Source organism: Vespula pensylvanica, chromosome 19, assembly GCF_014466175.1.
Source record: "Vespula pensylvanica isolate Volc-1 chromosome 19, ASM1446617v1, whole genome shotgun sequence".
Lineage (NCBI taxonomy): Eukaryota > Metazoa > Arthropoda > Insecta > Hymenoptera > Vespidae > Vespula > Vespula pensylvanica.
Genome location: NC_057703.1, coordinates 636,284 through 708,372, shown reverse-complemented (window position 1 = coordinate 708,372; position 72,089 = coordinate 636,284). Strand labels below are relative to the sequence as shown.

Genomic DNA, 72,089 nt, shown 5'->3' with positions numbered 1-72,089 from the left:
AAGGAGAGAGAATAGGAAAGAAGAACCTACGCGACGTTCTAAAATTCAAAATTCGGAGATAGGAGAACTCTCGATAGTCTGCACGCGGCAGGCACGTAGAAGCTAAACGTAAAATATTGCCAGAGGTTCACGCCCATGCGTCGAGAAGAAAGGTGGAATGGTGAAAGGCGGTCGGAGGGTGGCCGAAAGGGTGGCCGAAAGGGTGGCCGCAGTTAAATACCTAAATACCATCGAACCTCGACAGGCCGATACGCGTTCGCGCACGGCTTGTTAAACGATTAATCGCGCTGATTGGATTCCAATTAGTCTGCTAACGACATCCCAGCGAAAGCTGATATTCGCGTGATACTTTTTGACATTTTCGTTGTCTTCTTTTTTAAATCTTATTTTTATTTAATTTTTATGTATAAATATATTAGCTTCGTTATTATCATGCTACAATAACTGTAATTAATTACGGTTATATATATATATATAGCGAGTAAATTTTGAAAAGTTGATTTATTCTAGTGTGATCTGTAGGATTCATTTTGATGAGATGCGTTTGACGTTAACACGTAATTTCTGGTTAATGCTTGGCCCATTATCAATGTCATTTTTCTTTTCGAAAAGCTTCTGTCGTTGGCAGACATTAGGGCGTGATACGATCGAGCGAGAAGATTTTCAATCGCAGGAAATCAGGACGAGAAAGTTCGAAGGTTCGAAGGGCAAGTTCTCTTTTATTTCTCTTTATTCTGACCCTCGGTTGCTTCAAGTTTCGATACCAATACGTACACATGTGCCAAAAAAGAAATGTATGTTTTAAATCGAACTTCTCAACATTTTTCTTTTTATTAATTTGTTATCTAAAATTGAACTTTTGTTCCATTGACTTTTAATGTTTCAAAGTTTAAGTAATTTTCATGTTTAAATCATAATAAGCTCGCCGATTTATTAAACAAGAATAGTTTATCACTTGATTAATTTCATATCTTCGTAAGTCCGATTGCTTTCGTTTTTCCCGACAAATAGTACGTAGAAGCAACGAGAAACACAAAGAAAAAGAAATCGCCACGTATTAATTAATTCCGCTAGGTGGGCAAATGAATTTGTCGCGTTCTATATACGATTGTTCGGTAGGCAACGATCATAATGAAAGTCGCTTAAAACAGCCGACGACAAAATGGAAGATCATAAATCTTCCAATGTCCGGCAAAATTAACGTTTTAACGTCAACATCTTCGACGTTGTAATTTATATCGTTGTGAATTGTGCCTCCCGATAACTTTATAAAATTCTACAAAATTGAACGACGAATATAGCTTACTTATTTAAATTTTTCCCAAATACATGCACATCCAAATAACACTTGATCTCGAATTGGAACGAATTTTTTTCGTAATTAATATTCAAACTTTACGTTTTTATTCGCTTTGATATATGTTTGTTTTACAAAAAAAAAGGTACAAAAAAGACGTAGAAAAAAAAAGATAAAAAAGGATGAAAAAAAAGGAAAAATAATCTTTTTTTTTTTTTTAATGTTCGTAGAAACGTGCTACAACGCTCGTTCTTTTTTTGTTTCTGTTTCTAAAAGAAAAAAAAATATAGAAAAAAAACAGCGGTTGTTTCTCCCTGTCATCCGAGCGTTTAACCGATGCGACTCGTCGTTGGCATCGAGAATCGATCGAGCGTTGTAAGTGACACGGCACGGCGTTCGCGCGAAAAAACGTGGCATAGTTTTTGACGGGGAATGAACGGCAAAGATTATGCGCTGGCATTCGTACGAACTATACGTATACCTAGACGATATCTCTCGATCGGAGAGGGATGTTCGTCCCTGGAATAAAAAATGGTGCGACGATTTTCGGTGAGATTCGACTGTTCAACTTAAAAAATAGCACGCTAGGTTGGACCGATAAAGCACGGGACATTCATCTCGAAACACAGGTACGCTCAGAGTATGTACTTTTATATATCGAATTGAGATATGTACAACGTTATCTCTTTTGAAATTCGCCGATTTTTTCTTTTATCTATTTTTTTTTTTTTCTATGAATGAATTGAGCGATCGATTTTTATTACTTTTGGTATTATCTCCTTCGATCTATAAACGAGACTCTTCCGTTTAATGATTTAGTCTTCGAGATTAATGACAAAAACAGATAAAAAAAGAAAAGAGACCAAGAGGAAAAGGAAACAAAAAGGGAAAAAAAATATAGCATTGGCAAAATACGCATGAAAAATCGATCGAGAGATTTTCTTTTATTGTTTATTTCCTCCGAACGTTCAATGTAAATACAAAATACCTATATGAAAGAGTTTTGTAATCTCTAGAGCCAGTCTTTATCATATACCATCGATCGAGCTTTATATCGTTTAAGCTCGATACGAAGAGACGATTTTTTTTTTAACTGACCCCGTGACACGTAGAGCTTCGCAGTTATTTTAGTTTATTTCATTTTTAATTTATATCGTTTAATGCATCTTTTTTCTCTCTTTTCCTTTTTCCTTGTTTCTTTTATTCAATCTTCGACATGAAAAAAAAAAAGGTAGCAATGGAGTAGATATAACTCTGAATATACTATAATATTCTAAGATATAGATAGTTCAAATTTGTGAACGTCACGTGACGACTCTATTCATTCTAAGCTAGAGCGAAAGCGGTGAGGAGAGAGAACGAGAGAGTGAGGTTGAATTCGAAATTTCGCGGAAGCCTTTCAGCAGTAGCACAGATTCAGCAGCCACCTGCTAAGCCGGACTAAGCTTCTGCAAAGTGTCGTCGACTTAGGGTTGCGATCGGGCAGCTGGTTGGTATGTTGCTCTCTCGTACACACGGCAAGTAATTCTGGTTAGTCTGACGGTGAATTAATAAAGAGTCCAGATTCCCATGGGACCTTTGGGAATCGTTGCTACTCCACACAGTTTTCATTCTCCCCCTTTCTTCTCTCTCTCTCCCACTCTCTCTCTCTCTCTTCTTCTCTTTCTATTTTCAGTGAGTCTTCTTTCATAGCCTATCCAAAGCAATCCCCTCTTTCTCCAGATCTGCTAACGTGTTCACGGTAGCGAGAGAACGCTAGACTACTGCCCACCAAACATATACGCTACACACATATACTGAAATAGAGAGAGAGAGAAAAAGAGAGAGAGAGAAAGGGAGAGAAAGAGAAAATGGGGACAACGAGGGTGGAATTCTAGCAGGGCCAGCGCATTGCCGACGTATTTGCATTCAATTTCTTTCGAAGGGTCCTCCAGCCAGCACCCCTTGTCGATCGTGAAATAGGGTCTAGAGGATAAAACGAACGTACTTGGGCAAACATTAACGGGGGACAAGGTCGAAGAGTTTTCGCAATAGCTTCCTTTCTCTCTCTCTCTCTCTCTCTCTCTCTCTCTCTCTCTCTCTCTCTCTCTCTCTCTCTCTCTTTCTCTATCTCTATCTCTATCTTTATCTACTCATCGATACCTTCAGGAAGACGTTCGAGAGGCAGCAAGAAAAGCAGCCGAGTATACTGCACGTGGACGTCTGTACACATCCAAGTTTTCCTTCAATGCGCGAGTATTTCAGATGCTCCTTTTTGAGATAAGTATCCTCTTTCTGTTCCGTTCTGAATGATTACGTCCGAATTTATAGAAGGTCTTTCTAAAACATCCAATAATTTGTGTATATATATATATATATATATATATATATATATATATATTAGTAATAGATATTAAATCGAAGATTAATTCAACGAAATTATTCGTTCATTATTTATCTTAATTACATGAAGATTTAAAAGGCAGGTTTTAAATCTGTTCAGACAAAAAGAGATGAAAATCCAAGAAGAACGTACCAAACTTTTATATTTCATTGATTCGGTATATACCAAAGATCTATCTATCATCTTTCGTTTTAGATCGCACGAGCTAAAGCCAGGCTCGGAATGATGACGTCCATCTGTAAGACAATTCGTCCGTGTGGAAAGACAGGAAATGAAAGGTGCTTCGTGTTGGCTCCCTGTTATAAAGTCGATTTTCTCTTTTGCCATCGCATTTTCTAGGTGTATTTTAGAAAGAAATTCGTGAGAAATTCAGTTTAACGATAAGAAGGGGAAAAAGATAGAGAAGAGGAAATATAGTAAGATAGTGAGGGTATCTATAGACGTTCATGTATATATATATCCTCTCTTTCTCTCTGTATGTGTGTGTGTGTATATATATATATATATATATATATATATATATATATATACATGTCGTATAATACTTACGAAGAATATTTTGTGGAGAAAAGCAGAAGTGGAGGAAACAGAGTCGAAAGTTTCGCGAGAAATTCCTGGTTGGCAGGGCAAATTATGTGGTTTCGAGGACGCGCTCCTTCCTCCTCCTTCTCCTCCTCCTCTTCTTTCTTTCCTCCTTTCTCCTTCCTCCTTTCTCCTGTCTCCTTTCTTCCTTCCTTCCTTCCTTCCTTCCTTCCTTCCTTCCTTCCTTCCTTCCTTCCTTCCTTCCTTCTTTCTTTTCTTCCTTCCGTGTCTTTTTTCTTTTTTTTTACCTTTATATTTTTTTCTTTCCATTTTTTTGTTTTACTTTTTTCTTCTTTGTATCCACACTCTTTTCGCAGCATCGTCCGCTTTCGTGTTACGGTACGATGGCTTTCTAGGTAAGGAAAGGATAACGAAGTCCTCCGAACGCATCCACTGGGACAGGAAAGCCACTGTAACGTCCGGTTTGAAAGTGTCCTTCGAAGACAAACGTCCTAGACGTCTACGGGGATATCAACTTTTAACTAGAGACATCACTAATGCCATAATACCAAGAAAAAATAATATTCCTTTTTCTTTTATATTCCTTTCAAAGTTTAACTATTCATTAATCTTTTTTCTTTTTTCTTTCCTGAACATTTTTACAAACAAAAATCGTGGAACTGGAAAGAGTTTTTTCTGTCATTTTTTTTTCTTTTTTTTTTTTTTTTTTTAAAGAATCGTAGTCGTATTTTCTGTAGAGGCTTTCATACCAAACATGATCTCTTTGCCAGCACACGACGAGTTTCGAAATAAATCGACGCTTTAAGATGTTATTTCCTTATCAGAGATATTCCAACATAAGCTACAAAATACGAACTTTGATCTTCGTAGTTCTCTGTCTCTTCCTCTCTTTCTTTTTATTTTCTCTTTGCCATCGAAAAGTCCTAGGTACATACCTACGTGCAGGAAGAACCGATACTCACGAGAGAAATTCTCCTCGGCACTTTTCAATTTCCGACGTTATTTCGTTAAGAACTCGTCTCGAGCTTCCATCTTCCACATTGTTCTCACGATGGTCTCTCTTTCTCTCTCTCTCTCTCTTTCTCTCTCTCTCTCTTTCTTTCTCTCTCTATATATATATATATATATCTATCTCCATCTCTCTCTCTCCTGCTCTTGGAAAGAAGTAAATGCACGTACATGTCTGCTGAATTTTCCTTCCTCTTCCCTTTTTCCCTTTCTTTTCACTTTTTTTTGCTTTCCCTTTTCTTTTTCTATTTCTTTTTTCTTTCTCCTTTTTTTCTATGTTCATCTTTCTCATCTTCTCAAAGACGTACGATGCAATTTTAATATTTAACGTCCACTCAGCCTGCTTCTTTCCTTCGCGACGTAGTAAAGAATAATCGCCATCAAAGTTGGCATTTCGTCTTTCGAATAACGATTTTTTTCTGGACTTCTTTCGAGTAGTAAAGTAATCAAAGCTTCGACCACCTCTCCCTCTACCTTCCTCTCTCTCTCTCTCACGCACGCACAATCTCTCTTTTTCACGCTCTCACTCTATCTATCTCCATATTCTGTTCACAGAGACTTTACTTACTACAAGCTAGGAAGTAGGAGTGACTCTTTGGAAGGTTCAAAAGGGCTACATGCTCTGAGACGAAATTATTAAGGGGATTTTGGCTAGCTCGAAGGCACATACTCTTTCTCTTCTCTTTCTCTCTCTCTCTCTCTCTCTCTCTCTCTCTCTTTCTCTCTAACACTGATAATCTTCAAAGACGATCCTTCAAAGAGGAAAGAATTGAAGATCGAGTTCCACGAATGAAATAAAACACCAAAGAGACGAATTATAAATTGCCTTGTCGCAAGGACAAGGGACAAGAATAAGGTTGGTAGGACTGCTTTTGAAGAGGGTGGCTTCCCATCGTCACCAACGTCTCTTGACAAATGACTTTCGGCGCCAAGAGCGACGGTCCACGGAGAGAATCCACTGGAATCCGAGACTCTTCTCTAGGGGGAAGAGGGAGAGAGATGGAGGTGAGGGTGTCTCTTAATAATCTCAGACCCTTCGACTTCGTTGATAGCACTAAACTTCCAGCCGATGAGTCAGACGTTTCAATTCCATCGCACCAAGTTTTTCCTCCTGGCACATTATTCTAATTCGATTTTTTCATACGGAGGGTGGGAGGGTTAAATCCTATGTGGGATTGAACGATACCGACTTGTTTAAAAAAAAATTCTCTAGAAATATGCCGTTTAGAAAATTTATATGAAAAAAAAGACTATCCTATTGAAACTTTTAGGACGTAAAATCATCTAGGAATTTCAAGAATCCATTGTAAATTATTATCGTTATACGCGTCGATAAAGCATAAATGTTTTTAATCGTTAATAAGACGATTAATTAGTTTTCAACATTTTCGAACGAGTAACATTCGCGCTAGGAGCTTTTTATCGTAGAAAGCTCGTCGTACGCGTAATTTCGTAATGTCAGAAGCGCACGCGTTCGTTCCTGGGAACACGCTCACGTAACGTGGCTTTTCCGTTCGTCGATTCACCCCTCGGCACCCATGTAACGGCGACACGCAATAGGCGGAGAGACGTTTGCAAGGCAGTCACGCTTATGTTCCAGATTCTTATCCGATTTCCTCGAAGGAAGTACGCTCGAATTTGCCTCATCGAATTGCTCTCTTTTATTTTTTCTCTTTTTCCCTCCCTACCTCCTTGCCTCCTCTTCTCTCTTTCTTTTCATATTTTTGTTCTTTTTCTTTTACTTTCTACATTGAGTATTTTCACATGAAATCAACGTCACTCTATCATTTATGGCGACACAAATTCGAATCGAGTTTTGTCACTTAGACGAAATGGAATAGAAATAAAAGATTTAACCCTGTTATTTCAGTTTTAGAATTTTATGGAAAAGAGAGAAAAAATGAGAGAGAACGAGAAAGGAAGAGAAAGAGAGAGAAAGATAGTTTCAAATCAAAGAAATCATTTTCCCATCAGTTTTCCAGCTTCGTTCCAGTTTATTTAACAAACACGAGACCGATAGCTATACGTATGTATGTATGTATACATAAGCCACTCCTACTCGGTCCATACTTAATCGATAGCTTCTGTCTCCGAGCATTGTCCCACTTTCCACGGGGTCGTTCGGTCGAAAGTTAATTGAAATTCTATTTTCGAAATACATACATGCATATATCGCATTTTATTTGAAAGATCGTTAGTGTTATTTTCGTCTAACGACGCTAGATAGAAAATGTCCATTATATATTTACATATATATACATATACGTATATGTTAGAATCGATTTTATTTTATCGTTTGAGAAGTTTCAACCTGGAGAAATTCATTAATGGGAGATTCGCGAATGAGAAGAATGCAAGCTCCGGGGAAAGCACTGCGGTAACTAATTGCAAATTCCAGCTGTTCGTACGAGTGCGAATCGAAGTTGATTAATCGTTTGACCGATATCGCGTGGCAACGCACCTTCGATCGGAATAATCGATCATTCGTTTTAGAAAAGGATCACGCGATCATGTCCTTCCTGCTTTTCGGGATGAAAAGTCCTCTAGGTTCTCACTTTCTAGCTACTGCTCTGCTTGAGGGACCAAAACTTGGATAGTCCCTTTTCGTGACTCATACCGATTTATCTAAGCCAAGATGGAACGGCGTCCCGTCTCTACGATAATCTCGAACGATCGTTCATTCGACTGACGCCTTTGGATCGAACCGCTGGAGCATGGATTATCACGTCTTTTGCGAGAGAAAACCAACCGCTCGGCCGTGATTTACTATTTATTATAGTATTTTGCTTTGATGCCTCGTCATCTACTACTCTTGCCTTCCTTATATCGTATATCGAATTTTTCGACGTATATTTATCGGTCTATAAATTATATGAACATCCTGTCTTCGTTATATTTCTCAGTTCGTAGTTGTATGCTAAATATGTCTATAATTTTTCGATAGATTTATATCGAATAATCATAAAAAAAAAAAAAAACGTTTAACCAAACAGATTAATTCTATCAAGCCGTATGGGATTGAAATATAATTATGTTTTGATGAAGAAAAATTTGTCGTTGATTCTTTTTTCTTCTTTTTTTCTTTTTTTTTTCTCTCTATCTTCCGTATTCGCGCGAAGATGAGTTGGACATAGGGAATATGGTTTGACGTTGGTGAACGAAAGGACCGAAGGGACTGGTGCTAGAAAATGTCTCACGAGAATTCGGGAACGTCTCGTTGATCTTGACGAGGGTTTTCCACGGAGTGCCGGAGTGCGAAAGATAACTCCGATTTCGACGTTATCGCCTGTCGCGGCCCCAATCGTCGATGACGTTAACGACGGTGTGTCGCAAAGACAAGTCGGCTGAACGAACAGAAGGAGAAGGAGAGATGGAGAGAGAGAGAATGAGAGAATGAGAGAGAAAGATCAGAGCTATCGAAGATATCCAGGCACGCGAGAAAGCCAATCGAGCGAGGTGATGCGTCTTTTCCTAAAATGGATTCGACTTGCTATTGTTCGATAAAAACACAAAAACGTTTTATAACGTCGAAGAAATTCTTGTCATCGATTCTGTAGAACTGTATAACGGTAGAAAAAAAAGAACACGTTGATAAACAACTTGTAGATATTTCAGACGATTCATGATATTAATCGAACTATAAAAAATATGCTGATAATAATTTCATTGATACAATTTCTAAACATACTATCTATTTTTAAAGCTATTACAACTTTAAAGTCATTGATAAAATGAATTTCATTGATTATTGCAATTGGAAATTGTTTCGTTACAAATACGATTGTAATTCCGAAATTGAATATTTTTTTAATACTTTCGGCACAGTCCGCCTCTCGAATTTTCCTGGTTCTCACGCAAGGACAGTTAATTCTAGGCTGAAAAGGAGCAGCAATCGCGTGAAACGGGCGAGCGAGAAATGGTAAGGGCGTTAATCTAAGCCACGTTACACCTTCCTTGAGCGATAGATTTCTCGAAAGTTTAACGCGAGTGGTGCTCGCTGAGACGGCATCTGTTACCATTCCACGACTCGAAGGGCGATAATTCTCATCGTTTGGCCGCCATTAAATCTTACTCGAAGTAAACTCTGTCTCTCTCTCTCTCTCTCTCTCTCTCTCTCTCTCTCTCTCTCTCTCTCTCTCTCTCTCTCTCTTTCTATTAAGCAAGATTCTCGTAATAATCAGCTGATCAAAGCTCTTGAGCTTTATCATGAAATCCATGGACAATATTGACCTTCAAAACGTATACATGTGTATCGTCTCATCTTTCGTAAACCAATTAATTAATACAATAGCTATGTATATATATATATATATATATATATATATATATATATATATTTTGAATTTGTCAGAAACATACATACGTGATCACGAAAGGGAAATCAAATCTTACTCTATTTAATTCTAATGATTATCATAAATGTTGAACGAGATAACTTTGTTCAGTTTAGGTCACGTTTGATCGTATCGAACGGGCGATTCCTTCCCGACGGTTGGTTATTAATTACCGATATTCAAATTTACAAATTTAATTAGCGATATTTAATTATCGGCTTTATATCGGTGTACGAACGACTAATACTCGAGTCGAGCGACGAACACGACGTTCTCCATCCGGGAAATCTCGTTTATTAGAGCGAGCCAGCCTCGTTATCGAGCTAAGGACGATGCTGCCCATGGGTCATTAATATTCATTCTCGTAATTTTCTCCGATAAAGGAATCTACCCAAAGAACGAGACGATGGGAATGAACGGAGACAGAAGATTTTTTTTTCTTTTTTTTTTCTCTTTTTTTTCTTCGTTTCTATCTCGACGTGATTATCTCGTTATCGTACCTAAAAGTACGACCAATCGATAGTGCTCGGTCAAAAGGGAACAAGTTATACAGAATGGACCAAAAGTTTCTAGATTTTTTTTTTTTTCTAATCAATTACTCTTTTTCGTGAACTTTTTAGACTAATTTTCTTTTATCCTCAGATTATAAAACTGCAAGCCAAAGAACTTTGGGTCCATCGTATAGTTTCAAATAGTGCATTTTCGACAATGATTTTTAATATCCTTTGTTTTGTCTCTTTTGATCGTTATTTTCTTCCAAGTTCAAATTTTGCTGATAGTAGTATCCCAGGAAAAAATTTTCAATTTTCTTCTTTTCCGTACATTTAATCTCATCGTTCCAATCTCTGGAATATGGAATAAGGATATATCTATCACTTTTTTTTTAATAGACTCAAATTGCTAATTTCTTTAAGGATAGATTATAAATTTATAATACGTGTACTAACATTCTATTTCCATAACTCATCACAAACTTTAGGGACTGATAGCTCCAAGTAAAGGATCTAAAATTAAAGCCGTATATTAGAATTTCAGCAGACCTCCTGTCGCGATCGTAGTATTATCCTACGTTATTGAAATCTTAATGGCAGTGAAAAGGAATTCTGAGATTATCTTTCTCTCTCTCTCTCTCTCTCTCTCTCTCTCTCTCTCTCTCTTTCTCTGATAATGATGATAATGATAACAATAAGAATTAGTTGTACGAAAAAAAAATGCATTATTTTTATTTGATCATTCATTACTTTACCGCATAACTATCGACTTTAATATTTTCTAAAATTATTTACAAACTGAAATATATATATCATTTTCGTTTATGTGTAAAGAAAATGATAGATAACTATACGAGTTGTATCCCGATCGGTATTATTTTTCTGAGAAGAAAAACGAATAACACGCAAGTAAGATGAACGGGAAAGGAAGAACGTGAGATTAATGATTCGACTCGTGCAACAAACGAAAAGAATCTTTTTTCTTTGCGAAATCGTTTCAAGAAATATTATTGGTAAATTTTGAAGAAAGACAAAAATCTAAAAAAGAAGAAAGAAACAAAAAAGAAAGGATAATTTCAAATAAACAAATTCAATGAACGAGCAGATTGCAGTGGCGATGCTGAGTGAGTAAGTTTGAATTCTCTGCGTTGCTACCGAAAATTTCCAGCTGCTTTTATTTAAGACTTAATGCCATCCTTCGGTAGCAGAATTTACCCTTTTGACGTTCGCCAATCTGCATAGATTAATTTGCATATGTACATCTGATTATACAGAGTATTCATCTAAATAGATAGAGGGGGACAGAGAGATAGAGAGAGAGAGAGGGGGGGGGAGAAGAAGAGAGCGTCATGAAACTTGACCTTTCACCACGATCTCGTAAAAATATGGCACAAGTTGAAAAGCATTTCGGATGGATGCATCAAACGGTGCCTGTATGCATCGCTAACGATCGCACTTTCCCACGTAACTGTCATATGCCTTCCAAAAGAGCGAACAAAAAAAAAGGAGAAAAAAAATGAAAAAAAGAAAAAGAAACAAAAGAAAATAACGAAAAATTTCATAAAAATCGCGAATAGTAAAGCACGTTTATCAAGGAACATTACCAGATTAATTTTTCTAAAACGTCGATTAATAGAATTCCCATTGAAAAATCTCTTTAATTCTTGGAACATTCGGAATGCACTCAATTATTTTCAATTGTTTCGATTGGTCCCTTTGATAATAGTTACTCGTAGTCACACGAGTGTCGTTTGTACGTCCGATCGAAAGGGATTGAGAGGGCTCGATATAGTGAAATAGATAGATAGAGGAAAAGTGGGTACGTATTCTAGGCCGGAGGATGGGTGACTATGCGTAGAGAACACCATTGATGCAGGGTAGAATCGTAACGAGGACGTTAAATACCACTGCCACGCAGGTTCAATCGACTGCGACAAAAATAGCCGAATCGAAAAGTTATGCATCAATGGATCGCAACTCGCGGCTTGAATGCCAATTAGTTCGGATTTATTAAAATGATCGGTTGTCATTTACCGCGAACGCGTCACATGCCATCTCTCTCTCTCTCTCTCTCTCTCTCTCTCTAGTTTTTATGTGCATATATATCTCCATTCTATCTATGTATTTCTCTCACTCTCTCTCTCTCTCTCTCTCTCTCTCTTTCTCTCGTAGTTGTTTCCTTGCCTCGCGTGCGAGCTAGATGTACGATTTTAATGAGTTTCCCATTCGGTTCCTCCTGCCACCCTGTTATTATTATAGATCCGTAGATTTATTGATCATACACCATTGCCATTGCTTTCTCTCTCTCTCTCTCTCTCTCTCTCTCTTTTCCTCCCCTCCCTCATTCCCTCCCTCTGTGTGGTGTGTTTTCAGAGGCTGGACAAACGTTGTTCATTAATTAGTGAGTACGATTTATTGTTAATTGCTAATCGACGGCATGCATAATTCAACGGGCATTCGATCGCGCGTGCCGTTTGGTCTTATCTCGTTAGTTTCACGGATCTATGTATATCGCTTTTTGAAAGGAATGAAAATTATTCAAAGTTACAAATTGTAGTTGCATTTTTTGTATTTCTCTCTCTCTCTCTCTTTCTCTTTCTTTCTCTCTCTTTTTCTTTATTCTATTTTTCTTTTTTTCCTTTTTTCCTTTTTTCTATTCTTTGTCATTTCACTTACAAGCGCAAGCAAACACGCGATAGCTATTTCTATGTTCCTTCCAAGTATCAGCGAGTTTACACACGAGAGAGAGAGAGAGAGAGAGAGTAAGAGAAAAAGAGAGAGAGAAAGGTAGCAATGTAGTACGACGAGCTCGTGACGCGGGACAATTCGATTGCCTTCGCTGACTCGCCTTACTTCTACTATATTTTTTCCAAAGCAAACAACGAAGCAGCAACGCGTTGTTGATATCTACTACTTTTACTACTACTACTGTTACCAGTACTAGTACGACTACTACTATTACTACTACCACTATTCTCTTTACGTGACCTCTTGAGAGCGAAGTTTTTCTTTTTTCTTTCTTTTTTTTTTTTTTTTTAAAGTACGCCTACCACAGTCGCTTATCTTTAGAAAGGGAAAAGAATATACAATGAAAAATGCTCAACGATCGCGTGAATCTTTTTTCACTCGAAAACACATACCTACATACGTAATTTTTATCGAACGTTTTCTTTTTCAAACAACCTCGTTTTCGATCCTTTTCTACGATACGAAAAAAAGCTTCTCATCGACGAAGTTTTTCCAACAACATCGGCGCACTTTAATTGAATGTGGTTCATGTTTGTTTAAAAAAAAGAAAAAAAAATCCCGAAGAAAATAAAAATTATCGTATCGTAAAAGTTGTCTCGGCAAAATGAAATTAGCAATAAATATGTTAATAAATAAATAATTTCAAGTTTGAAGTATGGGCACTACGTTAACGTTTCGATAACTCCGGACTTGGGAAAAAGTATAATGGTAAGAAACATAAGAGAAACGAAGCGAGAGTTGAAAGAAAAATAATAGTACACATCTTTTTCGTTATCAGTAAAAGGTGTCTATGTCCTCGGTATATATATATATATAAACTGGGCACGCTCTCGCGAGTCTTTCGTGCCTTGAGAGTCAAGTCGGCCCGTAACAGAGTTGGAAATTATAACGGACTTTCCATTTAAATCCTCTGGGAAAGCTCGGGAAACCTGAGTGGCTCTTTCTATGCAAACTCGACTGACTCTTACTTAACAAAGCGTAATTTATCGAGCTCCGAGAGGGTGAACAAGGAGAAGAAGAAAGAGAGAGATGAGATAAAAAGACAAGTGAAAGGGAGAGAGAAAGATGAAGTTGGAAGGAACGAAGAAAAGGGATGGAGACTTGTATCTATCTCGATATTACGCACTTTCCTTCAGTCTCTAGAGGGTAATTCGAGAACACTCCTCTCGTTGCTTATTTCTCGAAATCGAAAGGATAGATGAGAGAGAGAGAAAGAGAGAGAGAGAGAGAGAGATAGGGAGAGAAGAAACGTGAGCGATCCAGCGTTATTATTGACAGATTCCTTAACGGAAGATTTCTCTTGTGATTTTCCAAGGAAAATGTTAAAAAAAGTCATTGTCATGAAAATTCTGAACACTGATATAAGTTATGATCGTAGAAATACCTGCTTTTTCGTTCATAACAAATGAAATATTCTTAGATATGATATTTCAGACATTCAACGTGTTCTCTCTGTTGTAACTGGATACATCTTTCGTGTTTTATCCCGTTTGGTGAACCTGCTAGACTCACGGAACCTGCAGCAGCAATAAAACGACTACGTTTCGTATATATGTATGTGTATATATGTATATATGTATATATATATAAGGAGGGTTGAAACAGAGAAGGAATAAGAGAGACAGATAAACGAACGCAGACTCGCACCCTCCTTTAGTAGGAAAGGTATATCGAGGACAATGGGATCTCATCGAGAGCCTGTTCTCATCTTTCATTTCAATGTGGCACGCGCCAACTTCGCATCTGCCAAGTCCACCAGGGTGCAATTGAAACTGTGACGGTGGAAAAGTGCTCCCTCTTGTTTTTTAACTTCTACTTCTTCCTCGACTTGATTAATTTCAACTCGTAATATATATATATATATATATACATATGTACATATGTCACTGTAATATTCGAAGATAATAAAACGATGCTTAAGACTTATTTCTTATTGCGCTACGTGTTCAATTAATTTTTTTTTTTTCAAAAACGAATTAATTTATTATGCTTAGCAGGGATCATATTAAAATTTCATTTTACAAATTCCAATGTATAGGAGTAAATCGGGACCTATGTGGTAACAGAAATTGCTACGTCGTCGTCGTCGTCGTCGTCGTCGTCGTCGTTATGGCGAAGCTCGGATTAGCTCGTACGTGGGCGGAGAAAAAAAATCGCCGAGTAAGTCCGGCTCGAGTCATAGAAAAATTCCGTTTCGTCGGCACGGGCCATTACCATGAGCAAGAGAAGGAGGAAGAGGAAGAGGAAGAGGAAGAGGAAGATGAGAGAGGATGTAGCAATAGTCTCTTTTCGTGGAGTCGATCGATCTATCTATCTATCGATCGATCGTACGACAAAGAAAAAAGATTAAAAAAAAGAAAAGAAAAGAAAAGAAAAGAAAAAGAGAGGAAAAAAAGGGTGACTCATTTGAATCCGAGAGACGACAGTAATTGAACTCGTTCGATCGAGTAATAAAAAGGTAATCCGCGGATGGTTTTATTTCCTCCGAGGAACAGAGAGGACGACCCTTTTTATCCGTTCCCTCTCTGCAGGTACGCTTAACGTCACTAACACATCCAGCTACCGTTCACGTTCGTACCGATTCTCAGAGTCTCTTCCTACGTGACGCACGACTACTTCGACTATTTCTACCTTTTTCTCTCTGCAGGCATTTTTACTTCCTGCCACCCTAACCTTGTCCACCCTTTCTACTGTTCCTCGTTCTCCTCTCCTCTCTCTTTCCTTTTTTCTCTTTCTTTTTCCCTTTTTTTTTAACTGGCTCTCTATCCCTCTTTTCTTGTCGTTGCGACTCAACTCGAGACGTCTGGCACTGGCGGTCTCTGATTAACTCGAAAGATCGTCCCATCCAACCGACCGAGAAACTTCTTCTTCTTCGTCTACTTACTTCCTCTCTTTCTCTTTCTCTCTCTCTTTTCTACAATCTTCTAAGATCGAGGACGATAGAATGAAAAATAGAAAGAAAGGGGGAGATACGAATGAGGAGGTTAAAGGCAAATAATGGCCGAAAGGAAGATAGAAAGAGAAGATCAACCCCCGATAAGGGAAACCCAAAGTATATTTTATTTTTCTTCCTTCTATCCCGAGAGTCATGTCGAGTCAAGTCTAGTCAAGTCGATTCAAGTCAAGTCGTGTAGAGTTTCCCTTGCTCAAAGTAGACTTTCGTCGCGACTAAGGCCATCTCGTCCTGCGTGTCCTCGGAGGTACGAAGGTACTCTTATTATTATCCAGGGATAAAGAAAGTACGAGAAACCGAGCTCGTTTTTAGGTCGTTCGACCAGCCTCGAGCGAACGAACGTCTCCGGTGAGATAAAGGTAAAGAACAAGAAAGGGACCTCAAACTTAAGCAAGAGTCTTTTTCGTTTCCCCATTGGGAGTTTCCTGTTTCGAATAAGAATTTTCTGTTGAGTGAAACTTAGAAATTATATTATTATCGTTAATAATGTTTAATTCGTTAGATTTCATTTCGATGTTTATATTTGACTTTGTTAACTATTCAAATTTTGTTTACTCGAAGAAAAAAAAAGGAGCAGAGAAAACAAAACTACCTTATCCACTTCATGTTTCTTTCGAAGTAAGTCATATATATCTTGATCTTGCTAGGTAATTATAGAACAAACGTATCATTGCACACACATGAAACAATTTTTTTTCCATTTGATCCATTTACAATTAATCATAAGAAAAACTACTTGCCAAATAAAATCCTAAATTTTTCACGTATCGTTGAAATTTAGGTCTCTTGAAAAAGACCCTAATTCAAGCTGGGATTTCTAGGAAAGCTAGTTCACGTGTTCCTATCTTTGTCAAGTTCCCGATTACTCAACCTCGACCGAAATACGTAATCATGATCGTCGTAGTGACGGCAGGAAAACGTGCAAGCAAAAGCGGTCTGGAAGCTGAAGCACGGTTTACTTTAGCCAGGCCTCGCGATAGAAGACTAGAAGGGATTGAATAGCGAAGGGAATGGAGAAAGAGAGAAAGAGAGAAAGCGAGAGAGAGAGAGAGAGAGAGAGAGAGAAAGAGAGTAAGAGAGGGGGGGTTGGTTTAATTCATTTACCGCAAGGACGCACGTGGAATATAGGTCTCCCTTTCTCCTTCTCTTACTCCCTCATGATGCCACGAGCGCTGGAAAGCTTCTGGCAAACATCTGCGAACTCTTGCGGAGTCCCAAGGAGACTCCCTAGGGAAGGAAACCCGATAATATTCCCGCGGGCGGTCCGATCGAAAGAGTAGAAACGAAATCGTGAGAAAATTCGTGCAACCCTTAAAACGCAAGCCACCAGACTCAAACCTATGAACTTTTTATTATTTCACTTTCTATTTTTTCTTTTTCGTTCTTCTCTTTTTTTTTCTTTTCTTTCCGTCATATTTTTTATTTCATTCTTCCTGTCTCCTCTCTTTTTCTCTCCATCTCTCTTTTTCTATCTTTTCTATTTTTCATCTTCCATTCGTTCGTTTTTTGGGTGAGAAAAGAGTAGGAGGAGGAGGAGGAGGAGGAGAGACTGAGGGTGAAGGAGAACTCGGGCCGATGCAATCCGCGTTGATAATCGATATCCCGGAAATGCGGAACGTTCGCTTGAATACGGCCGATAAATCGAAGGTGCGCCTTTTATGAAACGCTCTCGTTAACGTGAATATAAATTTGTCGATCGCAATCTCGATAATCTTCAACGTTCTCCGCTTCCCTTTGTCTTCTTTTTTCTTTCTTTTTTCTTTCTCGTTCGATCGAGTGCATACAACGTTTGCACCTTTTAATTGTGTGTACTCGCGCACGCGTGTGTGTCTTTCGCGAGACTTAGCGAAGATCAAAAAATAAAAAGAGAAAAAAATTATCGTACGATTTTAAAACGACAGATTTGTCAGAGAGAGAGAGAGAGAGAGAGGGGGGGGAGGGAGAAAGAGAGAAAGTTTCTAACGATGAGCGAAAATTATTTTCGGTGTTTCGTTAATGAGATTTCACATTGGTATATGCAGCAGTAGTACTAACAGTTGTAGTAGTAGTGGTAGTAAGTACCGATCGATCGTATTAACATTTGGCTCGTGTTTCCATTGTTAAATAAAATCAATGTCGCCTTCGGTCGTACTCGCGAATATGATGTAATCAATTTAACGAAGTTTTCCAATTTTCACTGGTTTACGCTGACGATATTTTCGAGCACTCTCGTGTGCAAAGTCGATTGTGCATACTCACTTTTATTATATATTTTGTTGCTGTTGTTTTTTGTTGTTTTGTTTTTTATTGCATCGTTCTTTTCCTGTTAGCAAGTAAAAAGTGTCGTTTATGAAGGATCGCCATTTACTTTGTCTCTATGTGTTCGGTTTAAACGGATAATCTGGCAAATTCGGATTTCGATGGAAAACACGACTACGTCCTGAAACGACAAACGCGTTACATGCTTTTCCTACATCGATGTACGTACGCGTATGTATCTATGGATCCACGTAGATCTTTTTTTTCGTTCGATCTGTCACAGCACAAAATGTTACGATCATTTTAAACATGCATTCGGTCTGTCAATGTTAATACACGTATTACATGTCATTTCCATTACATTATGAATATAATTTGTAATATAAAATATTTTTTGTAATTTACATTTATAATATACAGACACATATACACGTACATATATATTTATATATTTTTTTCTTTATCTCATTCGTTTATTTCTAAACGTAAATTCCGTAGTTTATCTTCGTGTCGTGTTTAGAACCACTGAGAGGGCTCATGCACGAACGTTTAATGCTATTATACGCTCTTTCTTTTCTCCCTTTACTTCGAAGCCCGCTAAGAATCTCAACGTCTTTGCACTTTTTCCACGCGCCTTCTTTTCCACCAAGCATCGACGTAAATTACCTTACTCTTTCCCATACTTCGCACTAACTCTTCATCAAGCTACCTCACGTGTATGAAAAATTTTTCTTTCGTCCTGTGGTTCAAAAAAATAGAAAAAGAAACCAAGAAAAAAAAAGGATATTTGATAAGCAAGAAGAAGCTAAGAAAATTTACTTCCTTTCTCTCTGTCTGTCTCTCTCTCTCTCTCTCTCTCTCTCTCTCTCTCTCTCTCTCTCTCTCCTTCTTTCCTTTTCATGTCAATTAGTTAGCAAATTCATACATGTATAATATATAAAAATTATGAAAGCGAAAGATATTAAAAATTGTTGCTAATACGATCCTTCGTAGATCAACCACGACAACGCTAGAAATATATGTCTATAAAACAATAATTACGTGACAGGTTAAATATATTATATAAACAAAAAAAAGACATATATTAGAAAATCTGATCCTGTCTAAGATCGACATTAGCAAAGATTTCTAAACGCAAGAAGAAGATTAAGAATTAATATATATTTCGAGGTGTGGAAGAGATTCGGAAAGTGTACAAGGGTATGAGAAAAGAGGAAATAAGGGAGAATAACGTATTACACGGATCTGGGTAAAGTGTCATGTTGTAACGGTCTAGGGTGAGCTCGTGGGACAGGATTTACTTAACGGTCGAGCGTTAAGCTGTCGGAATAATCCACGCAAGGCAGGAGTAATAATGGACTCAAGTGCAAACTTGCCAGCAACGGCGGTGCTCGTCCCTGACGGTGTAAATAATGCACGCTTTACCCAACGCGAGATCCGCACGCGTCTCCTTTCCCTTTCTTCCTCTTCTTCTCTTCTCCGGAAGGACATTATCCTTAACGAACTGCGTACCAAGTATCTGCGTGAGAGAACAATGCTTGTTTACATCCAACGAGGCTCGACAACAATTCATTCATCTAAAATTTTCTTACGATATAAACACGTTATGTTGTATATACGTTTTAAATATAAACATTACAAATTCATTATAAATATTAATACGATAGATACGTCCTTGAGATTTTTATTTTAAAAAAACTTATTGAACGTAAAAAAAGCATTCGTTTCTTTTTTCTGCTTTCCCTAGAAAATTTTAGACTTGGAAATAGCCCATATGTTTGCTTATTTTATATTTCGTTTCGCAAAAACGTATATAGATGTACCATCTGTTTGACGGAAGTTTCATATTTTTAATTGTTCAGGTCCTCTGTGTATACTCCTCTTACCACGTTGAGTTGACTTGAAAAAATATTTTAAATTCCAACTATGAACTATTTGCATTGTGTCCGGTGTATGCATATAAGCGTTTGGACATCAGCGAGGACGTTTCTGAAAAAAAGGAAAAAAAAAATAATGAAAAAGAAGGAAAGAAAAAAGGCAGTCAAAAAAAAAAGAGAAATTAAAAAAGAAAGAAACTTTTGCTTTCTTTTACTGTTATTTTTCCGTGGTACCACGACGAAAGGAAAATCGTTGAAAGAATTACATGATTTTCCTTCCGTTTGCGTTGACGAAGCACGCTAAAATACGAATAATAAGCGATTAAATGGCACGACTCGAATTCGAAACGGAAAGCCACGAGGTTTACGAGCTCGAGCTTGGCTATTGGTTACGGCATCGTGCCCACTGGCAATTTATTCTCGAGTTATTGCGTTTCCGTCGATAATTATAAACGCCGTATAATTTCACCGGAGAAATCGTGATACAAATCAAAGTTACAAGTCAAATTTTACTCGGGAGATTGGAATGAAAGATGTAAAGTAATAAAGTAAAAAAAAAAAAATTAATAAAAAATAAAGAGAGAGAGAGAGAGAGAGACGTTTAATCCGCAATTAATAACGTTCAAAGATAAATGACGAATGTTTTTCCTATTTCATTTTCTCTTTTGAAACTTTGATCTTCATCACGAAAAGATCAAAAGACAGAGAGAGAGAGAGAGAGAGAGAGAGAGAGAGAGAGACAGAGAGAGAGAGAGAAACGGAAGAATTGCATAGAAACAACAACATTTACAAATAACAATGACAAAACGATGATCTCTTTGAACGTTTTTCCATCTGGCATGCTTCCCACGATCACAAAGTAATTTATAATATGTCCCAGATGGAAGAAGGAAAATATATTTTTAACATAATCGCTGAATAATACAGACATTATCCGATTATATATGAAGTCGAGTGAATATTCTTTTTTTTTTATTAACTAAAATCTATTAAATAAAATGTTGTTGTTTCGATGGTTTTTCAAGTCGAAGAAAAAAATTAGGGTGATAGTTGAGACGTTGTTGAAAAAAAAAAAAAAAAAAAAAAAAAAAAAGCAGAGAGAGAGGAGACTGATGTTGCAGTTAGAAAATCAGTCTAATTATTTAGTACGTGCGGCTTTCAGCAAAATGAGGTCGCGATTATTTTCGTGAATAGGATCCTCGTTTTGCTTGCATGCGAGTGAGATGAAGAGAGAAAAAAGAGAAGGAACTTCATTGTCGCGCCATATTCGTGGTAAAAGCAACGGCAACGGTTGCGGCCCGGTTGGTCTATCCGCATCGTCCTCGAGCGTTTCGTGACACCCACCACTTCCAGCAGCTGTACCACCTTCAGCTTCTTCATTTAACTCTCTGGACCACCGCAACCTCTAAAACGATCTCGAGTCGGTGAATCTCGGGTTAATTGCACGAAACCGTGACGAAAACGTGGAAGCGCGTTCTTGCGATTCGTTCCTTTACTCTCTTCGAATTAATTGTTATACTATTTTCCCTATTCTATAGTTTCTTACCATCTCCTTTTTCGATCCATTTCTTTCTTTTTTTTTTGCATGGAAAAATATTAAAGAAAAAACTTGTTTTAATAACTTTTTATAACATTATTTTTATAACAGAATTGATAATTTACGAAGTCAGATTGGAATGGTAGAAGCGATAACGTAATAAAATCATATAGACATTTCAATTGATTATAAAATCTTTTAAAAAGAGATTTTTTTTTTATTTGATTCTCTTAATTTGAGTATATTTGTTATCTCTCTGTGATCGTTTTAAATTAATAATGTTATTTTTACACCGATCGCTCCACACATCGTGAACCGCACCGTGGCTTTTTCGCATGATGTTTTTAATCGATTTACTCACTGGCATACATAAAATATGAATGCACTTTTTCTTCTTTTTTTTCGTCAGTGGACCACGATGATTTCCACCTGCCCAGCCCCATTCTCGAACCGCACCAGCATTTCGAGTTAATTGCACGAACCACGGCACGGAACGTTGAAACCTTCCTCCGATTACGTGTTCCACATCGAGGCGAAATTATTTGGCCACTATTTTCTCCATTGTTTCGCGCGCGATTCGTGACAATTCGAAATTTCTATAAAAGCCATCTGTGGCTGCCACGATAAAGGGCCATCTTCCTTCTTTCCAACAAATTAATTCCGAATTTACATCTTCTTTTAATAAAATTACACGCAAGATAGCGTTTATAAAACTGTTAATATTCAACAGGTACGTTGTAAATTGAAATTAATATTTGTTTATAAATAATAATTAATATCTATACATCATTTGTTATAAATTGCAGAAAAAAAAATTGTCGTCTGTTCATTAAAAATCTGTTATATTTCATACAGATTAATTAGTATCTATTTAATTATCATTATTTAATTTTTAATAACATGTGAATATAATTACGTTTAGATATTTTCTTAGAACAGAGTTGATTTAAGCGTAATTAAAAAGATTTCTTTAAGAGTTTTTATTCGATATGTATTTGTCTTCTGAATATTTGAGAACATCTGCTACTCCAAACCATTCCAAGATCTTTCTTCCTTTCGACGTCTCATAGATCTTCCTACAAGTTAGATCCGTGTTCTCCAATAAATGCTGCTATTCCTGAATTCAATCCGTACCGCTTTTCGCGAAAATTTACAACCATCTTGTTCCAACATGTATACATATATATATATATATATTTTTTACGAATATTTTTGATACAGTTTCAAAACAAGATTTCAATTTTGGTTTCAGAAATATTCCATGAAAAATTGTATTCTAATATCAAAAGCATATTCATTAGATTTGTTCTATTTAATGCGTGGACATCGAAAAAAACAAAAAATAGAAAGAACCTTTGGAAAATATTTATTAACGAACTCTTTAACTTTTACACATCCGTATAAAACGTTGTAATGAATTTTAGGGTACAAACGTACGTGCAATATGTATTTCACCATGCAAAATATTACTTTTATCATATATAATCTATACGTTACTAGTAGTACTGCATATTACTACTACATACTATCTCCGAACAAAAGCAGACGGTATTACTCTCAACTCCTCATTATGATAATGAATCACACGTGTGGTATGACAGAGCGTGCGAAAGATATACGTAGGTACATACATAGATCCCGATTTACCTAATTCGTGGTAACTCCGGCTCTGCATTTAAAGTAGCTCTAAGTACGTGCTTCTAGATTTACATGTGCTCTACGAAGTAGTCGAGCTACTATTTCTTCTTTCTCTTACAGAAAACGGCTATACACTATTTCTACGTTATTTTTCAACAAAACATTTTATAATATAAATTCCGATCGGCAAGGAAAAATACAGAAGCTTTCGAAATGTTCAAAAGAAAAACGAAAGAAAATCAAATCCCAAAGCTAATGAAAAAGGCGATCTAAAAGTGCTCATTAAAATCCTGTAAAATCGTTGAGAACTTTGATGCCAGTTACAAGGATCTTAATTAACTTTTAAAGAACGTATAAGTCAAGGTAAGCGTGGCTCTCCTTTAATGCTTTTCATCGTATCGTCGCATTAAGATCGAGTGTTTACACGTAGAGACGATTTAAATATAAAAAACAAAGAAAAAAGAAACGAAAACAAAATACTTAAGGATTTAAGGCTGTTAATCACTCCTAACTTTATAACGATTTACGGCAACGTAATTCTTGACCGATTTTGATAAACAAGCTCTCGTTTCAAAGATGAAAGTTTAAACGACGAGATAACTTTTTTCAAGTTTTCGAAAAGCTTGATTTTGTTTCAAAAAATGATGTTTCTTTTTTTCGAGAATAGTTTATGCATAAAAATAAAGCTTTTTCAAAAATTCGAGAAAGTCTTTTTTATATACCGTAAACCGACGCTGAAATGGATTTTCCGATTCATTCCAAACGCAAAAAATGCGTTTCGCATCACGGAGAAAAGCTACGGTAACTCACTCAGGAATCTTAATGAGCTTTAGGTAGATGATTCTATGATAAAAATAAAAAAATATATTCATGCTAATAAGTCTTAGTTTTCTTACCGTTAAATTTTTTAAAAATATCTAGTTCTCTTTAAATTTTACATATGTAACAGAGACGTAAAAATCTTAATAGCAATGTTTATCGTTTATCGGGAAACGTCTCAATTAGATGTAACTGGAAGATCTATAAACTATATTAAAATAAACGAAAAAAAGGAAACGATCAAAATCGCGTTGTACACCTATGTCTCATTGATTATTATTTTGTATAAAACACGACAAAATCTTGTTTTTTCGTTACAAATTTATGTATGTTTCCATGGTTATTATATGTATCAATTATATTTATTATTCTTCATGCATTTATATCGTAAAACAAATATGTATATATCGGAAATGCATGGTATCTAGCATGGATCATTACGAAACACACGGCATATACTACCGTCGACTAATACTACCTGTTCTAATTCACACTAAACCAATCGTTATATTACACGGGAGAGTAGGTTAAAATCTACACAAGCTTATACACCGATACGATAGGAACGCATGTTGGTGACAGTGTTCTCCGCTTACGCTAGTAATTCATATTTTGTCTATAAATGTCGCTAAAATCACACACGGTTTCAAGGTAAAGACGATGAACAGCCTTAAGTAGGTCGCCTTTGCCTCGAGTCTCGTCGTACAATTTATGTAATAACATTACGAGGTTACAAAATATTCAAAGGAATATAAATCAAAGTTAATAAAAAATTTTAACTTTTCTAGTTTCTACAAAAAAATATATATATATATAAAAGAAAGAAGAAGTTGCAATAAATTAGAAAATATGATCGATCAGAATGCTATGAAGACGTTGATAAAAAGTTGTCCCGGGGGTCATCTCAATTCGTATCTCTCGTAACGAGGAACCTCCCAACACTCTCCTCCGTCTCTGTTTGAATAATACAAGAATTTTCAGATCCACGAGTGTACGTGCTTGGAATTAAAAGGGGACTTACTGCGATTAAGGGCGCATAAAGTTTCGTCGATCCGAAGGTATACGTGAGACGTCGTCTCTCCTCGCTCGCTCTCTCTCTCTCTCTCTCTCTCTCTCTCTCTCTCTTTTACTCTCTCACTCTCTTTTCGAGAGTAAAGATACGACCTCTGGCACACGCAAACACATATATACATATACAGACACACATACTCTCTTTCTCTCTCTTTTTCGAATAAGTAGAGATAGGTGGACCGTAGATGTTGGGTCATGGGTAGAGAAGGTGATAGGAAATGGCTAAAGACGAGAATAGAAGAGAAAGAGAGAGAGAGAGAGAGAGAGAGAGAAAGAGAGAGAGATAGAAAGTATTCGCTATCGACAGTTCGCAGGATCAGAAGAAGCAAACGGCGATGCAGACGCCTTTTTGGATAGAATTGCGTTGAGGTGGGCGTGAGGATTCTAAATTCGTACATACCGCAGACATCCACATCCACACCCACACACACAAAGTATTGGAAAAAGATAGCCTTCTTTGGGTCGATACTTTCTATCTTCGTTTTTCGTTATACCCGTTTTTCGATCGAGACTCGAAGGAGTTGGAGGAGGACGACAAGAACGAGAGAAAGTGAGAGAGAGAAAGAGAGAGAGAGAGAAAGAGAGAGAAACGAGAAGAAGCAGAGACGGAAAGATCGCCGGAGGAACTTCAGTAAATTGTCCTGCATTTTACTTTACTTCTGTCTCTTTGTACGTGTTTGTGTGGGCGCGCACTCGCGTATATGTATGAGCTAGAGTCTAAGCGTGTATTGGTAACGTCCTAGAGAATGTACCTACGTACTTTGGATTACTCCTAGAATCTATGAACTTCCTTCGTATTTGTGGAAAGGTGGAAAAGGTGGATACGTGAACGTTCTATGGGATTATCTTGGTGTTAGCGTAGAATCCGGATCCATCTCGTAACCGAGAGAACCACTACTTTCTTCTATCTTTCTTTCTCTTTCTCTTCGCTATTTTTAACAAACTTTAACGTTAGGTGATCGTTACGATCTTTTACACTAAAACTCGTCGTATCTTTCATCGATCGAGAACGATCTCTATTCCTTTCCTCTTCCTCCTCCTCCTCCTCCTCCTCCTCCTCCTCCTCCTCCCTTCATCCCTTTCTCTTCTTTCTAGTTTTATCGGAGATTTTTATTACCAGTTATGACCGTCTTCTTAAAGTCGTATGAAACGAAAGAGAGAAGAAAGAGATGAGACATAGATATACGTATCTATCTGTTTCTAAGTTGGTACTTTGTATTTTTAATTAAAAGATTATGTTAGAATCATCGCCGAGAGACTTTCATGTTTAAGCTCTTTTAACTCCTTAGCCGTCGTTCTTTCTATTAAAAAAGTTTAGAAGGATGCATCTTCTTTGTTTTTTTCCTTCTTTCTTTTTTTCTTTCGATTAACTTGCCGCAGTACGTTATTTAAGCGTGTTAAAAGGAATAAAGTACGTATTTGAGTCGATAAATCTTCAAGTTATATTTTATCCCTTCGTATATATGTAGGTTGGTACATAGAATTAGGAAGTTTGAGTTTATCGAATTGGAGCGATTCCTTCCTTGTCGAAATGAATTCGCGCGTAAACGCAGATACGAAAATGTGCGAATACCAGTTGAATTCTATTAGCTCCGTTCTCGTTAGACCTCCACCGATACGAAGGAAAAAAAAAAGGAAAATAATAAAAAGGATTGCGAGCTTATGAGTACCACGGCTACGGGTGCCCTTAGCGTGGCCAAAGTTTGCTCTGACCTAACGAGTACGTTTTACGTACAGTCACTTGCAAAAGTTATTAAGCAATACCTTTTTGACATTTAATTAAATATTTTCTGGACTGGACTGAGTGTCCTTCATTTTCTCTTTTTTCGAGTAGACACGAAGAAATTAGTACTTAGAAATTTATAAAGTATATTATGATTTCTAAAATAAAAAATTTTTCATTATCCTTATTGCAAATTTTTTCGTCTTCTTTCATTATTATTTTTTTCTTTCTGTTTTTTCTATTCTTGTTTTTTGTTAATAACAACGTATTTTTTGGTAGATTTTTTTATTTCAAAGATCAAATCTATGGATAGAGGTATGTCTCATGTACGAGAGAACCTTCTATCTTCTACGAGGTATTCAAGGCAAAGGGAATCTCCGCTTTAAACATCAAGATTAGTTTACGACAAATATTTGCTGCCACGTAAAACATTCGACGAGGCAAAGTTAATTAACGAAGAGGAAAAAGACAAGTGCACTTAATGCGGATCCGAAAGTGAAGAGCATTAATCGAAGCTTACGAATTTTATAAAGCTAACATTTACAAAATTTACTTTTCTAAATAAATGATAAGCGAATCTTTCTCTCTATTTTTTTTCTATTCGGCTGTTTGTTAAAAAAAAAAAAGCGTAGAAAGTAAACGTTTCTCTTTCTGCAAAAGCTATCAACGAGATAGTTAAAGACGAAAATACTTCAACCTATGATGACAATAACCTCTCTCCCTTTCTCTTTTATATATTATATATACCTATATATAACGTAGTGCAAAATCTATCGATCGTTCGCACGACCTTCGATGTCCATCGACAACGATCGCAGTGCACTCCAGAAAATGGGATAAGAGGAATCCATTTGTAAGGGGCCGAGCTCGAACGCCAGCAGGTGGATAAGGGCAATTTCAGGCCATCTTCTATCGGTTCCTCTCTCTCTCTCCCTCTCTATCTCTTTGCAACGACAAAGGGCCAATAGAATGTGAGAAAAAGAGAGAGAGAGAGAGAGAACGTACGTTTCTTCTTATCAAGCTCGACTCATCGAACCGACCACGTACTGCCACTTACACGTGCAATTTTCTTTTCTACTACTTCCGTGTACCATCTCGCCAGAGAAAAATATTTTTTCTTTTTATTCTTTATCGAAAAAGGGCCGTTCGTTCGAAGGGACACCACTTGCTTGTAATAATCATTATTATCACGTCAAATTAAAAAATATTTATATACAAGTAAATATATATATTTCAGTTAATTTTATCATTAAATAAAATATTATAAATGACCGAATAAAACTCACATTCATTCATTCGAATATCATTTTGTTTAATCATTCTTTCGTCGGTCCACGAAAGAGAGTCAGAGACAGATATGTCACAGCATCCCTCTTTTCCTCTTCTTTACTCTCTCATTCTCCAACACTCCCCGCCCCAAACGTAAGTCCCGAGCTCGACGTTGAGTGGCTGCGCACTCGCTCGTGAGTTATTGCGAGTCACGTAGGCGGCAGTCGTGGGGGTATAGAGTGCCATTATTATGACGCACCGTGTGGTTCAGCCGAGCACCCAGAGTCGGAAGTACAGCAAACGTGCGATAGGATATATATATATATATATATATATATATATATATATATGTATGTGAAAGAAGAAATGATCGAGAGACCACAAAAAGTGACAGTGAAAAAAAAGAGAGATAGGAAAGTATTGGAATATTTGCTGTCAACGAAATAATGAAAATTATCCACGTGACCGACTAATTAAAACAGAGAAAGAAAAAGAGAAAGAAAGAGATAAAAAAAATGCAAACCTTGTCGGAGCCGCAGTGAAATTTTTTTTTGTTCATTTTAACAACAAAAATAAATAAATATCGAAGAAATAATTTACTAAAGTAGATGCTATAAACTCATACTATAACATTATAAATCATTCTTTAATACTAACACTAACATTTTAATTGTTTTATAAATGATACGTTTTGTTATTTATTTCTTTACGAAAATATAAAAATATCTAAACGTTATAAATTATGTTTAACTCTACGATATTAATTCCTAATTAATTTCTAATATATAATTTAACTTCGATGAAATTTCTTTTCGAGTCAAATTTGAATGTGAGACTATTTTATTTGAAATGAAAATAAGAAAGAACTAGAAAATCCTCTGTCGAGATCGAGGGATAATGAAATCCCTGGAAAAATATAAAAGTAGAGAAAGTTGAAAAATGGTGAAAAGAAACATGAAATCGAAAAAGGGACAGACACCGGAAGAAATCCTAGTCTGTCCCTTATTCGCAATTTCTCTGACTTCGATCGAGAAGGAAGATGCAGTTCGTCAGCATTTCGCGAGAAACCGAGCGCGAATTCACATGGGTACCTTCGCTTTGGTGAATCCCTTGATTCCCTTGGGATTGGAATTCCAAAGCTGCCTTGCATCTCTCTCTCTCTCTCTCTCTCTCTCTCTCTCCCCCTTCTCTTCCTCCCTCTCTATCGTAATCGCACAACACCAACAACACTGTATCTTGGGGTTTATGTGCCGTGCATAATAAGTAAAAAGACATTGGTCGACTTCAATTTTTTTCTTTTTTCTTTTCTTTTCTTTTATTTTTATTTCAACTTTAAGCTACCAGTCGTCTCACTTCTTATTTCCTTTCTCTTTTCCTCTCTCCCTCTTTCTCTTTTATAAATCGATACTTCTACTAATTTAATTTCAATTATCCATCTCGATACGATGGTTCGAGTTTGAAAGCGTTAAGATTTCCCATCGATTTTTCATCGAAGCACTTTTCGAGACACAGCAAAAGTCTAAAGTTTCTATAAAGCGCCGGGTATACCTAATTTATTTACCTAAGTCTTTGGAAAGGTTGCTCTGGCTCGTTTTAGCGATATTTTAGCGAGTACCGTTTATTAGCAAAGACGTGCAGTTCTTTTCCGTTCTAGTTACTTCACACGAGTAAGAAACAAAATTTTACAAGTCTGCTACTCTTGTATAAGTACATATTGCAATTGTTTTTATATTTCTTTTCTTTTTTTTTAAACGAAGTAAGTTACTTGACAAACTTGTTAATCAAAAATTTTCTCGTTTCTTTGAGTTTTACAAACTTTTTATATAAATAAAAAAAGAACGTAATTACGTAGCAAACTTTATTGTTACAAGCAGCAATATTGCAATTTGCGTATTATTCCCGATTGAAGGTACTTTCGGTTAAAATCGTTTACTTATCCTTTCGCGGTAAAACGTTTGTTATTAAGGAAGAAGGAGAGAGAAAGAGAAAGAGAGAGATAAAAGGCCGTTCTACGTTGCTTGTTAAAATTGCTGTTCGAGCAACTTCACGAAAACTTACAGCTTGCTCACGCGATAACAATGGCTAATTTTATGAGCTCATGAGTCTTAAATAAAGGTAAGAAAACAGTCTTCGTTTAAGCGCGTTAAACCTGTCCTGTTTTACTCTTACATTTGTCCACGTTGGTTTTCTATGATAATAGTAAAAACTATTTCCAGAGTAAATTATTATTCCAATTATATGTGCTATTCCAATTATATATGTACAGTAGAATTTCCATTAAAGAGAAAAACAGTATTTTAGAAATTTGGAAAAAAGCTATATGTACAAATAATTTAGTAAATGGGTATATAAATTTAAGTAGAAATTATGTTAAATAAATATATTAAATTCAATATAAATAATTCAATGCAAATAATTTGTTTTTTACTATTCATTTATTACTAATTACTTCTATTTATATATTTTAATTAATATATTTGGGAAATTATACTAAATTTTTGAAGTACATTGGAAGTTAGTTCGACTTCGAAGATTGGCGAAACCTTTGGGACCGGATTTTACAGGATTTCGTAGGCTAATTAACTTCGGAGTAGCCTTTCGAGCACCATTCGTGCCAACTGTCCAAAATTCAGCGAGTTTACGTGGAAAGTACCGTTTCTCTCGTGAATACCTGGGAATGTCATCGAGTGAACTTGGCCGACTTTAACGCGTTGATTTATAAACGGTCTAGTGAAGTTTTATCGTTGCTATTAAGCTACTTTTCAATGCTCTATTTCTCCAAAAGATAAATCCCTTGAATTTTTACAAATACTAATAATTCATTAAAACAATAACAAATGAAATATAACATACATGCAATCAAAAGAAGCAAATGTATTATATCTCACACACTTATCATACATTATCCGATTTGAACGACTTGGAAACACGTGTAACAAAATCAAAATAAACTTCGTATCGTTCTCACACTCACCAGAAATATTATCCTCTTTCTCAAGCTCGTCACGTGTGTCATGATAATCGAATTGCCTGGACTTTGGATCTCTGGAGAATCTCGAAAGAAAACAACAAAGATTTCACCCCCATTTTCTCTCTTTTCCTCTCTCTTTCTCTCTCTCTCTCTCTCTCTCTCACGCATCTATCGCAAAGAATAAGGAACGAGATTCGCGAGGATGAAACACGGTTTATAACACACAACGTAAAACTCCCCTATGCCGATTTTGGACTCGAGTGGTCCCACGAAGAACTGTAAGGGAGAGTTTGTACTTATGGAAAAGCTCTCGAAAGACAATGATAAAGGTTGGAAGGGATGAAGAAATAGGAATACGAAGGCGGGAGAACGATTTTGCCGTCCCTTCGCTACTCTAACGGCGCAAACATTTGCCGATTGTACGCAAAGCTGCTTCAAATAGGGTACGTCGAGTAAACTTCGTTCAGTATACATATATACATAGTATGTATAGGGTTCCATCGTAATCCAGCCTCGTTTCACAGAGATTCTAACGTAAGTGTATACTCATTAGTCCTTATTCTGAGCAAAGATTTGTACTAATTACGAAATTGAGATAAAATAGTGATAGTCAAACCTTTTTCTTTAATTAAGAATCAATAATCGATTAATTATATATCACGCATGTACTATTCTTTAATTTAATAAGAAGTAAGTAAATGATATTTCAAACTTAGAGAAACCAAATGTTTTTAATAATAAATTATTAATTTAAATTATAAATAAAAAATTATTATTAGTAATAATAAATTTATTAAGAATAAAAAAAGATATATATCATACGTGTCGAGCGGATTATTAGGAAATCAAGCAACATTTATACGAGTAATACAAACGTTGTGATTCGAACGTGCGCCAGCTATTGTCAAGTACCGCGAAGGCAAAGCACCCTTTCCCTTTACTTCTTTTGGAGGGTCGTCGAAAACGAAATATAAATCGAGCACAAAACAAAGCGACAGACCATTTACCAGACTACGACTACGATTACGACTACGACTACAACGACAACGACGACGACGACGACGACGACGACGACGACGACGACGACAACGACGACGATGACGACGACGACGAGGACACAGACGGAGTACGTCGATATTAATCTATATTCTATATCGGATAAAGAATTCGTAATAGAATACGTATGTAGTATGAGTGGCTTTGGACGACGATCGACTACGAGCTATTTCAATCGAAATACTAAATTTATTTGACGGTCTCGAAAAACTGACAATATTGTTTTAAATACGAGTAATCAATACCATACAGTATTAATATGTATTTGCGAATGATATTTTATAAAAATATTATCAAACCTATAATGTCATCCATTTCAATTAAATACGAAAGCAAAATAAATATTAAAATAACTGAAATCGTATTAAAAATAATTTCTTATTCTTATCGCTGATACGACCAATATATTTAAAGATTATTATTATCATTGATCCTCGGAAAATCCAGAAAAATTATTAAATGTTCGTAAGGTGATTTTGAAATCTTCGTTTGGTCCATCGTATTTAAAGGGATGATTACTAGAGAAAGTCTCTCTCTCTCTCTCTCTCTCTCTCTCTCTCTCTCTCTCTTCCTCTTTTTATCCCTTCTATACGATTATTCAAGAGCAATAACCGTATAGATTTCCGGTAGGCAGGGAGAATTTTGCTCTCCGAGCAACTTCCGACGAATTTCACATCCGTTTTGGCATGGCAAACCTTCTACCACTAAACTGGCCAAGGATCGATAATGTATTCGACCGGTGAACGCCCCTTCTTTCTCTCTCTCTCTCTCTCTCTCTCTCTCTCTCTCTCTCTCTCTCTTTCTCTTTCTCTCTCTCACTCTCACTCTCTCTTTCTTTTCTTCTTGGATGCATCAAAAAAGAAAAAAAATTTGAAGGATCCTTCGCATCGTCAATACCGAAAGGTAGGAAAAGCAGAAGAAGAAGATGGAGAGTGAAAGACAAGAGAGAAAGAGAAAGAGAAAAAATAAATCCAGCTAAATAAGCCGTGGAAAAGGGATTCCCATAGGGAGCCAGATAGAGAGTGGAAATGTTCGATAGTGACCGGCGTTAAGCCGATAAAAAAAATATCAAACAGTATTGCTTTGGAAAAATCGGAAAAAGCTCGAACTTCTCTACGCGAAGTTTGTATTTATGTATTTCTACGATACAAAAGAAATCGAGATAGTTGCCATTATCCTATTTGTTTTTTTCTAATTCTGTATTTCGCAATATTTATTGAATTGTTCAATGCATACGAAAAAAAATATTTATAAAAAGAGAAAATTATATTTAAAAAAAAAAAAAAAGAAAATAAAATGCATGAAAATTTATATATATATATATATATATACATATTTCTATCCTATAAAGTATCACTTTCTGACACCACTGTACTCTATTCAGATTCCATTAAAAAAAAAAAAAATTATGAAAATTTCTGAAAGTTCTTCTCATTTAAAATGTTCGCTTTTAAAACGTATTGCAACGAAATTATTAAAGATCCTAAACGATCATGCACGTGTCTGGAGAGTATGAGAATAAATATTTCAGATGGATGTCGTGGAAAAATAAAAGTGTTTTTCACGAATTCACTTTGTCGTCGCCTTTCACGGATGAAGTGAACATTCTTTTCTCCCCAATCGTATCCCCTAAAATCCGTCATACTTATGATATTTCGAAAAGGAAGAAGATCCTCGTTGATGTCTCCAACTCGAAGAAATATCGTTTGTTAGATCAACGAATAGAACGAATAAAGTGTCGATGATATATATTATCGATATTTTTTCGATTTACTCGAGTCAATTCATTCGAAAAATACAACATCTATATCTACGGATAAAGCGTCTGTATAAAATGATTTTAAAATAAATTAAAATGATATTTTTCAACGTAAGCGATTTTAATTTTGAATTTTAATGATAGAAGATTTTCGGTATTTTAACGAGTTATGTTAAACACACAATTATTTTCACAGCCAAGTATCCTACTATATTTATATGTATGTATTTCGTAGAATTTTTAAAAGGCATCAAGATTACAAAATTCTCTAAAGGGATATTTCAAACGTAATGAATTAATGGAGCACGTCGCAAGCCAAGGAAAATAAAAGGAGATGCTCTGTATGAAAATTTTTAAGTAAAGACGTCGGCGATCTCGAGAGCACGCGCTGGCGTTGATGAGTCAGGACGAACGTTTAGTAAAGCGATTTTATTTAGGAGACTCGAAGAGCTAGGAAAACGACGTCGATGGTCTAACTTTATTAGTGTAACGATCGATCGATGAACGGAGAGAGAGAGAGAGAGTCCTCTTCAAGGACGACGTAGCTTCTGTCGATTATTTCGCTTCGATTAATTCAACAAAATAATATAATTTGGAAATATAAGAAATTTTACTTTAAACTAAGTCTTTCGAACAAAAGATCATTTTTATCGATCTAGTGGAATTCAAATTTTTTAATAGATTCAAAAATGGTTTTATTTAAACGAATTAATTTTAAATATATTATTACGATATTTTATATAATAATTTTTCTATTTCTACTGTTTATTCACGCGAAAAGAATGTATGATGTATTTGTGAGCAGAAGTTGAATAGTCCATGGTCATTAATAATAGCTTCCTTCGTTGCATCCGAGTGTCACCATGCTAGTCCTTGGAAGCTCATAAAAGGAGAGAGAGAAAGAGATAGAGACGAGACACAGGTATGACTAATTAATATGCTTGATAATCCGGTAGGATCTCTTGCATCTCTAGCGACGAACACGTTGTTGCTTGAGACCGAAGGAAAACGCAAATGTGCCCGAACTGATGCGGTTCCGCAACGTGGACCATTTCATTAACCGTCCATTCGTGTTATCCTCTCTCTCTCTCTCTCTTTCTCTCTTTTGTTCTTCCGTTCTTGTCCAAACGTATTACGTCACGAAACGTCGGACATATGCAAAATAACGAAAATAGAATGTCGAGTAGACTCTAATATATTTCTTTTTTTTTGGTTTTATATTAATCAACTATATATATATATTTCTTTTTCGGAGAGAATTTTATAATAAATATTATTTTTCTTTCAAGTTTTTAAAGTTCTTTTCCTCGTAATACTTTTCGTTTTGTTTATGAAGACTGAGCTTTATACAATTCTGGATTAAAAGCCGTGCTTTCTGACCTTTCCACTTTTTAAAGCTAGTGAGATCTAACATATATATATATATATATATATATATATATATATATATATAAGCAGATTTATATTTAAAAGCCATATAAATTTGTTCTTTCAATATTAGTTATTTTTAGCTTTCTGATCGACTATTAATAAACTATCTTGGATAAATAAATAAATGTTCAGTGGAGCTACGCATACGTATGTCAGAATAAAACGATTATTCTAATGTCTAGAACGAGCTTGAAAAAGAAGAAGAAAAGAAAATGAAAAAAGAGAAAAAGAATACTATAAACGTTAGAAAGATCGTCGAATGAATAGCCTTGGGTGACGCCTACGGCGCCTCTCCTGCGATTCCCACAGGCCATGGGGAATCTATATGGAACGCTATTGTGTCTGGGGTCCCGTAGCGCCTCAGGGTGTTTTATCATCGACCATTATATCGGCATCAGGAAGCCCTCCTCCGTTTGCCCAGACCACAGTCGTTCTTACCCTTGATCCCAGTGAAACGTTGCGCCTTCCCGAAAGACAATGGCCGTACGTCTTCCTAAAGAGACAAAGCCTTCGAACGACGATCTTCTTTCAAGTGTTACGAGAGAGAAGAAAGAAAGAAAGAAAAAGAGAGTAGCTCGTTATATTTCTTTTTATATGTGTATATATATATTTAAATTTTTTACTTCTATTTATAGATATTATTATACAATTAGTATAAAGACTGCCTACATTTCCTCGCACCATTATTATCATTTTAATTAAAATGTAATTTGTTACCGATCCATCAATTAATAAAAAATAAAAATTAATTGAATGAAAATAAAAAGAAAAAAGAAAGAAGGAGTAAGTTTTTCAAATAATTTTTCTATCGAAGTTTAACAAGTTTCCGAGCTCATAGCATAGATGAAAAATATTGCTATAAAACGTAGTGTGGATTAGCACGAAGCAGAAAGTACAGCGGAGCTCATAATTTGCAACTAAAGTGGCCGAGCAGCACTCGGCGTTAACGGTAACGCATGAGCGTATCCAAGTCGTCGTGCCGCTAAGCGTAACGTAGAAATAACGCGCCGCGGAAAACAGGCCGAACCTTTTTTCCGTTCCGCCTAATAACGTTATCGTTTGCTATCGTAAAAATTCAACGAACGTTAACGCTCGATTCCTACTTGCGAAAGGCCTTTCTCGCATTTCGTTTCAAATCTCAGACTTAACGAAAAGGAAAAAAAAAAAACAGAAAGAAAGAAAGAAAAAATGAAAAAGGCACAACATAAACCTACCTTTTCTTAAAAGCACTTTTTGTATTATACATTATATAAAATCACAAGACGACATTATTTCATTATTTCATTATTTATATTCAGATCAAGAAGAATTGAAAGAAAAAAATTCTTCAAAAAATGACTCGACTTTTTTTAATAATAAAATTGAGATAAGATAATCATGAGATAAGACCTTTTCGATGATCTCTAAATTGAAAAGAGTCGAAGAGAAAACGTAACCGAAGTGACATAACGACAAGTCAGTTAATCAAGCGAACAGAGGAAAAAGTTGTTTCATCCTGAACGTTGGTCGCAAAAGTTTCATAAAACTTGGCAGACAGCTCGGTAAGCCAAGTGTACACGAACCGACTAGACCGATAGCCAAGCTAGAGAGTAGAGTAGAGTAGAGTAGAGTACAGATTTTTACTGGAGCCACCCTTTCCCCTTGTTTCTCTCTTTCTCTCCTTCTCTCTGTATTTCAAAGTACGTATCCCACTACAGTAGCTTGATAATGAACGTGGGGAACACGTGCCAATGGATCCAATGTTATCCCAGAGAACGTCGTTTTTACGAAACACCTATTGGATATCGGATTCTTACTCCTCTAAAGTCGTCATCGTCGTTATTGCATTCGTAGTTTAGCTAGTATCACGTCGATGGCTCGTTCAAGAGATATTCAAATTCGAAGCGTTCAGAGCCGAGTGTTTATAGGCGGATTTTCGCAAGGACCCTAATTTGAGTATAGTATAGCTACAGACACATATCTGTATTCGGGGAGAGAGATACACAATATACATACACATATATAATATATATATATACACATAAGTATATATATTATATTATATATATATATATGTGTGTGTGTACGTCCAAAGAGTCGGAAATCGTTTGCGTGAGTCCAGGAGCCAAGTTCTTCGCCCTCGTCGTTCGTTTCTCCCCTTTCTCCCTCGTCTCTCCACCCCTTGGCTTTCATCCACGTCGGTCTATATGGCTTTCGGATTAGTGGCACACGAGCTTATAGGGAACACCGAGAGAACTGGTGATCACCCTCCGCGAGCTCTCTCGATGATTGCCCTTATACGAGGGTCCAGCGATCGTCGAAATAAATGCGACCTGTATCGTCGCTCGGTGTTGGCTTTGCCGTCGTTATTAAATGCCGAAATTGGCCTTCTCTCGCTTTGCTCTCCGTTTTTGACCAACAAAGAAATTGACTGTCTTTTCCCTCGCACACAATCAATATTATTATCTTATTTAAATCAAAATACTTGTGCCTTCCTTACTTGATTGTCTATGTTTTTTTATTTTTTTTTAATTTGTTTTTTTTTTGTTTACTTCTTGTTCTTTAGTATACTTATTTCATATTACATATTTTATCCATTATTTTGTTATATTAATATGTCATCTAATATTTATTTTTATTATTTATTGCATCAGCGTAATATATTTTACCTTGTCCATTTTTATGATTCACGGAAAGCAAATCGTTCTTCCTTTTTTCTCTTCTTTTTTCTTTCACTCGACAAACTTGAGTCTCTGTCAACCGAAACCCTTCCCAGGTCTTTCACGAGCAGTGTAAATTTTTCTAACTCGCTAGGTTCGCCTAACTTTGGCCAAAAGCACGCTGGAAAACGATTAAAGTTACGCTCGAGCGTTTTATCATATTAAACGCCTTCATTTCCCTCGTCTCCCTCACACAGCGAACGTATCGAATAAATCATTTTAAAGCACTTCCAACGCTCGACTAGCTTCGTCCTGTGGTATCGGCTACGACCTCTTTCGACCCTCTCTCTCATCCCTAGCATCACCCCTATAGGGAGTGACTTACGATGAGAAGGGTGGGGGGCTATCTAAAGACCAACAATTACAACGTACAATTTATTTATGATATCGCGATTGCACACCAACGTTAACGTATAAACGTTAACGAGACTAGGATTAAGGATGAAATATTTTTAAGGGTACTTTTGAAGCTTTTAAAAGATCATTTCTTCTTTAAAAGGGATAACCAATGTTTCAAAAAATCGATATTATTATTATTATATCATTTCTTTGCTCATTTTTCGATTCACAAAAGTAATGCTTTATCGTGCTGCATTTTTTTCTTGTCTTCTTTCTTTTTTTTTCTTTTTTTTTTTTTTATTAGCTGTCACCATAAAGAAATATCCTCATTGGTCAATAAAAAAAAAGAAATGATGTAACAAGTAGAATTATCGAAGGCAGATGCGTGTTCTGCGAGTTTAATCGAGCTTTCTATCTCGATACGATCGATCATAAAAATTTCTACGGTCTTGCTATTACCATGATATCGTTCTAACGTTCGTGAGAAAGACTTTTACGACAAGTCAAAGTATCGAATCGATTCGAGCGAAAATCTGTAACGCGATAAGCTCCTCCCGTTGATATCGAATGGATATTTTATCGACGTTTCGAACTGCTTGGGATTTTCTCAGACAAAAGAAAGAGAGAAAGAGAAAGAGAAAGAGAAAAAGAAACGTCGATGAAAGAAGAGATGATGATTACCTATAGTCTGTCTCTGTAGAATCTCCTTAGGGTGTAGAGAATCTCGATCTGGAGCTCGAGCCGAATCGTAGGCCTAATCCTAAGCGTAATCCTTTCTAATCCCATGGGAGAGCCGTTGAGATCCCCACAAACCGGCCATCTATTTCTAATGCCTACTAATCGCTAGTCCCATGACCAATCGACCCTACCTTACTCGATTTGCTGATGCTCAGAAAACGTGTTTCTTTTTTTTTCTTTCTAAATATCCACGACTTTGATACAAGCATTGGGATGGACCTGTTAAGTATCCCTCTTAGAATTAAGCCGAAAATCTTTCATAGATCACAATGAAAGTATATATAAGAATATCAAACAGAAACAAGGATGATATTTGACGAATATTACTCGTTGTTAGAAAAAATCAAATGTCAAGGATCATTTCTTTAACGAAACGTTAAAAATAACAAGCGACTTTTTAATGAATAATATCTCGAATCATCTTAAAGATTATACGACGAATAGAAAGATTATGAAACACTGGACACGATTGGAATGCATTAATCGAGCCTGGGAAAAGAATCAGTATGACGAAATTGCAAAAGATGTTGACGTACCAACTGAATATAAACCTCCCTCATCCATTTCTACTCCTGCCTCGACAAAGCTCGTAAGCTGACGAGCAGCGAGTTCTCGTTATTCGGCCGTTCGAGCATCGGTGTCGCACCGAATCAGCACTTCGTGAGCACTAAGTGCTGCTAATGTCGTCCGTGTACCGTTTGCCTTGATGGATGAGGATCCATCTCCCTACTCTCTCGCTCTCACTCACCCTTCCAGCTTCTCACCAATGAGAATCGCGTTACACGAACAGACTGTATGTTCTCACCCAAAATACGTAGATTAGACCTCCCTCTCTTTCCCTCCCTCCTTCCCACCCCTCTCTCTCTCTCTCTCTCTCTCTCTCTCTCTCTCTCTCTCACTCTATCTCTCTCGTATACGTCTCATATGCAATTTCACATTAATTTTATTACAATCTTTTTGTATACATAATTATGTACTTCATTCAAAAAATCAGAATAATTTCTAATGAACCAAGAAAAAGTGAGACAAAAGATAAAAAAGCTCTTACTAATTATTAGAAAGAAAGATTCTAGATAAAAATCGCATCTGGTGTCGTAATTATCTCCAACTCTTTCTGATCTCCTCGTTAAGAAAAATATATATTATTATTAGAGGAAAGAAGCTTTTTCCGAGATTGCAGGATGAAGCGAAGGGGGAGGATAGGATGACTCTACGTGATAGAATTAACAAAGATATCTTTTTATCGCTTGTTCAAGGCGAAAAAAAAGAAGCGAAGAAAAGAAAAAAAAAATAGAAAAAGGAAAAGAAAGGAAAAGATGAGAAAAAGCTAAAATAATAAGTATCTACGTTTCTATTAGAAAATCACAAAGTGATTGTGTCTTTCCATTAGGATTCGCCATGGAAATGGACCATTGATAAGAACGTAGAAGCTCATCGATAACCAAAGTCGATCGTTACCGTAGAAATTCATCGGCTTCGGAGGCGTGGTTCTTCGACACGAACATAATTTTCCTTGACCGAAATAGAAGCTAAAGACAGACAGATAGACAGACAGACAGATAGACAGAGAGAGAGAGAGAAATAGCCAGAAGATTACCAAGCCATATCGGCTCAAGATTAAACCACGTCCTATCTCTAGGTGGGAAGTTCCTGTCTATGTTGCGAGAATATACGCGAGCTCTTAAACGTTCTACATAGAAGAGAGGATAGAGATAGATAGATAGATAGAGAGAGAGAGAGAGAGAGAGAGAGAGAGAGAGAGAGAGAGAGGCAAGGTACGAGGAGAAGGAAGGCGTCATAGCATCTCAGCACCTCGGCTTACAGCTTGCATCCATCGTTAGAACGTGGGTTCGTTCTAATTAACAGGCTAGATGGAGCTACTATTTCGGACAATTAATTGCAAACTACGTGACCACCCTTTGAATTTTCTGGCTTCTCATTCGTGTATAGTTATTTCTAATGAGAACAATTTATATTCAACAGGCGATATTCGATTCTGTCTGTGTTCCATTTTATTTACTCATTTCAACATCTATATATTATGTTTATGTTAATTATTTCGAAAATTGTAGGCATTAGCTATTTTGTCATTCATTTAATTAAATTCGCAATTTATAATGTATATTATTATTAGAGTTTTCAATATTCAATCAAATGATAATATATCATTGCTATTGATGAATAAGAAAGAGAGAGAAAGAGACATAGAGGGAGATCATAAAAATAACATTTGTCAGCTTCTTTCTTGAAGACATTTTAATCGATAAAAGCCACGGTTATCTCTCGTATAGAATATATACACATACGTATACGCGAAGGTACGTGAGTGCATATACACATATAATAATTATCCTTCAAAGCGTTGCAATTTACGTGCGACGATTCTACTTATCGCTCGCGCGTACGCTCGTAATTCAGCACTCGTGAATACATCATCATACACGTAACGCGCACGGCGCGAGGCAAGTAACACCGAGGCCGACGAGATTCGTGACCGCAACGATATTTCAAGCTTCATCCTATTATGATCGTGTTCTTAATACGAGGAAAAGTGATTTTAATGCGTTCGAGGAACGAACGTGCACCGATAATCAGACTTCCCTGCTATACCGAGCTACTCGTCATTTTTGTTACTCGTTAAAACGATACCGATCTGGATTCTTTCATAAACTAAAAATTATTGCTCGCTGTATAATTCAACGAAGCGAACAATTCTTCAGAGAAATCTCGCTAATCATTCTACTTTTTAAATTCAAATTGTTTTTTATACTTATCATCACTTAACGAAATGAGTTTTCGTTTGGGGAAAAAAGTGATTAATTAAAAGCAACGTTCTATTGCAAAAGGATCTAGACATCGGGCTTGTTCATCTCTTATCTAGAGATGGACACCGAGCAAGCGAGAACGTCAGACTCCATCTTTCTCTTTCATTCTTTCTTTCTTTTCTACGTATACACACGCGTGAGATAGAAAAGGATGAATAGAATACTCCTCGTCATAGTCGTCATCGGAGCCTCTCTCTTGCACCTTTTCCTCTTCCAGCCCTTTCTCCAGCCGACTCGACACTCTCCAAGTCCTCTTTTCGAGCCTCCACGATTCCTCCAGCTCGCAACGAGAGTTTTCAAGTCCCTCGCGGCTAGTGACTTCTTTGTACGTACGTCGGTTGCCTCGGCAACCCCAAAGAGTTTGCCCAGCTTTAAATATGTAGTTTCGAATTAGTCGGGTACAACGCCGCCGCTATAACCGCAAACAAGTCTCTAAGACGCGATCCAGAAGTCCGCCGACACCACCACCATTGCCACCATCACCCTTGGCAAAAGGGACAAAGGGCTCTTCACTCGTCGCTCTTTTTTCCTATCCTTCGGACCTTTCCAGCTAGACTCTATGATCAGACTGACTGAGTCTACCTTTTGATTAGCTTGATTACACTTTCCTTGACTATTTTCTTATATAGTTCATATATATATATACACATATATTTTTTTCTCTTCTTCTTTCTAATTCTATTTCTTATAATTATGGAACATCGAAGAAAAGTTTCAAGTTGAAATCAAGATCACCAAGAGAGAGAGAGAGAGAGAGAGAGAGAGAGAGAGAGAGACATTTTTCTCTTCTCTCAATTATAACTTTGTCGTTCGTTCAGGCAGAAGCTCGTTAATTAAAGTATCGACGACCTTACGAAGACGAGTAGCAGTGAACTTTGACTTTTCCAAGATGAGAAACAACTTCTCTATCTATTTGAGAAGAAAATAGGATTGTCATCATGGACAGATGGTTTTGCAGATGGCTTGTGTCAAAACGATTTTTCAAAAATGATTTTCAAAAATGATTTTCAAGAATATTTTGTTATTAACCTTTTGTCTTGATGCAATTTAACGCGTTAATGATCCCGCTGAATGATCGTGTGGAACTGTACGTAAATGAAAACTCGCTTTGTACGTCGGAAAATAAACGAGATCCACCGATTTATTTCTACTAATATTTAATTATCGGTGGCACATTGTTACTATTCCGAGAAACAAAAAAAATCATATTCAGAAATCCAAAAGAGATTAAATATTCAAGTGGACGTTACAATTGTTCGATATTTGCAAAAAGATGAATACTTCGAAATTGACAATCAGCTAATCTACGCATCTCATTTTTAATAAAAAACATTTTGAGATAGACAATCAGCTGCTTGTCAGAGACAAATTATACACGATGATGTTTTATAAATCTCTTTGTAAATAATTTCATATTTATGAGATACGTAAATGCATACAATATCACTCTCATTTTATCGAACAATAGTAATTCATCGTACTCGTAGTATGCGTATAGAATTAATCGAATAATCACAACATGCGTGTTTAGTTTCATCGAACTGAGCACGAGTATTAGCTACGTAGATTACGCTTATATTAGTCGGTCATTTTGCGTATCGCATATAACGTATAAAATACACGTTTACTTGCATACAAAGAGCTTTAGACCTAGCTCTAGCTTTGGCTCTAGCTCTAGCTCTAGCTCTAGCTCTAACTCTAGTTCTAGCTCTAGCACCAGCTAGTTTTATCTGAGCGAATAATGCACACGATCGTTCGTTCGTTCGTTCGTTCGTTCGTTCGTTCGTTCGTTCGTCCGTTCTCTTTGCCTTTGAATTTTCGAGGGATACACAAATTCCTCTAGCTTGGAAAAATTTTGATAAAGCTAGGAAGAGAAGAGGAATTTCGCACGGATATTTCGAAAAGTTTTCCGACCGATCGTTCGAAGCGATGATGCTGCTTATGGTGGATGATGGAACGATCAGTATGCGAATAACACGCGAAACGCGTTGACAGAAGCTGAGGCAACTCTGGCGCCAAATGTTATCGATAATGTCAAAGCTTCAGAAAATGTTTACCAACTCTGGACATTCTTTATTTTCTTTCACTTTTTCGATCTATCGAAATGGAGATATATTATAGTCATTATCACGGTGCCACGAAAGTTCACTCTTCCTAAGTGAAAAGCAAAACTTGATCTGACAAAAAAAAAACAAATCTTGTTTGTTCCAAGATTTTCTCTTCAATAATATCTTCCTTGGCAAGTTCGAAGATAACTTTTTATAAATCCTGTTAGAAAGAAAAAAAAAAAGAAAGGATCGAAGGATCGTCGTTTCAGTTTGCTGGATCTTCGAGATTTCCTTGCGATCGATATAAGATCGGATGATCTTTTTCATGTCGTTAAATAATAGCTGTTACAATCGATATACGATAACAATATCAATTATTAAAATTGCTTCATTTTATATCAAGATGAAATTCAACGAGTTAAATGCAGCGGTTTTACTTTCCATCGGTCCTTTGTTCCTCCTTAATGGCCGTCGTATAACCTTTCTTCCCTCTCTCTCTCTCTCTCTCTCTCTTTCTCCTTCTCTTTTAGAATTCGCCCTTTAAGACCATCCCTGAGTTGCACGATAGCACTTTAAAGAACGTTATCTCTGAGAAGTGTTTTCACCGGATATGTCTTCGTCCTTTCTTTTTCTTTCTTACACGAACGTTTCATTTCTCGTCGCGAGAGACGAGGAAAAGAAAAATCATGGCCGGCCAGCTGGATAAAGCGGCAGGCTATGGAAATCGCAAGAATCTAAATATTTATGTCTCTCTCGTGTGTACATAACGGACATTTTGCGCCAACTACTCCGCGAATGGGTGCACGCGAACGCATTCCCGCCACAGATTTAAACGTTACTGTAGATCGCATATGTATACATCTATACCTATACGTGTATATACGTATACGTATATAACACGTCATGTTTCAACATTCTGCAATGTGTCGGCTTTTCGTTGAAGAAAATGAAAAAAAGACACAGAGAGAGAGAGAGAGAAAAAGAGAAATGGAGGCACACTTTTGAAAAGTAACTTAAATATTTCATTCCAGCGAATGAATTCTGTCATTTCATTCTGCCTTGACATTTTGAATCAGAAATAAAACCGAAAAAGATAATCTCAAATGTTTTAATTTTGACTATGATACTACATATTTTATTATAATAAAAGTCTTTAGAAAAAAAGAAGAATAAAAGATGAATTGGCGATGTATCATCACCTTATTTCAAGTCATTTTCTATGAAGTTTTGAATAGTTCTTTACTATCTCTCTCTCTCTCTCTCTCTCTCTCTCTCTCTCTCTCTCTTTCTATCTTGACTATCCTCTAGCGATCCTCTTGGCTATCCTCCTCTTTACGATGGCTAGCCAGTAATAAAGTACAGTTGCAATCCGCATCGAATCCTTGGCTCGAGTCCGTACGCCACTCTGTTCGTATGTACGTCGGATTAGGAGAGATTTGCGAATACTCCTAGTAGAGAAAGAGAGAGAGAGACAGACAGAGAGAAAGGAACAACGAAATTCTCTTCACTTGACTCGCCTATTCTTCTACACGTCTATCGAAACGAAAAGAACGTATTTCAGTGAAAACGCCGATAATTCCAGCTTCGATCTCGTAGACGTCGCAAAAGCTTCAGACTTTCGACCTTTTCTATCGGAACCGCATCGATCTTTCTTTTTAAAATGAATGGGATCTATCGGAAAGTGAATTTTTTCTATTACAAACTATCTAATTAATTTTATCGTCCTACATAAATCTTGCTATTATGTTATACATAAAAATGAAGAGACTTTGTCTACTTTTACGATTTCAATTTTCCTTCTTTTTTTCCCGAATGACGAACTCAACGTTTTTACTATTTCTATAATTTCCAACGCGCGTACACATCTCTTCCGCTATTTTGTTAGACGATATTTAGTTTCGTCGAATAAAAGTCAAATGAATCGTATGCACGTGTTTGTTAGTAAAGAAAAGGATAATATGAACGTACAATAATAAACAAAGACAAATTTTACGGAACAAAGAATAAAACTCTAGAAAACGAATTCGAACGTGCAAGTAGTACAAGGGAAGAATGAAAAGCTCAAAAGCTAAACAAACTTTTAGCCATCTGAATGGATTTCATGAAAAGCTAAAGCTACTCGAGAAAACAAACGCTTTTCTCGATGGCTTGCTAACATTTCCTCTCTCTCTCTCTCTCTCCCTCCCTCTCCCTCTCTCCCTCTCTCTTTTTCTCTTTCTCTAGTTTGTTTTTATAGAACGCATTGAGATAAGCACCAAAGAAATTGAATTAAATGAAAAAGATTGGCGAAGAGGTGGATATTAATCAACGTCAATTAGCGTGCGTGAGCAGCGACGCTCGGTTAAGTGCCTTCTCCTCCCCTTCTTTCTCTCTCTCTCTCCTTCTCTCTGTTTCTGTCACACACATACACGTATGGACCTACCCCAAGGCTTTTCAATGCCTCTCGAGAACGTTCGTGTGGAAAGCAACAACATGGTGTTATTACGAGAAGAGAACGTCACGAAATCGTGACACGCAGGACCGTTTAATGTCCACCCTTCAGTGATTCCAAAAACGCGACAACGCTTTTTTTTTCTTTCCTGTTGGATTTCCCGCCTTTTCCTCGCTCTTCCTTCGAACCCTTCCCTTCTTTCACCGTCGCGTCGTGTCGGTGATCGTAATCGAGTAGAAAGCATGCTCGTTAAAGATAATCTTGAAATAGGGGTGGGGGTGTGGAAGCGAGGGCGAGTAAAGGGCAACTAGAGCTTTCCATAGTCGTCGTCAAAATTAGCGTCGTTATTATCGCGTAAAAAGAGAACTATATCATTTTTTGTCGCGACAGTTTTCGTACTAATGAAATACCCTTCAAAAATTTATTGTCAAATCGTAGAGAATAGCATTATTTTTAAATAAAATTATTTTAAAGAAGAACCTTTCTTCTCTCTCTCTCTCTCTCCCTCTCTCTCTCTCTCTCCCTCTCCCTCTCTCTCTCTCTCTTCCTCTCTCTCTCTGTATATATATATATATATATATATATATATATATATATATACATATATATATTTAATATTAGAATAGAGAAGTGAAACGATTTAATAAATTAAGTATTAAAAATAAGAATCGCGCGATCGTTATATATTAAATATCGTAGGTATTTAAGAGAACTATTAGATTTATTTTATCAAGAAAAAGAGAGAGAGAAAGGGAGAAGAAAAGAGAAAGAAACAGAGAGAAATAAAGTAGTTCAGAGCGGTGGTCGTTGCTCACCTTTAATCGAGGTAAACTCTTAAACGTCCCCGCCATAAATCTCAACTCATTAGCATAACGCATTAGAGAGCGTGGCCGCGCGCAATTAAGTAAGTATGCCATTCTCGACTTTCCGGTGTATTTCTCCTTTGGGAGTCGAATGGTAGGGAGAACAGGAAAGGGAGAGGGAAAAGGGCTAGAAGAGAGGAGAAACGCGAAGGCGGCTGCTGCTGTTACTGCATTATCCTTTTCCGTTACGCTTGACCCCAGCGTCCCTACCACTGCAGTTCGTTCGAAAAAAAAAGAAAGAAGGAAATAAAGAGAAATCATCCCCTATTTTCAACTTGATCCCTCTTGATCGATGGCCACGTTAAGTTCTCCCTTTTAGGGTGTCCTGCTATTGTTATTTAACGCGAGATCGAGCTTGCCTTCAAATAAGTTGACTATCTTCCTCTTCCTCTTCCTCCTTTCTCTTTTACTCTCTTTCACTCTCTCCCACTTTTTCTCTTATGTTAGCCGAAAGACGAAACCCAACGGGATCACCCTTCTCTTCTTTCCCGTTGGCTCCTAGGCTATCACACGCGCTCTCATCCCTGATCTCTAGCTTGATCTCGCGGTTCTGGATCGCTCGATCCTTCGAGATGGCTGCAGAGACCAGAAAGGATCTGTTAGGGTCGATTATCTCAAATGCGATGTGTACGGAGAATCGAATTACTTCCCTTCCTACTACTACTACTACTGCTACTACTACTACTACTACTACTACTACAAGTAGTACTACTATTACTACTATTATTATTATGATTATTATTACTGAGAGTCTCGACAAATATGTCGATAATCCTCTTTCGATAATTCTCTTTTATTCAAAGAATTGATAATGATTACAAAATGGACACTTTTATTACTTAGGTATTTTACAAAATGCATAAACGCATATTTCGTTTTATCTACTTTTTAACGAAAATTTATAGGAAGAACAAAAAAAAATGCATTAAATATCGTTAGTTCTCCTTTAACGTCCCGATCGCCGCGTTAAATGTGGTAAAGGTTCGATCGAGAGGTAATATCCAGCAGCTCTCGTTACATTTACATCGTCACGACTGACCTGATATTAATTATCGAATATCCGAGAACGTCTTCTTTTAGACCATTCAATTCGACGAGATGCAATTCCGTATTGTTATTATCGTCAGCAATTTTATTCCCGTTAAACGAATGCTTTCAACGAGTTCGTACTTCCTGCTATTCTCTATTTCCGAGGGAAAATAATAAATGCAACAAAGAAAAAAAGAAAGAAAAAAAAATATACGAAAGATTTTAAATACTCCATTGAAAAATACGGATTATACGGCCGTAATTTAGTACCTGAACTCGTGGTAGTAACTTCATATATACATTAAATCGAGTAATTATTTTATATTTAAAAAAAAAAAAGAAAAAATAAAGAGCAAATACAAAATTCTAATAAAAATTACAAGTATTTTTAATAGATGATCTTTACACGTATGCTTATTGAAAGAATATCTTTTTTCTTTTTTCTTTAATTATGCAATACCTTAGCTATGTATACATACACACATATATAATATATATATATTTTTTTTCCTCTTTTTTATCCGTGTATTTTTCTTCTCTTATTCCTCCTCTCTTCTCGTTCGTTTGTTCTGACTCACCAGGAGATTCCGCATTCGACGATGCTACGACCAAAGTGGAAAGAGGGGTGGAGGATAGTTAATATTTCACGCGTTAATGCGAGCCTGAATATTTCACCGTTGGACGTATATGTACGTGCATACATAGGTACATACGCGTTTCGTCTACCATACTTCTTCCCACCCATCTCCCTTATCGTTAGGCTCGCATCGCTTTGTACCCAGCTTCGCTATACCCGATAAATTTATCCTCGAAGCCACGACGACGATATGGTAGCGTGACTCCTTTATGTTTTTTCAACGCTTCGATTGCTTCGAAAATATCTACATTTTAATATTTTACATCATTATTTCACGTCACGTACGAAGAAATATCGCAATACGTTTATTTAGCTATAGTTATAAGATTTTACATCGATCGATACGTTTGTTTCCTCCTGAGATCGAATAAAATATTTAAAGTATCTATTTATACGTTATTTAATAGAAAAGCTTAGGATCATTATTTACTTATGGATTTTTATTTCTACTAATACTTCATCCCGTTAATTTTAATCACATCTACAAGACCAAATCTTTTCTATAAATTTATACAAGTGATTTACACTAGTAAAAAGGATAGAAAAGAAATAGATAAATGAATGAAGTAATAGTCTATTCCAGGAAACATCCAATGCAATTCTATAAATAAAAGTAAATTGAAGAAATAACAATGTCGAGTAAAAGTCTAAATAAAAAGGTAGATTACACGGTAGAAAGATGTTTCTTGCTTATAAGTCGAATCCCAGCTAAAAGTGACTAACGTGCTGGCGTTCGTAGCGTAGATACGTTGTACGTACACAGGTAGAACGGAGAAAAGTCATTACGTGGAGGATATCCGAGAGAACAGAAGAGAATACGTATGCGTCATCTGGGAGAAACGAGCATAGTACCAAGAGCAAGAAGCATCTTCCGTCCCGCGTGAAATCTCGTTTCGCGGTCCGCTTCGCGTACGCGAATAATGCGTGTAACGTAAGGATGCTGTGCCACGTGCGTTGACGTTCTCGAAAAAAACAAAGGAGAGAAAAAAGAAACAAACAACAAAATGACACACGGAAAAGAAGAAGAAGAAAAGAGGAAGGTGGAAGAAGAAAATGATGAGAGAGGGAGAGAAGGAAGAAAAAGATAGAAAAAGTTTTGCGATGAAACATAAAGCTCGAAAAGATGACTAAAAAGGAAAAAAAAAGAAAAAGTGCATGTTCGTAATAAGTAAAAGAAGAAAAACAAATAAGTAGAAAGGAGATAAAGGGCCAACCCTATACAGAACGTAATGGTACCATCCCCTGTCGTTGGAAGTACAGTGAGTTAGGGGGTGTCGTCGTTCCTACGCTATACTATCGAGCCAACCCCGTAATTATGTGAAACGAAGCGTGGAGCTGCGGTACGCGTTAACGTTCCGCGGTAATAGGAAGTGATAATTTGTGGATAAACGTGATATATTTTCTTGTTTTCTCTCCCACGTCCATGCAGCGTTACAACTGGCTTTCGTCTCTCTATTCTTCGACGTCGTACGAAAAAGGGATGTTCCTTTCCTTCGATGTGTGTTTCTCTCCTTGTCCCTTTACAAGATTAACGTCTATCAATTTTATTACTATTTGCGGTAATGTAGTCGAGATAATAAAAAGGAGCATATCGGAGGAAAATTTCACTCCTTCATTTCGATCTTCCTTTTTACACTTTAAACATCATTTTGGTTTCCAGGAAAATGTTGACCCGCTTTTCGAAGCCTGCTACTTAACTTTAAAGCGGGGTCAAACCCATCGAAAGAAAGTTCCTTACTAATTTAACGGAATTCCACTTTGGAAGGAAGTTTCATCAAGTTCCTTCCTCGCATCTTTTCGGAAAGATAGGGACGCGTTATCGTTTTCTTCTACCTTCGGATCCTTTAAAGCTCGATGCTCGAAGAAACAAAGTACAGAGTTCGGTGAAAGAAAAAGTTATGTGGTTTGAAGAAAACGACGTATAGAAAAAGGCAATACCAGTGAAACATCGTTTCGCTTTCTTCCAAGAGTTTCTTTCGTTCGAAAGGGAATTCGAAGGTCCATCGGACAAGCCCTTTTCGTTCTCAACCCTCCTCGATCTCTACCCTTTACTCGAGGGCTTAACGGATATCGGATATCCAACGAGCGACCTAAAAGCCCGTTCGTGTGTCGCTCAGACTCAATTAATAAAGCAATTCGATCATGGCAATTAGGCTCGTTAGCAAGCGTGGATATCGGACCGAACCAAATATGCCAGTGCACCGCAGGAATACGTCTAGTCGGTAATACCAAAACTACTAATCCTCTTCGTTTTATCAATTTTTTTTATCGTTACTCGACGATATCTAAACGTCAAAAGCCGTGTGATTTTATTCCTAGATAAGTACATCTTTATGATATATGTTTAACTAAAAACGTAACGATTTTAATTAACAAATAGTGAAAGAGAATGATAATTTAAATCTTTTCGAATTGTAGACGAAATTAAAGTATCGATCGTGGAAAAGCTTTCGAATATTACGCAGAATAAAATGTTGTAGAACGAAATTCTTAGGATTTCTCGTCGTACCTTTTACGAGCTTGATATTTCCACGACGTAGATACAATAGTGTACCGAGCTACGAAGAAAATCCCAAAAGACTTTGTACGCTTTTTACGTGCGATGATTACGACGAGCAGCTATGCGAAAGCAAGACATCGTCTACGTTGATAATCGCGATTCGTTTTCGAGAGTTCCTTTGACGGATTTAGCGAATAATCAAATACGATAATCGGATGTCTAGCAGCTAGCTATATCAAAGAACATCTTATTCACGTGAATTTCATTTTTATCCATGGAAAAGACCAAAGATCATATCGAAATCATCGAGCACTATAATTTATGGAATTTGTAATAACGATATTATTCATTTCTATCGAAACAGACGATCTTAAAATATTTTCCGCGTATTCACAATATAAATCAAAACGGAAATTAAGACACGATCGATGTATCAACCGTTTCCCAATATTCTAAACTGCTGGAGCATTCAAATATCTAATTGTAAGTTAGATTATTAATGCAATCACTAAAGAACCAGAGAGAGAGAGAGAGAGAGAGAGAGAGAGAGAGAGGAGCTAGCTAACCTTAGAATCAAAGGAAGGAACGAACGGATATCGACGAACGAAGTCGATTTATTTTCGATGACAGCATTGGGTCACCGGATCATCGTTATGCTAGAAGTTCCCCGTAAAATCCATTATACGGACAAAGTTACAGATATCGATGTCCTCTATTGTGCTTCCTTGTGGATTCGTTTCCACATATCGATGAAACCTACGAAACAAATACAATGGTATCCTATTTCTCTCAATGTGCAGGAAATCGTTGTGTTCTAAAGTCTCGTCGTTAAAATTAAAATACGCGCAAGATCAATTGACAAAGAGATTTTTTAATGAGACGAACATTGCTATCACGTAATTACTATGAAATTATTATAATTCAACGTATATCTCATCGGGAAAAAAAAATCTCATCAAATTCTTTATCAATCGACATGATTGAAAGTTCTTATAGGACCGTCCTGAATTCGCATAAAACGTCAATTTAAATATACTCTATTCGTGATAATTAAAATCCGTCGGCTTATCAAAAAAGCAACGTACTCTCAGATGATGTGGTCATTTTCACGTTAAATTTTAGCCGTAGTCCAAATACCAACGTACCACTAACTAAGTACATATGTATTTCATGTAAAAGAACCCTTCGTGGTTGCGTCGTTCGCTCTTCAAAGCGATTTAACAGGGGGCTTTTCCAGCTTCACTAACAGCACAGCGGGAAGAGCTATATTTTACGAGGGATAGATAAATTATTACAGCAACATCGGCCTAACGCCGAATTTCAGCCAAACTGACGGCCTCGGATAGCCACGGATATATGCTTTAAATTCGGCTTATGTGTGATTCCGTAATAACTTGAACTAATTTGTTCTAGGCAATTATCGAAATACATATATACATACGTACACATATAGATACATATTTATTACGTTTCATATAAATCATAACGTTGCTTTCTCGATAAGACAAAAATTCTACTTACTGTTCTAACTTGTGTGAATTTCGAGAAACGTTCGTAACATTATCGATAAGAGTACCCCAAGGAGAAAATATAAATCCAAAGATCACGCCTTTAGAGACGGCAAAGTCCAGACTTTAGCGGCAATTTTCTTCTCCGGTGATTCTTTTCAAAGGTTACACCCACAGATCGATCTTATAAATCTTAGAGATTATTTGCTCTTTTTTGGATGAATATTACACGTACGACATTTTTCCTCGATTTGTCGACGATGACTTTTCTAAAAGTTCAAAAGTAATTCGATCTGATTAGTTATAACGAAGTATAAATTTCTCTCTTTCTCTCTCTCTCTCTCTCTCTCTCTCTCTCTCTCTCTCTCTCTCTCTCTCTCTTTCTCTTCTGATAAGAAAGATAAATTGATTAAACTGGTCAAACTAACGATCTGTTCTATTATCATCGCAATAAATAAATTCGTTCTATGAAACATATATGAACCTAATGAACTCAAATCCCGAACTAATTTTAGTGGTCGTTAAGAAAGAACAGTTCGATGAAGTATAAAATGAAAGGAAAGTTCGATGTGTCGTCTAAGAGAACGTAACGAGGGATGTCGTTGACGTGAAACTCCCTAGACATCGACGGCGTAACAACAATCTAATTTCCATCGAGACTCACTACCGGTTTATGTTTACAAGAGTCGTGAGCGAGAGGGGTTGGGTCGTTAAAGCGCCAAGTAGATTGTTCCGTCGGCTCGGCTCGTTTCTCCTACCTAGATAGTACACTCGTGCGATGTTTCGTTACTATCCAGTATCCTGCTTCGACGCCCCTACTGCTAAACGAAGCGAGCTATTCTACGATTTTACTCCCTACAACTTTTCCTTTCTCCTTTGAATTTCGCACTATTTATTCTTATAGAGTCTAATTATTACTAATTTCGCTTAATTAAGACCGAATCTCTCGACTCTCTGTATTACGTGCTTTCTGTTGAAACGAAAAAAAAAAGAAAGAAAGAAAAAGAAAAAAGAGATAAAGACACTTTTTAAATATCAACTCGACTCGTTCTATTCCAAACAAAAAGTTTACCCATCTATTTCTTAATAATAACTTCTAAAAAGTGTATAAAAAAAAATAATTGCACGATACGATCGATCCAAGTATCTCGAGAGAGTACACAGCTTCTCTATTCAATTATATTACATAAATAATTCTCGTGTCCTTTTCGTGCTCGAATTATATATAATTAAGTCGAAGAAATTAAACTATTTCTAACATTCAGATAAACGATTTAAGCAAGTAAGAGAATACCTTGTACTTTGTAACATAAGCGGAGGTCTTTTCGTCGACAGGCAACAGTTTTCAGTGAAGAGTAGCGGAATTTCTCCTTGGCATTTGGTAACGTTGAGGTATTCGTCCGATAAGCGGTTTAGTTTACTAGTAGAGTACTTCGTTGCTGCCCTCGGTGCAACTATGCGTTCACCCTCGACCGATCTCACCACCACCCCAACGGCTTGGTGTCCGCGACAAACGTGCATCGAGATGTAAAGACCCTGAGAGATAGAGAGCGAGAAAGATGGTAAGGGAGAGAGAACTACGTTCGATATTGAGTTGGTAGACGAACCGATAACGAGAGTTATCTTCGGTCAATGAACTTGGAAAAAGGACGTTGGATCTCGTCTGATTGCGATTTGCTGACTCATTCGTTCCGAACGTCCTCTATATCTAGTCATTATTTTCATTCTCTCTCTCTCTCTCTCTCTCTCTCTCTCTCTCTCTCTCTCTCTCTCTCTCTCTCTCTTTGTTTCTTTATACATCTCTATATTTTTACGTTCAATTAATACATTTTGATAATAACAAGCAACGGTCATGCAAAGAAAATTAATTATATATTTTAAAATGTAAAATGATCGAAAAAAGAGAGCTACTTTTAATTTCAAACTCGACGAACAAACATTACATTAATTACTGCGTTAATATACTAATATGAGTGTGATATTATATATCTCGTAAAACATAGACTTATATAATCAATAATATATGAGCAATATTAAGATATAATATGTATCTTAAACTTTAGACTAATCGAATTGACAAATCTCAAATTGTACTCTATTATCTCGTTCTTTCTAAAAAATTTTTCAACGACCTTAAAAGCTAAGATATTCAAATACAACAAATGGTAGCCATTAGCTTGACAGTGACTACTTGTACTATGTAAAATGCATAAACACCTTAGGCAATCACTTGAATCTCACTATATGGAGATTGTTGAGTACAGAAATACTTGTTAAAAAATGTATAAAGAATATAGAAAAATTTCGAGAGAAGAGGCAAACTAGAGAGCACGTTCTAAAAAGAACTGTTTACAATATCGAAGTTGAACGCTTATAGAACGCTTAAATAAAACAATAGCGAACGTTTTTCTAAGCTCAAGGTTAAACATCGTGCGTTATCTTTCGTTTGTTTACACGCATGTCCTTTTGGCCGTTCTAAGAATTCTCTTTCTTTTTCTCTCTCTCTCGCTCTCTCTTTCATTCACTCTCTCTTTCACTCACTCACTCTCTTTCTCTCCCTCCCTCTTTCCTCGCTAAATAAAATATAGTATATAATATATATATATGTGTGTGTGTATATGCGTGTATGCGACGTGATAATTTCGAAATTCCGTATAATACAATCGATTATAATATATAAATTATTAATTATAAAGTCGAAAATATATTACATTCAAAATATATTATCTAAACGAAAAATTAAAATATTTATAATTACCATAAAAAATTCCAATGAGAAGAATCAAGATTCTTCGCGTTCCAGAGAGCTGCTTACACCACAAAGGCCAATCTTCGACTGCGAGACAATGGCGAGTAACTTTGTTCGGCACAACGACAAATAAACGACCACTACTTATTTTGTTTATACGTTCATATTGCATATAAGACTTTCGATATAATAGAATATATAATACGATCGATTACAATATATAAATTATTAATTATAAAGACGGAAGTTGTTAAAAATATATTATCTAAACGAAAAATTAAAATATTTATAATTACTGTAGAAAATTTCGATGAGAAGAAGCAACTTCCTTCACGTTCCAGAGAGCTGCTTACACCACAAAGGCCAATCCTCGACTGAGAGAGAATGGCGAGTGACTTTGTTCGGGTCAAAGACGAATAAGACCACTTCTTATTTTGTTTATACATACATACTGTGTATAAGGCTTTTGATATAATAGAACATATAAACATACAGTAAGATATATATCTGATAAGTCGAATAATAATAATCATAATAATAATAATAATACGTAATATACTAATACGTAACATATACAATACACAGATTTGTTGTGCATAATTCCTAATTCAATTTATTTCAAAAATTTCATTAATACTATATTATATGAAATATGAATCTTTTGATAATAATTAATCTGTATCTAAATTTAATTGGATGATCTGCTTACTCGAGTTAATATCAACGAGTTAATGAAGTATATTCGTGAAGTATGTTCGTAATGAAAAATAATCAAATATAGATGATTTATGTATTTCGTTGGATCCGCAAAGATGTCGATGCAATCGATGCAACAATCTTCTAATTACGCGTCACAGTAATGGACAATGGCTGACAAAGAGGTCGACGGGAAAGGGAAGATAGAGGAGTCGCTCAACCAAAACGCTAGCCAATCAGCATAGAGATGTAATCGAGTACCTCGTATAATACCAACCAATAGGTGTATACTGAAATTCTGTTAGATATGAAAGCATGTGGTCTATGCTATTGCAGTAATGCAAATAGATAAATTTATATAGAGATAGAGCGACAGAGAGAGAGAGAGAGGGAGAGAGAGAGAGAGAGAGAAAGAAACGACAGAAAATGAGCAGGTGTGGAATATACGCTTCGAAGTTGATTAATCTTATCGTTAATTAATTTCGTGCCACGAAAGCGAGGCGTGGTGTTTCGATAGGAATCGTGCGGATTATGATATCGTTCTCTTTGTTCTTCTATCTCTATCTCAAAACGAGCGTTTTTGTTAATGCAAAGCTATTGCATATCTCTATATCGATAACATAATATATCTGTCGGAAAACTTTCTATATTCTTCGTTCCATCTCTGATGAAAAGCAAAAATGAATAAAAGTAAGAAAAAGAGAAATAGAGATAAAAAGAAACAGAAGGAGAAAGAGAGAAATAGAAGAACATAAGCAAATTTGTCGATCTATGAATCGTTCAACCGGATAATATTCGCTGTGGCATTAGTATCCGTTGGAACGATAATTCCCATTTAATAATTAGCGATCGTACGTCAATGCGTTGTAACGCACGCGTACGGCGCCGCCGGCTTCGCGAGTTCGTAATTGCAGCGGCACCAACGAAGTACGTCCGCCGCCAATAATAGCCGCGAGACCGCCACCATGGGGATTGCTTAAATACGGCCACGGATAATATTTTCATTATCCTCGCCCATTATCGAATTAATTAGTGAAAGAGAGAGAGAGAGAGAGAGAGAGAGAGAGAGAGAGAGAGAGAGAGAGGGAAGAAATGAGAAATCGAGATCAAACGCGTACACGTAATGTTTCGACGCTTTCGTACCTTGCTTTCCCTTGTTATTTTAAATTTCTAACGACAGTCCGCTTTTGTTCCTACAAAAAATTGTACGTTATTTTAGTTATATCTAATACTCGTAGTACACTCGTAGAATAATTTATTCTGAGCAAATTATATTACATCTACCTTTTGTCACATTCGCGATGAGAAATTTACTTTTCTTATTAAAAAAAAAATTATACTGATTTAATTATATTTTACATATATCTTTGATGAATCGCCATTCATCGTGTACCTGTTACTATACTTTTAACTACTAATAGCGTAAATCGTATGAATGAAATTGACGATCGGAAAATAATGTAATTATGAATGAAACTGTCAAAATCAGCTGATATTAAAGAAAGGAAAGAAAGCAAAAAAAAACTTTCGTTGGAATTAACGTTCATCCAAAGTAATTTGAGGAGATAAAAATAACGAGGTGTGTATCCCTTAGTATTATACTTAGATAGGGAGAACACCCTTGAATTTTCCAGTATGTTGCCCTCGCATAATTCCTGTCTGAGAAGGAAGTAAGAGGTAACGAGTGGATTGAACTTGAAACAGGGCCCTTCGAATATAGTCGAATCAGGTAGGTAGGTACGCTTTCGTAATCCCGCACAGTGCACATTCTCGGCCACCCTCTTGATTCATACATATTGCTCGAGGGTACCATGCACACCGTAATCCGTTCTGATATACAACATTGGCCTAACGTATATGTGCGCCGGCTGCCGGGACATCAATGTAATGATGGGACTGCACGTGCCGTACCAAACCGATACGTTACGAAAATTTTGAAAAGAATCATTATTTCGATCATCAATTTTCTTCCTACGTTTTAATTTTATCTCATTTTTTTTTTATCTCACTTTTTTTCTTCTTTACATTTGTATCGATCGATCGAACTAAAAAAAAAATGAACTTAAACATGTTTTATCAACGAGAAGTAATTATTGCTTCTAAATGACTTCGATTATTGATGAAATAAATTTGAAATGTTTTTCAACGGATTAATTTTTAAATACAACATGTTATTATGGAGACTCGTTTGATTTATTTTGTCTTAAATGACTTAATATTTTTATACGAATTAGATTTTAATAGAGAGAACGAGAACGCCCATTCAATCTCTCTCTTTCTTTCTTTCTCAAATCTCGCTCTTCTTTCTTTCGTCAATAATTACGACCAGGTGGTATTAATAAAAGCTTTCCCGGGTATAAAATTATTTACAACACGAAGAGTGGATTAACAGGTACATGTCAAACAGATTTTACTATCACCGACATACCGATAAATTTCGTAAAAACCAGACGGGCGAACCTTTTCGAGAGTGTGAAGGCCAAACGCGCGACTGATCCAAAGAGAGGGAGAGAGAGACTGAGAGAGAGAGGACAATCGATCGATTTCGAGATGGAGCATGAAAATCCACAGGTCCATCAAACACCTTTCTGTCGCCATATAAATAGCTTTCCAAACGATTGTCCTTTAAAATTCAAGTCGATGTTCGTCCACAGGGATAATTTTTCAAAACTAAAAAGAATTTTATATTCGATGATGCAAACATGAATACCAAAGTTTTGATTTGAAATGTAATATCTAAAATTCATTCCTATGAGCAAGTTATTTGATTATGTTCGTTTAGAACGCACCACGTAGCACGCGTGACCTCATTGTGAGTTGGTCGATGAAGAAATGTATAGATCTCGAAGGAATAGAAGAGAAGGATAGCAAATACGGTTAAATTTTGCAAGAACAGACGACGCTTTTTGTTAGTAAGGACCTCGCGTTCGTTGTAAAGTACTCGACAATGGAGACAACCGATACTAATCTAATGCAACGTAATGGCATAAGTACCGGCAGTGAGGCCATATGGACTTTAGATTATACGCTACGGTCCATTTAGCGAGGGTATGTCTGGCAAGTGGGAAAACGCTATGAGACCACGAGGGATCTCCAGACGAACTTTCGAAACGTATACTAATTGACTTTGCCTAGAGCTTCTTCTCCATTACGCACTTGGGTTACGATCGAACGATACGTGAAGAATATTTACTGGGCCATCTATGAAATTTAATCGAATACCAAAACGTTTATGTATATATATATATATATATATATATATATATATATTTAATTAAAGAAAAAAAGAACTTGTATTTAATTACTTTTAAATATTTAACCTACTAGAATATATTGCTTTCAAATCGGAAATATACCTAGAAAAAAATTTTGTAAAATGTTGAACGAGTCCTATTAACAATTTCAATTATACACCATAGGAAAGTCCGTCCTATTGTTCTTCCATGAAATTGTTAAGGGTGAATCGAAGGGTGGTTCCACGTTTCGTCTCTATCCCCGAAGTAGTCGGAACGCACTTGCGAGCACTTTCAGGTTCCTCAGGCGAAATACGTGCTTGGTCCCTGCGTATATTCGCAGCAGTAGCACTCACGTAGCGAGTCGAGATTGCACGGCAAGGCGAAAGCCGTGGATAAGAAGGGAAACGTGAGACGGCAGAGAGAGACAGTGCTAGTCCTCCTCCGCGGTGCCATTAGCTCGCTAATCTTAATGCAAAGGGGTCGGTGCAACAACCACCACCATCACCAACGCTACTACTACCAATGCACCCAACCGGCAATGCTATCGTCTACTAAAAGGAGAAAGCGTTGGTACAGACGCCTGAGAGATCGTTGCTTTCCTGACAAGGACCCTCTCTTTCTTTTCGGTCTGGCTTTTCTCTTCTCCCTTGAAAGCATTTTGCAAGGCCTAAGCTTTCCATCAGAAATATTCAAGAAACTCGATTTAGGTGAATTCTTTATCGGCGACCGTTTTGAAATGAAAAGGATCTTGCTCTTTCTTTCTCTCTCTCTCTCTCTCTCTCTCTCTCTCTCTCTCTCTCTCTCTCTCTCTCTCTCTCTCTTTCACTTTTATTTATCACCCATACTAGAAGTCTCTCTATCTTTCTCTTACTACCCCAAGTCTTCTTCGACGCCTTCTTAATATACCCCACATATTTCGTCGTACCACAACCCTGCCCTTCTTCTCCTCTTCCTCCTACCTCACGGAAAAACGCAAGTCAGGAACCGGGAAGTTGTGCGAGGGAAAAAGATAGAGAGTACCGCGTTATGAATATTTTAGAAAATCCAATTTTCAGCATTGCCACCTCACCGTCCCGACCGTCCAAGCAATCTCTGACCCTTCCTCCTATCCTCTCTCTCTCTCTCTCTTTACTTGATATCTTTCTCTCTCATCGTCTTCCTATACTCCTTTGGACCGTCTTTGCACCAAGCGAATAAGGTGCATATGAGAGAGTAAGATAGATAGATAGATAGATAGATAGATAGATAGATAGATAGATAGAGAAAGAGAGAGGAGAGAGAGGGGGAGAGAGACAGCGATGTACCTCGACAATATTGACTTCGGTCGGGGACAACGTGGCTCACCGGCTGACGAAACTTTGGCGCGAGATACTTTACGTGCCTTCCCACACAGTACATGGATAGAGACGAGCAAACTACTGACCTCACCGTCTAAAGTAGCAAAGACATTCCAAAGCGTTCGCCATACTCTCTTTTTGCTTCTCCGTTGATTCTGGACATCCCGTTGGGAACGTGCCTCCATTCGCTGTTATCACGACGAAGCAACCATTGCTGAAGCATGTTCGGCTCGTTCAACTTGTCTTCGGAATATCAATCAATTTCTTTTATCGTCCTGATTTTACGTCTTTCTAAACGACATCTAAAAGTCGATTCACAAGGCATAAAGGATTCGTAAACAACGGATTAATTCCACGAATTAACATTCTAATGGTAATACTCGTTTTTCATTGACCATTTTAAAAATACATTTTTTCGAATTTTATACTTTTCGATTGAACAAGTTTTTTCCTTCCTTTACACGTTCGTATTTATTTTCGGAAAGAAATTGTATCTTTAAAACAATACTCACTGGTTTCTCTCTCTTTCTCTCCATAATTAATTTCTCATAACTCCGAAACATTCATTGGCTTTAAAATTTTCCTCCTATAAAATGTTTATAAATAAAGAATATGTTTCTACGAAATTTGAATTAACGTTAGAGTAATTTGTAAAGTTTGTTGATTAATAAAAACATATTAATGGTCAATATTAACATTATCGTTTTGTTTCAGGCAATCATTTTTGAATTTATTCGGATTACGTTATAAGAACGATACATTTGATATACCGTTTTGATAATTGATATGAAACAATATATCTGCATGCAGGTGTGTATGCGCGCGTGTGTTTATGCACCTCAATCGCAAAGTCACGAAGAGCGTTCGATATTAAAAGAGCACAAGGACGGTTGAGCTCGTAGAGCGACGATACGCTCGCGCGACACCAAAATGCATCATAATAGCGATGCGAGAGAAAATTTTCAACGAAATATTAATAACCTGAAAAAGCGGGAGCAGGAGCGCAAACGCATTTCCCAGCGTTATTTTCGCAACGGCGCGTACACCGTGCGCTCGCGTATGAATCTCATGAATCATGATCATGACCGCAAATTTAAAGGCGGCGCTTCGAAATAATTATCGGAGCTATGAGAAAATAATCGCAGAGAAAGAAGTGAACATTTTAAAAGGTGCTGTTTTTTCCCTCTCGAAAATGTAGGAGAATAAAAAGGAAGAAAAGAAAAAATAGAAAAAAAGACAAATTGTTCGGTCAAAAAGCTCTTGAAAAAGCGTACTTTAAAAAAGGTCGATGCAAAATGAATGTAGCTACTAAATGAGAGTCGAAATGAGAATGCTTTTTTATTTGTGATATGTTGAATTATTTTTACACGAAAAAGGTATAAGCGTTCGACTTACTTTTATTTAGCTGAAGTAATTAGTAAGAAATATATTTGTTTGGAAACATATATTTGTTGGAAACAAAATAAAAAGTCATTTATATCCGTGGTCTCTCTTGATATACGAATAATTGATATATCCTCTTCCTCTAACTAAATCCATCTAATTAAGATATCTAAAAGAAGTCCGTCCGAATGACGATTACGCTTGAATTTTTAGAAAAAATTAACGAGAGATGAACTCATATACAAAAAAAAAAAGAAAGAAAAGAAGAAAAACAAGAATAAGAAAGAGTAAAGTCCAAAAATATTCCTAGTTTTCGTTTCCAAGGAGAATCTGATGCTTAGACAGGACGCTCGAAAGGGTTTCACCTTTGTCAGTGTTTCTATTAAAATCTTTCTTTCTGTATACTACCAGTAGCTGGTCGATACGACGTGATGCTCCAGTTCCGTTTCAATTTCAACGCCGAATGCACTGGAAGTAGAGAAAGAGGAGGAACGAGATAGCAGAATGAAAGGAGGAGGAGAAGAAGAAGAAGAAGAAGAAAAAATAGAAAGAGGATGAGGTTAGAGTGGGAGACAGACAGAGAGAGAGAGAGAGAGAGAGAGAGAGAGAGAGAGAGAGAGAGAGAAAACTTCCCATAGGAATGAATACGGCAGTGTCGGCAACTCGTTGCAAAATCGTCGGAAACAATGCGGGATTTGCGACGATTATTAAAGAAAGAGAGAGAGAGAGAGAGAGAGAGAGAGAGAGAGAGAAAGAGAGGGAAAGGGATGTTTGTTTTATCCAGGCAGCGCTTAACTCGGAATAGCATATGCAAACGAGCTTTTTCGATGGTAGGTACCTCCGACTACACGCAAGCTACCACCACTACCATCACTTTTAGAATTCTATGGATAAGAAAAGGCGAAGGGCAGGAGACAATGCGGATTCGCGCGGAGAAAACTTTCGATGGGGAAGGAGTCTTCTTCCTTCTCGTTGCTTCCACGCAATTACCTTTCCAACGTGGTCAACGATTTTTCTACAAATCGTTCGGTCCCTCCTTTTCTAACTTTGTCCTCTTCTCTAGAACCTTTCTTTCGCGTCCCATTCGTGTCTCGTCGATTCTTCTCTCGATTCATTCCCTTAATGCTTTTGGTGACTTCGGGAAGTGGATCGTTCGCTTCCTTCGTAAGATACGATACTGTTCTTTTTCTCTTAGAAAATTTTAACATTCTTTTTCTTCGACGAGGAATTTGATATGAGGAAAAAACGGCTATAGTAAACACTTAAAAATTACGTTTTTCAATGTATTTTTTGAAACGTTGAACGTCGACGAATTAAAAAAAAAAAAAAGAAGGAAAAAATTGAGTAAAAATAACGTCTCCTTCCTTTCCGTTTCTATCAAAACTAAGGATAACGAATGAAATTTTCGGTATAATCGCTTCGCCGTGCAATTAACATGATTACGATCATCGTTCATGATCGCATAATCATCTTGCTATGCTATGCAGAAGCAGGCAGCTTCGCCAAGGCTTCGTACAATTTCTCAGCGTCATTTCGGATTACAGCTGCAGGACTTCTTGCTGCTATCTTCCTGGCGACGTCGTGAGCTCGCTACCGATTTATTTCACGACCTGTATGGCTTCATCTCAGGGAATCGTTTAAGACCGACTCGATAAACGGAACGCCTAGCGTGCGGAAGCCATGATCTTTTTTCTAAATCGTCCCTTAGGCGTCGTTCGACGATAGCGATGCGTTCGAAAAAAAAGAAAAAAAAAAGAAAAAATAAAGAGAGAGAGAGAGAGAGAGAGAGAGAGAGAGAGAGAAAGCGAAAGAAAAAGGACGAAGAAAGAAACACACTCGAGCAAGCAATCTCAGTGGTAATTGTCCGTAAGCGGTGCAAAGATTGCGGCTAATTTCTGCTCCTCCGTGCGTGCATGGAATTATTCTCCCTTTATCTTTTCTCTTTTTCTATTTCTCTCTCTCTCTCTCTCTCTCTCTCTCTCTCTCTCTCTCTCTGTCTCTCTTTTATCTCTTTCTTTTTCTTTCTCACTTGAAGCTTTCGTAACTTTTGTCTTCGTATTCCTTTCGCCAAAGATCACAAAAGGGTGGACTGCGTACGTGCGGATTCCGGAACGCATATTTTCCCTCGTCCGTTTGATTTTCCCAAGCCCTTCCATCCCTCCTGGAACCATCAACCTACTGTTTCCTTCGTGGCCAATGGCAGCAGGTAAGCACGTATGGCACAAGTTTTGGATTGATGCCAAAAGACCGGTCGAATCCAGCCGCACGTACAAAACTTGATAGAAGCTACGATGGTGAGGAGAGAAAGAGAAAGAGAGAAAAAGAGAGAGAGAGAGAGAGAGAGAGAGGGAGGAAGGGAGTTTGGAGTAGTCGCTACCCTGGAAAAACAGTTGGCTAGCCTACGAAGAGGAAAAAAGAGTAGGTAAACTCAAAAAGCTCTTACTATACCGACTGCAATGTTCTAAACGATTTCGCTCTTTACATTTTTTTTTTCTTTTTTTTTGGTAAGAGAACTTTTATAAATCATTACGAATTGAAATCATTAACAAACAGTCCAAGAGATTTCAATAATCAAATCTCTATTCTCAAATCTCTTTTCTATCATAATAAAAGAAAAACAAAAAAAAAACTATAATTCTCTTGTATTGTTCGAAAATTGATTCCATTTCATTTGAATCGAATAGAAATTTCTATTAGAAAGTATGACTAACTTATTCCAAAGAGTAGAATTCGATTCCCTTCGTGATGTATGAATTGTTAAAGACTACCTTTTCCGTTGAACTTGTACATAGCGACGTTGAAAAGAAAAAGAGAGAAAAGAGTAACAAAAATTGAAGTCTTGCTGGAGAATCATTGTTAATTCATGTGTCGGTGGAAGCGAGTACATCGACGAAGAATTTACAACGCTACGTGAAATCCGACAAAAATCAGGATAAAAAAAGAAATCGGCAAATTTCGCTTGAAAAAATGAGAGAGAAAAAGAGAGAGAGAGAGAGAGAGAGAGAGAGAAAGATCGTAAATTCGACAACATAAACATACACCTATAGCATGTAATATTATGTTCATTGAACAGGATGCAAAAGTCAAAGATCGTTGACTCAGGTGCAGCTCATGAGTGAAGATAAGAAAAATGACGTTATGTTTGTAAGCTATTTGACGAGTCAGAAGACACGTGCAAGATGTATATACTGCAAGTGCAAGACAGACTTGTATAATAACGGGGAATGTAGAACGCGATAAGTTTAAAAAATACTAATATTTACCGAACAGAAATGTTTCGCCATGAAGAACACATGTGTTACGAACTGTCCTAAAATTGGATTCGAATAAATAACAGATAACAATATATGGCAAATGATCATATCTTTTTTATGATCCAAATATACGGTACCTAAATATAAAAATTATTTCACCGACCCTTCTCTCTCTATATTTCCTTTTATTTTACTTCATTACTCATTTCATTTATCTCTTTTCCTATAAATATAACGAAGTTAAAGACCTTTGAACGTTGATGTAATCCTAAAATCTCGAAAAGAAGGAAATTATTAACAAACGAATTAAAAGTTGATTAATAAAAAAAAAAAAAGCAGATTAAAAACGAAACGTTATACATTAAAGGAATAACGATATCGATTGTTAGTAAAACGAGCAGCAATTCGTACACTACCACACATTCATAAATCCTCGTAAAAACAATTTTGTTCTTCGAGCAAACTGTAGCCGGACAATAGTTATAAACTGAGAAACATTACCGTTTTATTATCGTCCAGGGTGTTCAGCGTTTCGTTAGTTGGCCAATTAGAAGGAGTCACGGATTTATGAGGCATTTAATAGAGACACTTTGGAGTGTCTGCCATTCGTTGGAAGAGTTAATGGTCACGATTGGTGGGTTCGCGAATGGTAAAAAGAAAACTAAAACAAACGAGAAGAGATTCGAAAAGGTTAAGACGAATCGTCGGTCTAGTCTGTATTTTTTTCCCCTAGCATTTGCTTGGATTTTCAGTCTTCCGACATGGTCAATGAATAAAAATGAAATGCTAACGAGCGCGCCAAGAACTACTAGATAGTACTACTAGTAGTAGTTTAACGTACGAGCGACGTTTTCGTCGCTGTCTTCTTCCTACTCTCTTTCTCCTTCTTTCTCTCTTTCTCTTTCTCACGTGTGCAGTTAGAAAGGGTGAACGTGCTGGCGTTTCCTTTATTAATATTCAGCGATTCCTTCGAGTTCGAACGGAACCGACGTAAGGAATCGTCTTCGAGAGCGTCAATTCCGAAATTTATCGAACAGGCTAGGTAACTGGATGTCCTACAAGGTGTTAAGAAAAAGAGTTCAACACTTGGGTGATTTATTTCAAGATGCTTTGAAAATTTGATATTGCGAATAAAAAATTATCTTATAATAACAAAAATTCCTATATCAGAGAACGAATAAACTCTTCTTTTTTTTACACCCGATGGATACGATGAATTTTGAGGAAATGAGAAAGACGAAAAACGAGGGATTCGCAAAGGGAGATCTGCTTGTATACTAGGTGTGATAAAAACCCAGCTTTTCTTCTTTTTTTATTACAAGATCCTTTCCTTTTGTTTTCTTTTTTTTTTCTTTCTGTTTCTTACGTTTTATCGTCAGTAGTGTCCTGTTACCTCCCCTCGTTACGTCGAGCATAATGAATTATAGCACGATATCGTTTTACTCATCTTCCTACGTTTAAACAGACACACACTCGCGCACACATAGATCAAGTTTATAAAAGTGTAGCATGCTCCTGTAGCAGAAACTTCGCACGGTTTCTGGTTTACCGAATTTCCCTCCGTGCTCCATATTTTTTTCAATTATTTCACGAGAGACTGACGGCTCGTCCCAGCTCTCGTTTTTCTCGCTCTATTTGACGTGCGTACGAGAGAGAAACACGAGGAACGAAAGAGATAGACCGATGAAAGAGACTAGGCGAGAGATTTTGATTAAAGTTAAACAACGAATCAAAATTCTATCCACGTCGATTCTTCGTTTTCCTGATCGAGAAACAACGAAGATAAGAGGAGACTTTGCGGGGACGCGAGAGAATAAAATATGATCTCATTTATTTTTCTTCTAACAAAGAGGAATAGAAAAGAGATCCCTGACAATAATATATTTAATCTAAAAAGGAATTAGTATTATCCAGATTATCTATATATATAAAAAAAATGAATACAAAAAAAAGAATAAAAAAAGAAAAGGGGAAAAAAGAAGAAGCCCCTCAGTTTAACGTAAAAGAGGATTTGAAAAAAATTCGATGGAATTTCAATGAGAAGGAAAAAAAAGTAGAGAAATTTTTTTAGATAAACGTTAAGGGAAAACTGATCCCTCAGAGGTAGTCTTATATCACACACGCAAAATGCTTTCATCCGATCATCCAGCGCGGCAACGTTATCACACGAAGGATTCCGTAGTCATGGCCGAGACTTCGTCCGAGCAATAAACGCTCGAGTTCTTTGCTCTTCGCTCGCTCACGTACGCCGAAAAAGAGAGAGAGAGAGGAAAGTATGGTAGAAAGGGAGAAGGGTTAAAGGACATAGGAGAAAATGAGAGAGATAGAGATACGGGCAGAGAAAGAGAAAGAGAGAGAGAGAGAGAGAAGGTAAAGCTTGGTACAACGCGAACTCATAACCGTTGACTTCCTCTCTCCAGCTTTCCTCTTGGAATATCCAACGTTGCATACGAGTTCGAGACCCAACATCAGCCCATAAAAGAGAGAAAGAGATAGCTTCTCTCCTGCAGCTAGTACGAAACACGAGCCGTTCAACGTCGATGTAACATTCCTGCACTTTTCCAGTCTTTCCGATACTTTCCAAACGCGTTTTCGAGTGTAATCATTTTCGGAACAACTTCTACCTAGAGAAATCTAGAGTTTGGTAAATACGTAGATCTACTACCACGTATTTACCAAACTCTATTTGTTTTCACAGAGATTAACTTTTACACGAGAATTGTACCGTCAAACGAAAAACAAAAATTTCACATAGCCCCTACTAAATAACGAATTAATCAGAATTGATAATAAATCGTAAAGGAAAAAATCTTGAAAGGAAAAAAGGGAGAAGAAACGAACGAATAAATTTGGATTCATTCATTTTCCTGAAGATTATCAATGACATCGTGTAACAACGTTAGTCTTTCCTTGAAACGTTCGTAAAGGGTACACAGGGTTGCTTACTCGTGGCACGTAATTTGAAACGTTATACCCGTACATCCCATCGGATAATCTATTAATCGAGGCGCGCGGTCGACGTTGGAAATAATTAGAGAATATGCGTTCCTCGCTCAGCGTGTAGGTGGGTAGGTATATTACTAGCTCGTAAACGTCTTACATAATTTGTTCTCGCCGCGAAGACCGTCGTTAAACAGGACAGCCGTGTTTTATCAATTTATTTAAATCCTTATTACGAATTATTAAATAATAAAAAAGCGACCTATCAGGGAGGTCCGCGTTATTGCTTGGGGAAAAAAAGCTGATTAAACGCTTTCTAAAGCAATAATAAAAATGATTTAATTCGATAATGTAAGAAAACGTAGTCGCAATTTATAACGAACTTAAACAAAGTTCTCTTTATAAAGATGAAAATGAAAATCTTTGGTGTTATTTCCGTGCTATTCGAGCGTAATCGAATATTTATTTATTAAAAAGAAAAAAAGAAGAAGAAGAAGACCGAATAGAACGTTTATAGGCGGGGAGAACGTATCTTTGGAAACGAATTCTCGAGAAAAATCGATCCGCATGGACCATTTTCATCCAGCCTCCGGCATTCACGATCTATATCTCGCGCAACAATCGCCGTTCCCTCCTCCTGCAATAGCCGAGAGCTCGTAGCTTCCTTCGACTCAAATTATGTCTTCTCTTTTCCGCGTTCTATCGCACGTTTCTCTCACTTCCCTCTGTTGTATATGTCTACACATACGTTTTGGACTTTCTAGTCGGCATCCTGATTACGTTTGCTCTCGGCAGAGTAAAAAGGGAGAAGAAGAATGAGAAGAGGAAAAAGAAGAAAGGGGAGGAGGAGGAGGAGGAGGAGGAGGAGGAGAAAGAGGAGGAGGAGAAAGAAGAAGAATCTTAGGTGCACGCGAACTATGTCGCAAAGCTCGAGTCACGTATACTCTCGCGCAATATCTCAAGGAGCTTCGTGCTCGGCCATTGCGGTCTCTCTCTCCTCAGAGTTTTCCACTTCCTCCTCCTCCTCCTCTTGGTGCTCCTCCTCCTTTTCCTTTTCCTCCACCACTCTCTTCTCCTTCTCGTCTTTCTCGTCATCCTCGTCCTTCTCATCGTCGTCTACGCCGTTAGGTAAGTACGTACTATATCCCCGTGTAGAAGCCATGTACCGAGCGTTACGAGCAGACGAAAACGGCCAAGCTCGTTCCAGGCAAGTTTAAAAGTCGCGATACGACGCTTCGATGCGTTCTAGACGACACGGGAGGACCATCGAAACAGACTACTTCGAGATCTCGCATATTTCCTCTCATCGAACGCGTCTGCGAAACCGTCAAGAGATCTTTTATTTCTTCAGATGTTTCGCGTTTCTTCGAGACATTTCTTTTTATCGTTTCTTTTTATATATATTTTTATAGGTGATATGAGTCGCGCGCCTATGTGTTTTTGTGTACGATATACATATATAACTTTTAAAATAAATTTGGATTTCGAATAAACAGACGAAAAGAATCGACTATTTTTAAAAGATCAGATGCATATAATATATTCGCGTCGTTTAAACAAATATATCAAAGAAATTCAGCTTAGAAGCAAGGAAAGTCATATAATATCGTCGACATTCCGTAGGGTACGCTTATAATTACCTCATGCGGATAGGGAGAAAGCTAACGTAGTCGTTAGCTTGTGTATCTACAAGAAATTGCTGCCCCAGGCCATAACCAGGGATGATCCATAGGGGTTTTCGACCTATGAATAACACACCCGCTGTAACGCGTCTACTCTCGAGTAGAGTTTTCGACGACACCGTTCTGTCGTTTCTTTCCGCGTGCTCGAACACGAGTAAGCAACATCTGCGTCGACCCTGAAAATAATAACCCCACGATGCTCTCGGCTCTTTGCTTCGTTCGTCCGATCTTATTCCCTTGAATCATGCACCTGCGATATCGATTTTAACCTTTTCTACCCTTCGTTCGATTATTTTTTATATTTAACCGTAACCTGATTTTTCACGAAAATAGTTTACCCTACGCAATTCTTTATTTAGTTTACCTTTCTTTATTTACTTGTTATTTTCTTTATGTCTTTTCTTTAAAAAATCATTAATTTATATTTTTATATTTCTGATACGATCGAAGAACGATTCGGATACTATCGAAATAAATTTCATTTATATTTTAAACCGATATCGATAATTATAGACAGACGGTTGAATTTATTATGTAATAGCAATCGGTATCTCTAATAGAATTCATCGGCACCATCATTATCATCATCCTCATCGTTGTTAACATAACTCTCTATCTTTAAATCCTCCTATATTCCGATTATTTCACGAAACACTCGTGCCTTCGTTCTCTCCTCTCTCCTCCTAGAAACCTCGAATTCCTCTGACCATTTTCGCACGATGGCAGCCGAGCACGAACTCCGACACTCTATCGTCCGTCTATACGGGCGGATTAGGTATTCGATTCGAACAGGCTCGAGTTCGATCGCGAGATCCGCGATTATTCAAATTACGGCATAAATCTGTGGTCTGTACGAAGGGTGCAGTACATTCTAGAAGGGTTTCCAGTTTCTATCTATCTCTCTTCAAACTATTTCCCGTGTCTGTAATTTCCTTTTTTCACGAAAATTCAATTCGCAAATCGAATCTAACGAGGGACACTATTATTTATCGATAATCTTAAAATTGTATATTATTTATTATTGGAAAAAAAAAGAATCTCCGATGGAAATATTGGATATTTAAATAAATGGGACAATACGATATTTAGTAAATTGTATGGAGACGCTCGTGAAAAAGTTTAAGTGGACGACGGAGTGTCGGTAGTTAGTGGGCTAAAGTATAAGAGTAAAGAAGACGAGCGAGGTCTCCTCGACTTAATCGATTCTAATTAACTGAGAGTTTACAAGTCCTCCCTAGCTCATTGACCGCGAGCTCGAGGGCCACTAGCTACGAGACGAATAATTAATAAATTTTCTGCCTAGCAACGTAAAAAAAAAAGAAAAAGATTACGGCTATCTATGAGACGTATTATAATTTTATCTTATAGATAAAACTTACAAATCAAGTTATTAATCTCGATTATATTCGATTCGGATAAGATATCTTTGCTATAACTTTCGAGAATTTAATATTGGAAATGTAGTTATGAAATAATAAAAATACTTCCTTTCTAATATCCTAATCTGGTTATACAGATAATACTGGTAACATATACGTAAATTATATTTGTACTCGCCAAAATACTATCATTTATCGGAAGAGCTCCACTTTTCCAAAGCAATTTCATTAATTGAAGATAACGGATAATAGGACTCATTTCTCGTTTCCACATTTGGTATATGCAATTACCGTTAATTCCGATAAAAGGCATTTTATATAATACGATACTAATGCAAAGTCGAATACATAATGCCGATAGAAATGTTTGATGGTTAATGTAACTGAAATCTATCGACAAATTATTATCTTGTATCGTAAATAGAAAGAAAATAATCTAAAGTAAATTTTATCCATATATATATATATATATTTTTTTTTTTCTTTCTCTGTCAATCTTCAAAACTATCAAAACAAAATTTCGTGAATATTCCTTACAAATCTGCAAAATACTAACACTTTCTACGTTTCATCTACATTTCCGAATACATGAATTTGTAGAAATGCGTATAACTCGATTACGCGTATCACGAAACTAGCTAGCTTCCGTTACGTGCAGAACTGGGAATTT

At 36.8% G+C, this 72,089-nt stretch overlaps 1 protein-coding gene and 1 long non-coding RNA gene across 2 annotated transcripts in view; both read right to left on the bottom strand.

Annotated features, from left to right (window-relative positions):
• Positions 1 to 4,372, bottom strand: part of LOC122635741 — a 5,528-nt gene extending 1,156 nt beyond the window's left edge. Inside the window, exons 1-3 of the long non-coding RNA XR_006328737.1 lie at positions 4,230 to 4,372; positions 3,813 to 4,015; positions 3,440 to 3,616 (exon numbers count right to left, since the gene is read on the bottom strand). This is a non-coding gene — a long non-coding RNA (uncharacterized LOC122635741). The remainder of the gene's footprint in view (positions 1 to 3,439; positions 3,617 to 3,812; positions 4,016 to 4,229) is intronic.
• A 14,867-nt stretch (positions 4,373 to 19,239) lies between these two features.
• On the bottom strand, positions 19,240 to 55,556 carry LOC122635701. The gene is made up of 3 exons (XM_043826217.1): positions 55,522 to 55,556; positions 54,058 to 54,299; positions 19,240 to 19,514 (listed from the first exon to the last, which is right to left on the bottom strand). Exons 1-3 carry the CDS (start codon positions 55,522 to 55,524, stop codon positions 19,268 to 19,270), a joined length of 492 nt encoding a protein of 163 aa, XP_043682152.1. The 5' UTR covers positions 55,525 to 55,556; the 3' UTR covers positions 19,240 to 19,267.
• Positions 55,557 to 72,089: the final 16,533 nt, after the last annotated feature.

What these genes read in the sequence shown, in the direction of transcription:
- LOC122635701 (XM_043826217.1), bottom strand. An exon ending in CTTATGTTACAAAGTACAAG is followed by an intron (nt 19,515 to 54,057) that starts GTATTCTCTTAC and finishes TCTCTCACGCAG; the next exon opens with ATACTTGGTACGCAGTTCGT.